General features: G+C 34.5%; 8 protein-coding genes across 14 annotated transcripts; 1 reads left to right on the top strand and 7 right to left on the bottom strand.

Moving 5' to 3' along the window:
- Positions 1–1,074: 1,074 nt before the first annotated feature.
- Positions 1,075–2,072, bottom strand: LOC142518919 (ethylene-responsive transcription factor ERF017-like). Its single transcript, XM_075621781.1, has one exon. It carries the CDS (start codon positions 2,023–2,025, stop codon positions 1,246–1,248), a length of 780 nt encoding a protein of 259 aa, XP_075477896.1. The 5' UTR covers positions 2,026–2,072; the 3' UTR covers positions 1,075–1,245.
- Positions 2,073–8,770: 6,698 nt separating this feature from the next.
- Positions 8,771–10,142, bottom strand: LOC142519875 (uncharacterized). The gene is made up of 3 exons (XM_075622890.1): positions 9,433–10,142; positions 8,966–9,047; positions 8,771–8,866 (listed from the first exon to the last, which is right to left on the bottom strand). The coding sequence occupies exons 1-3, from the start codon at positions 10,140–10,142 to the stop codon at positions 8,771–8,773; spliced, it is 888 nt and encodes a 295-aa protein (XP_075479005.1).
- On the bottom strand, positions 10,143–10,691 carry LOC142519876 (uncharacterized). Its single transcript, XM_075622891.1, has one exon. The coding sequence runs from the start codon at positions 10,689–10,691 to the stop codon at positions 10,143–10,145; it is 549 nt and encodes a 182-aa protein (XP_075479006.1).
- A 6,150-nt stretch (positions 10,692–16,841) lies between these two features.
- LOC142518682 (uncharacterized) lies at positions 16,842–21,406 on the top strand. Of its 2 annotated transcripts, none has more exons than XM_075621480.1 (9): positions 16,842–17,274; positions 18,019–18,716; positions 18,845–18,883; positions 18,967–19,153; positions 19,230–19,328; positions 19,752–19,818; positions 20,129–20,303; positions 20,427–21,037; positions 21,125–21,406. In XM_075621480.1, the coding sequence occupies exons 1-8, from the start codon at positions 16,906–16,908 to the stop codon at positions 21,019–21,021; spliced, it is 2,229 nt and encodes a 742-aa protein (XP_075477595.1). In that variant the 5' UTR covers positions 16,842–16,905; the 3' UTR covers positions 21,022–21,037; positions 21,125–21,406. The 2 variants fall into 2 exon arrangements, with proteins under 2 accessions (XP_075477595.1, XP_075477596.1); XM_075621481.1 differs by having other exon boundaries at positions 21,185–21,406.
- A 17,247-nt stretch (positions 21,407–38,653) lies between these two features.
- Positions 38,654–49,764, bottom strand: LOC142518279 (uncharacterized). Of its 6 annotated transcripts, none has more exons than XM_075621025.1 (14): positions 49,639–49,764; positions 48,890–49,009; positions 48,695–48,749; positions 48,227–48,315; positions 47,903–47,927; positions 47,786–47,824; positions 46,244–46,361; positions 41,997–42,124; positions 41,392–41,746; positions 40,884–40,984; positions 40,578–40,785; positions 39,697–40,491; positions 39,510–39,575; positions 38,654–39,287 (listed from the first exon to the last, which is right to left on the bottom strand). In XM_075621025.1, exons 2-14 carry the CDS (start codon positions 48,971–48,973, stop codon positions 38,975–38,977), a joined length of 2,376 nt encoding a protein of 791 aa, XP_075477140.1. In that variant the 5' UTR covers positions 48,974–49,009; positions 49,639–49,764; the 3' UTR covers positions 38,654–38,974. The 6 variants fall into 6 exon arrangements, with proteins under 6 accessions (XP_075477140.1, XP_075477141.1, XP_075477139.1 ...); XM_075621026.1 differs by having other exon boundaries at positions 49,520–49,718; XM_075621024.1 differs by having other exon boundaries at positions 49,499–49,718.
- A 1,513-nt stretch (positions 49,765–51,277) lies between these two features.
- LOC142518047 (GTP-binding nuclear protein Ran1B-like) lies at positions 51,278–53,794 on the bottom strand. The gene is made up of 8 exons (XM_075620644.1): positions 53,641–53,794; positions 53,456–53,525; positions 52,943–52,999; positions 52,734–52,851; positions 52,299–52,388; positions 52,025–52,204; positions 51,841–51,918; positions 51,278–51,642 (listed from the first exon to the last, which is right to left on the bottom strand). Exons 1-8 carry the CDS (start codon positions 53,641–53,643, stop codon positions 51,573–51,575), a joined length of 666 nt encoding a protein of 221 aa, XP_075476759.1. The 5' UTR covers positions 53,644–53,794; the 3' UTR covers positions 51,278–51,572.
- Positions 53,795–55,308: 1,514 nt separating this feature from the next.
- Positions 55,309–58,007, bottom strand: LOC142518048 (uncharacterized). Its single transcript, XM_075620645.1, has 5 exons — positions 57,888–58,007; positions 57,592–57,725; positions 57,279–57,357; positions 57,098–57,181; positions 55,309–55,841 (listed from the first exon to the last, which is right to left on the bottom strand). The coding sequence occupies exons 2-5, from the start codon at positions 57,718–57,720 to the stop codon at positions 55,513–55,515; spliced, it is 621 nt and encodes a 206-aa protein (XP_075476760.1). The 5' UTR covers positions 57,721–57,725; positions 57,888–58,007; the 3' UTR covers positions 55,309–55,512.
- A 1,642-nt stretch (positions 58,008–59,649) lies between these two features.
- On the bottom strand, positions 59,650–62,176 carry LOC142518007 (3-ketoacyl-CoA synthase 11-like). The gene is made up of 2 exons (XM_075620576.1): positions 62,017–62,176; positions 59,650–61,446 (listed from the first exon to the last, which is right to left on the bottom strand). Exon 2 carries the CDS (start codon positions 61,425–61,427, stop codon positions 59,892–59,894), a length of 1,536 nt encoding a protein of 511 aa, XP_075476691.1. The 5' UTR covers positions 61,428–61,446; positions 62,017–62,176; the 3' UTR covers positions 59,650–59,891.
- Positions 62,177–71,311: the final 9,135 nt, after the last annotated feature.

Raw genomic sequence — 71,311 nt, forward strand, 5'->3', positions numbered from 1 at the left:
AACCATTATCACCCCCAACTGGTCTTAGAATTTCCTCGATTTGAAGGAAGTGGCCGGTGAATTAATTGGTGGTCGTACGATTAGTGGTTGCTTGACATATTTTGGACATGGAATAAAGTAGTTATTTGGAGCCTTTCCCATGTATAAAAACAAGTGTGGTTCCAAAACAACCGAAAATCAAATACGAGGAAGCTTGATTTGGAATTTTATTATTATAAGTTTGGCAATATTATTGAAGAGATTGAGTTCATATTTATAACCTCACCATATATATATATATATATATATATATATATATATATATATATGTGCTAACAGCCTCTCACACATGCACACATATATATACATATCTCCTCCGTCCATAGAACTTGTATGTATATTCAATACGTTTGAAAGTTGCAATTAACGGCTGAGACAAGTTTAGGGCTAAAAATAGTCATTAAAAAAAGGTTGATCGATCTTGAATGAGTGAATAAACGTGATCGATAATCGGTTTTTGAATGGTTTTTTTCCTTCTAATTTGATGTCATGTTTTGTAAGAATATGTGAATTTTCCCGAAAATTTCTAATCATAACATGACAAGGTTATGTTATGATCAAAGATAGAATTTAGAGAGGCTAAGTAAATTGTTTTAAAATTTTCTACAAAATATCGTGATAGTACTCGAGCTGACCTTATTAATCGTCAGTTACCGAAGCTTTTTTCTCAACTGGGTAGTTGCTTTTCGAAGTACAGAAATGTCAGGCATTGGCTTTGATTCAAACAATTTAAACAAATAAATTAATGTTTAAAGTAAATAACACATGATATTTCATGGAAGTCTTAATGTAATATCTTTTTGTCTCCTATTCTTCCAAATAAAAAAGAAAATTTCTAAAAGACTTATATATCACAACAGTTTGCAACAATCTACTTCAGCTAAAACTTATTCACTTACTACATTGAAACTCCTGGTCTCAAACTCAACAATTACAAACACACGCTGTCATGAATATCTAAATTCAATATATATATCGCAACAGTCGAACGTACGCATAGCTTGTCAAGAACAATTTGAGTTGTTGTGTGACATAACGATCTTTGATGATTAGATATTGCTTGAAGAGTTTGCAGAAGTGAGCAGCTTGAATATATTCAGATTAGATTGCTCAAAATCTTGTTTCGTAGTAAACGTTCAATATTTCAGTCAATATTTCATGAAGAAGATCAGATTCCCCTTTATTAGTTGAACTAGTATATGTTCCTCAAAAATTCCAAAGAAAAGATGGCTCATTTTCATTTCCATCGTTGTCATAGTGGTCGTCGTTATCATTTCCGGTAGCGATATGGGGCGGCAAGTAAACATCATCACCGGGCTCATGAAAAAGCCCGAAATCTGAAACATGGCCCCAAGTTCCGCTGCCACCATTGTCATCTGATGAATTCAGCATATCAAGAAAAGACCAATCGATCGAATTCATAGGTCCATCTCCTTCCGAATTCGACGACGGTGAAGTCCCTTCCATCTCCTGATCAGCCATAACCTGAGCCTGAAATTCAGCATCTCCACCAGTCGGCAGGCCCGAGCAGTTGCTATTGCCATACTGCTGAGAAACGACCAGAATTTCAGCAGGTGACAGCGAAGTGCCGCCGGGGATATTCGGCGGGTCATCAGGGAAGTTGAACTTAGCATTAGGTCCCCGAAGGCAAAACAGGGCGGCGTCGAATGCCCTCGCGGCTTTCTCCGCCGTGTCGTACGAGCCGAGCCATATCCTCTCCCTGCTGTTGGGAAGCCGTATCTCCGACACATATTTCCCCCACTTCCGCTTCCGCACACCTGTGTACTTGAACTCCACCTCATTAACTCTCGGCACATTACCGGAAGAAGATGAATCTCCTGTCTTAACCATTTTTATTTTTTCGGATGAGGCTAAATCAAGAATCAGAAGAAAAAGGAAAGAATTTAAGGTTAACACAAAAAAGGTTTCAGTTCCTTGAATGACGACAGAGAGAATTGGTGTGTACGTATATATATACAGAAGCATGCACAGTCCATGAATCCACGGCTAAGGAAACATCGACTGATGATTCATACATCAAAAGTGAAGTTTCAGCGTGTTGAAACTCGAAACAAAGGAGAGGGTAAAGTCCAAATGAGCGTAGATTTAGCTAGCTAGCGAGTGGGCCGAAAAGTGGAATCAGAATCCATCGCATCATTGCCGATAGGAACATGACGACGCCGTAGGGTCGGGCTTTAATGAACACGAGGGATCTCGTGGTCCTTTTTCATGTCAATCTCAACATTTTTTAGTATTAATAAATTTGAGGACGATTTCACGAGCACATAGCATATATATCTAGAATAGGTCTTTTCTCAGACGATTTCATGAATATTTACGGGTCAATCCTACTGATATTCACAATAAAAAATAATAATCTTAACATAAAAAGTAATGTTTTTCATGGATGACTCAAATAAAAGACCCGTCTCACAAAATACGATCCGTGAGACCGTCTCACACAAGTTTTTGTCATATATTTTAATGGTTCACGAATTTGAACATGGTCATACTTTTATTGAGATAAATTCGAACACAAAATATTTGATTCATAGTTAGCTAAACCCGCTCACAATTTTTGATATTTTATTAAAATATGTATACATATTAAAAAATGAATTTATAATAATTGAGACTTATATTTTTAATAACTATTTCAGGAAAAATAACATAATATTAAAATAAAAGAAGGGTATCTTTGAAAGCTGAATTTGGTTTATTCAAAGACACTAGTTAATATCATTTTATATATGAAAAGAAATATATTTCGACCGATAGTTCAAATAATTCGAAAACACGTTCGAAAATGTCGAGATCAGATATGGTCCAAAAATATTTAACTATTCTTGATATTGCGGCTCGATTCGATTTTGTAAATTGAAATGTGTGTTTTTATAATAGAAGAAATTAAATAAGGATAAAAAATAAATTGGTCCACCTCTATCACCATCATTAGGTATATATGTACACTCTTTATTAATCTAGCTGGGTTTTGACTGTTGGAGATGCGGGCGATCTCCCATCAACGGCTGAGAATGCTGGACCGGCATTTCTCCAGCGTAAGTGGTTAAAAAGTTATAGTCAATATATATATATATATATATTTATATTATATATATATATACATACATTTTTGCTATGCTGCATACCTACCATGCACACCTATGTAAGCACCGATGAGGTGTTACTCACCTATTGGATGCACAATTTTTCTATATTTCATAACTTCCAATGGGTGAGTGACACCTCATCGGTGCTCACATAGATATGAACGGTAGGTGTGCAGCATATCAAAACTATATATATATATATATATATATATATATATATATTCACCACAATTGTAATGATATTATATAATATATATTGTATATTAATTAATTAAAGAGCTTATATGTTTTCAGACATAACAAAAAAGTCATCATGCACTATTTTTATATGTTGAAAGTTTATATCAGAGGTGTCTCATTCTCGTTGACTAAATTTTATTTGTTTATTACATATAAATAATTACATTGACTTTATAGTTTTTTTTTAATATGGACTTTGTTATTGATATTTTACTATTTTCGAGTTCTTGTTCAGATTATTCAGTCAAGATTATATGTGGTAAAATTATAAAAAGTCATCAACGTACATAAAAATTAGGTAAAATTTTAGCAGCCAATTTTGTTGACATTTGGTCAATGGTCAGATCTTTTGTTTACAATACACACTCTCTCTTTTAAACCGTATTTTATGGTCATGTATATATGTGGAATTACATACGTTGGACATGGGAATGTTATTGGACATGATACTTGAAAGATAAAGGATTATTGGACTTATCTACGAGTTTAAATACAACAGATTCTACGTTGACACACAAATGTATGTGTATACACACACACTAGACCCGATGTGGTATTTGAGTTGGTGGAGTAGGTAAATATTTGATTAGTGGTCAGGAGTTCGATTTCTCATACCAACATCTTCTCGGACAAACTTGTCGCATAAGACTTGTTCAATGTGACTTACGTAGCTAACTTGATTAGCATGCTATTATGTTATCCAGAAGGTTTATCCATCGCGTATCGAAAAGTAGAAGGTGTTAGTTCCTACATCATAAGAATAAATATACACACACACAAACACAAACACAAAAACTAGTATCATCATCATGTTATTGTTTGCATTTTGTAACGTCGGTTATTTGTGAATAATTATTTTTAGAGTACTCTAGTTAACTTTTTTTATCTAAAATTACTGAAAATTAAATTGAAAATAATTGTTTTTTTACATGAAACCTACAACTATTATCATTCGATGTACACTAAGTAAACCCTTGTATTAACATAATATATTTCTCAAGTTAACTTTTTTTATCTAAAATTACTGAAAATTAAATTGAAAATAATTGTTTTTTTACATGAAACCTACAACTATTACCATTCGATGTACACTAAGTAAACCCTCGTATTATATTATTTTATTTTTAAAACAATATATTTGTGTGTGCCAACAATTTAGTGTCAAAAAGAATTTTATTTATTTATTTCTCAAGCATAGATAAAAATAGGTGAAATTGTAGTATCGGTTTGTAAATTTGTCTGCAATATATGTTATTATTATAATTTTAGTTTTTTTTTTAACGTGAAGTTAATATATGTTGTATCACATCAATACTTATAATAAAAAATAATATAAAATAAGATACATGACGATGATTAAATTGGACAACTTAGAAGGTCAAAATCATTAAAAAAAACAAACAAACAAATAGAGTCAAAAAGCAATTTTTTCATAAAAATACTATTACTTTATGTTTTTTTTATAATGCCCTGAATTTGACGACTATCCCCACTGTATATAACATAGGCCTTTCTAGCGTACTTATGTTCTCACTTACACGAATTATAGGAAAATTCTCACGGGTCATCCATCTCAGAATTGCCCAAAGTCAAGTATACTTAACTTTGGAGTCTTTAAGTGATTAACTATCGAAAAGAAGATGCACCTTGATAATATAAGTAGTACTTGTCGAATTTTTTAAGTCTTCTTCAACACTATAGTTTCACACCTGCACAGTCTTAGAATCAGTTTATTCTTGTACGCGGTATTATAATAACCCTCATTCGCATCAATTACTTCACCAAAATACAAAATCTGTGAAGTCATACAAAACATTTACTTCGTCAATCAATGTAAACTATGAAGTTATATATAAGCTATTACTTCTGCACTTTACGAAATCGATTAAGTAAAAGACGTTTTACTTCGACATCAGTCTAATTCTGGATAGGTTTTCCCTCATTGAACCGACCAAATACTTCGCTAATTTCTTGTATACGATTTCGAATATAATGCGAAGTAAAATGGTACCCTATTACTTCACGTGCGTCTACTTCGGCAATTATCTACCTGTGACTCCATTGAATATGCGAAGTAAATCAAGGAAATTCTACTAGTGAAGGGAAATTTTAGTATTAGTCTCGTATATTTGTTTCAGTATTTGTTTGCTATATTTGTTATTGTTGTAATTTTAGTATTTTTCTGATATAAAGTTGATATATGTAGTATCAGATCAACACTTACAATGAGATAATAATAAAATTGTAAAAAATTGAAAGGCAAATAACCAAGATTTTTCTCAAAGACCTGAAATTGATTATGAAAAAACCTATTCTCATGTTATTGATGCAATTATGTTTCCGTATTTGATTAGTGTTACGGTATCTGAAAATTTAGAAATGCCTCTTATGGATGTTGTCACAGCTTACTTAAACAGATCACTCGATAGGAATATATATGAAAATCCCCGAAGAATTTAAGATGTCTGAAGCAAAAAGTTCAAAACCCAAAGAATGTTATTATGTGAAATTGCAAAGATCATTAAATAGGTTAAAACAGTCCTGCCAAATATGATATAATCGTCGAAGTGAACACTTGATGAAAAAAAGATATGTAAACAATTCAATATGCCCTTGCATTTTCATTGAGAAAACAAGATCCGGATGCGTAGTTATTGATGTATATGTTGATGATTTAAACATTATTGGAACGAATAAGGAAATTCAAGAAGTTGTGTCGTACTTGAATGTAGAATTTGAAATGAATGACCTTGGAAAAACGAAGTATTGTCTGGGTTTGCAAATTGAACAAAAATAATATGGAATATTTGTTCACCAGTCAAATTATACAGAAAATATCATTAAATGTTTTAATTTGGATATATCAAATCTTTTAAGTACTCCAATGGTTGTTAGATCATTAAACATAAAAAATGATCCATTATGTCCATGTGAAGATGATGAAGTTATTTTTGGTTCAGAAGTGTCATATCTAAGTGCTATTGGTGCCCTTATTTATCTTGCAAATTGCACAATATCTGATATATCTTTTGCTGTAAATTTATTGGCAAGATTTAGCTCATATCCAACAAAAAGACACATGAACGGAATTAAACATATATTCTGTTATCTATGAGGAACGACAAACTTGGGACTTTTGTATTCAAAATATATCAATCAAAGAATAATTGGTTATGCTGATACTGGGTATTTATCTGATCCATACAAGACACGTTCCCAAACTGGATATGTATTTACTCGTGAGAAACTGCAATTTCTTGGCGTTCACGGAGACAAACACTTGTAACAACTTTATCAAACCACGCCGAGATTATTGCACTACATGAAACAAGCTGTGAATGTGTGTGGCTAAAATCAATGACCGAACATATCCAAATCTCATGTAAATTATCATTCGGCAAGAAGCTTGTGATACTATATGAAGATAATGATGCATGTGTTACTCAAATGAAAGAGGGATACATAAAAAGCGACAGAACTAAACATATTTCCCCGAAGCTCTTCGCATTCACCCAAGAGCTTGAGAATAATAAAGATATTGATATTCGTTACATTCAATCAAGTAAAAACTCATCAAATCTCTTCACAAAGGCACTTTTTACGACAATATTCAGAAAGCATTTATATAACATTGTGATGCGCAATCTACGAAATTTGTTAAGAATCGTTCGTGTTAACATGAGGGGGAGTTTACGTGACTATAATCTTTTTCCCTTACTATGGTTTTTATCCCAATGGGTTTTTTATAGTGAGATTTTTAACGAGGCAGTATAAAAACACATAATGAAGACAATCATTGTATCATGATCATCATCACAAGGGAGATTATTGAAAATAAAGAGTTGAAATTATTGAATGTTGAAAATAAGAGTTGTAAATATTGAAAATTAGTGTGTGATGGTGTATTTATTTTTGAATTATTTTCAAAGAAATTCTATAAATAAGTCTCTCAATTTGTGAAGAAGAACACAATTGAGTAGACAACATTTTATAAAGTGTGTAATTTAATATATTTTGTGACTTTGAAATTTTTACTTTTTACCATAAATTTTACTTTTAACAATGTTTTGGATTTTAAGTTTATTTTAATTTTAATATTATAAGTTGGGCGCGGTCGGATCGGATCCAATATATAAAAAGCTTAATAATTTTGGGCTTGGCCCAATCACAAATTGGGAGAAATCAATCCATACAAGAAAAGTTATCCATAAGCTCAAATGTCTTAAAATTTCCCACCACTTAATTTCCAAAACCACCCGTGTATATATTTTATATATACTAGCCACCGAGGCACACGCGTTGCGTGTGTCATGAAAATATTGAGCTAATATATTAAACATTCATGATATTACAACAGCATGACACCGAAATATATTGTACTTGAATCATGAAAGACAATGGATTCCAAAGCTTAAATAAATATGTCAAAATCAATTTTTTACCTTACATGATATATGTATTGATCATAAAAAATAATATTCTTTTGAAGCCGCAATATCATCTCATGTGAAATATATGATAAACTTCAACGTAAAAGAAGTAAACAAATAGTCAAATAATTTTCCAAAAATATCATAACATCATTGAACTAAATTTATTGAATATAAAAACCTCAAATTTGTCTCCTAAATTAAGCTAATAAATTGAACAAAAACAATTAAAACTGTATTTATCTTTAGACGTTGTATGCATAAGTTAAACCCTCTCAGTTCTATCTTAATAATAAAATATTCATTTTATCGAATCACACCCAAGTACAACATAAATGTACAAAAAAAATAGAGCAATCTATTTAAGCATGCTTTAAAAAAATTGACATGACATAACAAAATATTAATTACTGCAAGGATTTCGCTAAATAAATGGAAAACAAAGTAGAAATTGACAAACTCCTTTTATTTGCTAAGAAAACCCAAATATCGTAAGTAGATTATTTCACAAAGATGAACAATACAAATTCTAGCAATAGTGGTGGAATTAAATCATTTCCGGAAGACACATATTATGTTTTGATTAAGTTGAAATAGAAGTCAACAATTTAAGTAGATAGAAAAATGGAAATAATAAGTTTGTAAATCCATGCTAAGGTCAAGTTTATTATTGTAAAATACTAAGAATTTTAAAAACCTGCGACGTTGGCTATTTATGGAGACTATATGGTTGGATTCCTGCCTCCATCATCTGTGTTTTCCATGTATGAATCGTCAGGTTTAATTACATATGCAGCGAGGATTCAAATATGTCAGATCTAATAAAGATGCAAATGTGCCAGAGAATAGTTCATATTTTGAGATCGGAACTCTGCTAGATCTTGAAACATTTTAGTTTAATCTACCAACCAAAATGTAAATTTGTCTGTAAAGATTATAATAAAACAATATTTAAGAGGCCTTAAGAAAATGATTTAGTGACTCTGCTGACAATATGCGAGAGATAATATCATAAGACTGTGAAGCTCGTAATAAATACATTATCACCTGCAATATCAAAACAAACAAACGAATTTGATATGATTACTAATATAAAGCAACATAATAAATCATAGACGATAAACTTATTTATTATTAAAAACAAACCAGATGAAGATGGGGGCGAGTAGATTTGATCCAGTGAATTGAGTATGACATTTCTACAAATAACTTGTCTGCAACCAGCATCCTTCAGGTTTTCAGAAAAAAGCACAAAGTCAAAACCAACAAAAAAATTAAATTTAAACCAACAAACAGAAAATCATAAATAATCTGTTTTTCCATTAGACACTAACCAAGCACTTTTTTGAAATTGATTCAATAAATATAGAAATTGTGATATCCATGCCAACAGTGGTTATTTGGGAGAAGTGAAAAGATAGAGGATGAGAAATAGATAAACATGGATAGAGATAAAAGTATGGATAGAAAAAAGTATTAAAGATAAATTGAATTTATTAGCATCCCCCAAATTCTAACATTGAAACATATATCATGTATTTAAAAATTATTGTAAATATTTGTACATAATGTATTTTGAAAAAATTTACAATAAAGAGAGTTGACTTACTTACACTTTATCATTCTCTATTAGGTAGCAATACCTCTTTGAAAACCACGTTTCTTGTGAATACACCAAATTGACGCTCCCGTCTTTTATCAAAATTTTTGTAGAATTTTGTGAGACTCCTCTCGAAAGTGCCACATATAGCTGACCGTGGCTGAACACATGGTTAGGAAAAAATATGCCAATATTTGGGATTGTTTGACCTTGTGATTTGTTTATTGTCAAAGCAAAACTAAGCTTTATGGGAAACTGTCGACGTGTCAACTCAAATGGTAATCCAGAATTATCTTCACTTTTCAAGGGCATTCTATGTAGAAAGAATCTGGTACCCTTGTGAGGAGCTGTTATGATCTCATCATCTATAAAATTTCTACCAAGAATGCGACATACTAATCTTGTTCCATTGCATAGACCAAGTTCAGGCGCAACATTTCTCAAGAACATGACAGGACTTCCTACTTTCAATATGATTTTATGTGGTGGCAAACCACTTGGACTAAGGGAATTCAAAAATTCTTCTTGAAAAAGGTTGTGATTGTCGTCTTCTACACTATCCCAAGAGGTATACTCTTTTTCCTCTCCACGAAACTTGAGAATGAGCATTTGATTAATATTGTCCACATCAACATTTTTTGGTGTGATGATTGCTCTATCAACCATATAGTTTACATCATTAACATGATTTATCATATTAGGAAAAACAGAATCAATCAGCATCTAAATTGATTGTTCACCTTCCCATGGTATGATAATTGAATCTGGTAATTTTATGAAATCACGAGTTATAGTATGTTGCAATCCATCACCTACGCGCAAGAAAAATTGCGAGAACTCAATATCTTGAGCAGATCTCATATTTTGTTGAAGGTGTATTATCTTTACGCAATTCCAGAATGTTGAACTTGAAATACTTGCAGAAATTTTTTCTGCCTTTGACCTTCGTTTAACAACCGGTAACACTTGTCGAAGAAAATCGCCACCAAAAACCATTGTCTTTCCTCCAAATGCTATTTGATTTTCCATAATATCTTGGAAACTCTTACTGACAGATTCAAAAGCATAGCGATTTGACATTGGAGCCTCGTCCCATACTATAGCTGATGCACGCCTTATTAGATCTGCAAGTTCTGTCTGTTTTTTTATTTTGCAAAGTGTTGATGCGGCTGGTCTAAGTGGAATTTGAAAACGTGAATGTGCAGTTCTTCCACCTGGAAACAATGTCGGAGCTATTCTAGATGTTACTACCGCAATTATTATTTTACCCATTTTTCTTAAATGTGCCAACATTGAGCGTGTAGTGCCCCAAATTCAGTACACGTATAACCCATGCATTATTTAAATTGTTAAATATTTTATTTAAGTTTAAAGTGATGTTAGTGATACATGATTTATTTAAATCGCATTATTTTAATGTTTATGTGATGCACGTTAAAATGTTTTTTTCAAATTTCATGTTTCAGGCAATTACTCGAGGCGGGGTCAAGGAGATGAGACCGAGGACGATTTTTAGTAATTTTAAAACGTGTCATTTTATTTTAAGTTAAGTATGGGACATTTTAAAAGGTTTAATTAAAATTTAAGCATTTTAAAGTCTAATTTATTTAATTAATGATTTTATGAATTTAAAACTTTTAAAGATTTAAAACTTGTGCATTTTATTTAAATTAAAGAATTTTATTAGAGGTTAGTGGGGAGTAATATTTTAATTACCGCTAATTATTGATTAAGCAAATTTTACTCTCCCTAATTATCTAATCACACATTTTACACACTTTTACACACACTGAAACAGTTCAACACACACACACACCTATTCCAATTCAGTTTTATTATTTTGAAAGAGAGAAAACCTAGGGCTCTTCCTCATACAGCAGCCGCCCCTTCCCTCTGTAATTTCCAGCGAGTTTTCATCATTTTTGTGCAATAAAAATCGAGCCACCATCGTCCCGGATCAAGCCTCGCTCCGTTCCCGCTTCAGTATCGTCATTACGGTATTTCAAATTATCAAAAGGCACATATATTCTGTTATTGCTGCATCGATCTCGCTTATATTATGCGTTGTGTTGTTATTTATGCGTAAAAATACATGTGTGATGCGTAGAAGTTTGAGCAATTATGTTTAGAACACTTTTGAAACCATTTTAGATCTAAAATTTTTGATTTTGCTGTCTTTTTAAATACTGAGATTTTTCGGTCGCGTTTTTGAGAAAACTTGCAACACAAAAATTGTAGAACTTTTTGACACCTTTCGATTTGACAGTAAACTCGAAACATTTGGATAAAAATTGAGTGAGTTATGGTGTTTTTTGTGGGACTGCTCAAACTGCGTTTTCAGAAACATATGTTCATTAACGTGTTCTTGGGATTTTACTGTTGCAGGCTTCGTTGGGGATCGATGGTAATTGTTGCTGCGTATAGGTATGCTTATTATGACATTGGGTTAGTATTTGGTATGCCGGTAGACTTGTCAAATTGGGTTAGGCCCGTCGGGTTGGCCCGCCCTGCTATAAAAATTGAACGGGTTGGGCTGATAAAATAGCAGCACGTTTGGAGGCGGGCCAAATGGGTTGAGCCCGTTTGGATTGCGGGCCAAGACGGGTCGAGCCCAAACGGGGCGGGCTGGCCCGTCAAATTAGGATAAAATTTTATATTTTTAAGTTTTAAGTTTTATATAAAAATTGGAATAAGTTTCATGTGCCTCCATGTCTTAGAACAAATATATTTATAATTTACTATTAGAACAAATTTATTCATAACTTACTCTTACAACAAATAAACATAAAGAAAATAAAAAAAGAGAAATTTACAGATATACATAAAGAAAACAAAAGGAAAGAAATTCCTGTAAATTTTATTCATGAATTTTAAAATAATTTTTAAGCATAACAGTTGTTTGTGAACCCAAGAGTGGTTTCGTTTGAAGTCCGACAAGTTACAGTGAAATTTTGTGGACCCGACGGAGGTTTGCTAATTATGTGCATTGTTGAAGACATAATATTTTTTAAATTTACAACCGTCTCTTTTCTCGACTTTATGTTCTCTTTCATGTCTCAATCTTCATATTTGGTTTAAACACTTTACTTTTTATAGATTATGTTGTATGCTTTCTTAATTTCTTATTTCAATGTTTTTAATTATTTTATGAAACTATTTGACTAAAATATGTTTAGAGTTTTTTTCTTGAAAAAATATGCGGGTCGACCCGCTTAACCCGCGGCCCAAGGTGGGTTGGGCTGGGTTGACCATTTAGAGGCCCGCGAAAATGGCGGGCTGGCCCGCCCTGCCCCACCTAATGGCGGGTTGCAGCGGGTGGCGGGCTGGCCCGTCCCGCCAACCCATTTTGACATGTCTATATGCCGGTGAGTGTCGACAGGCACTTGAACTCGTTAGGAGTCGTAGGAAACAATTTGATGTCAAATTCCATGTTTTGAGTTGTATTGTGTCGTAGGGTAGATATTGTGGCTTTGGGGTGTTTGTACGAGGTTGGTTCAATGTTAGGGTATACTAAGATGGGTCTCGGGGTGTCGGTTCATGATCCGTACAATCGAGTCTAGAATGATAAGCATCGCGTGTATTGAAATTTCGTGAGTTTGCACTTCCGTAGGTACACGGACCCCCTCACGGACCATGGCACGGGGTCCGTGTCTTTGTTTCCTTCGCGGTGCCAAATTCCAGAGACTAGACGAACCCGTAGACGGACCATAGCACGGGGTCCGTGTCCTCACTTCTTTTCGGTGTCTTTTTACCGAGCCTAGATGGACCCTTAGATGGACCCTGACACGGGGTCTGTGCCCTTCCTTTTCTTCGAGTATACAGACACAGTATCTACGCGGACCCGGACCCAGAGGGGTGCACGGGGTCCGTGTACTCCAGTCTTTTGGGAATTTTCTTAGGGGTCAGTTGGGATTTCAGGTCATGGTTTAGTGCAATGTTTATCAAAGTCGAGTCACGGGAATTTAGAACGTCCTAAGGAAAAGATTGAGCTTGAACGTAAGTACGAATATCTACGTCTAAGTTATGCAAGTTAAGCTTTTAAATTCATGTTAGTATGTGCAGCAGCGGCCCCAAATGAAATCCAACGAATCCCTCAACGCCAAGTAAGTATGTTGACGTGCAAGAAAATATTTTTAAGTTTTTGAGGTATGCTAAATGTCTTGTAACCAATTTATGTATGGGGTTGGAAAGCGTTAAATCATGAACGGGGACCAACCCACCCCGTTAAAGCATGAACGGATTTAGATCAGGATTGGAAAACGTTAAAGTATGAACGGGGACCAATCCACCCGTTAAAGCATGAACGGGGATCTCATGTATGTGGCAGTGGGTTCGCCCCTGTCAGCCCAGTACTGTGGTTTAGTCTGATCAGGCGATTTATGTTATGAGTCACTTGCTTTGAAACATGCCTCTACGCAAAATAATGAAGTTCATGTATGTTTATGTATGTTCAAGTATGCAAGTATGTTTATGAAATTTTTCACGTTATGGAACGTCTAAATTATGTATGTATGATCATGTTTAGTGTAAGTTCAAGTTTCAAGTATGTACGTTCTATTTTAAAGTTGCATGTGGTTTTATTACGTATTATTCGTTATTCCCAGTTTATACGCGTTGAGTCTTTAGACTCACTAGACTTTATCGATGCAGGTGAGGATGTTTATGAGGAGGCTGGAGGTGGGGACCAAGGAGCAGGCTTGGATTTAGCGGGAGGCTAGACCCGAGGACCGCCATGTTTTAAGTTTTATGAAAACATTCAATACTTTTGTCAAACTTTAAATTTCAAATCTTTTGTTGCAACAACTTGTGAGACGTACAATTTATCTCTTTTATCGAATTTTGAATGTTCACGTTTCAATTAAGAAAATTTTAAATTTTTCCGCAAATTTTGAATAGTAAAAGTACGGTACATTACAGAGCAGTATAAAAAAGTCTTACTAGTCCCTCCAGGACCATCAATGAAGAAAAGTTTTGATTGGTTATGCATAATACTTTTTATGATGGTGTCAAACGCAATCCTCTGTTGAGCATTCAAACATTCAATAGATCTCAAATCATCATCAGAAATATGATAACAAAGCTCATCCTGAATTATTCTTGGTAGTGGTGTGTCTTCTAAAAACTCAGCACTTATTGATGGCAAATCAAAATCATCAAGTTTCATTTTATACTGATGCAACAACCTTCATATCTCAAGCAATAAATTGGTGATTAAGTTACTTCACGAAATTTCTCTGCCATAATCTTCACACATGCTAGGATGGAACTCATCCCAGAGTTCTCGAACTATTGTTGGTTGACAGAACACCAGTATAGATACAAATAACCTTCTCAATGAAGATTGCATTCTAACAGATCGTGCTTCTTGCAGACATTGTATTACATAATCATCCTGTTTGAGAAGTCCTCTCATTTGAGCAGACTCCTTAAATGTTAAATATGTTACCCCATCCACAGTCATCAGATCTTCAAAAGATGTCGGGCCCCTGACATGATTTAAAAGGATACGAAGATAAAACCTCTCACCTTCAGATGGCGACACAACATATACTCGTCCAACCACTTTATTGTTGCTTCTTCGACGAATCCATTTTTTTTCCAGATTTTATCTATGTGTAATATTGTGGAAATTCTCGATATAAATACTTTCCAGTCAAGTCAGGATCACAATTTATTTTGAAAAATTCTATAAGCATAGTCTTCGAGTTGTCATCATCTGCAAGTAGATCACTTACGCGTTGTTGGGGTTCAAAATAAATCAAATGTTGGTTTGGTGTATGTAGTTGTAGCCTAATGACTGAAGGATACATCCTACTGAACTCAAATGAGAAAATTCGCCACAATGCTTCAGGCGCACAAATCCATCTTCCATCCACGTACTGTTGGATTTCATCACAATTTTGTCCATTTCGCAACTCTAGTGCGACCCGATCAGGACCTTTATGGATGTACTTGTATATGTACTTGACACACTTAATCCCTCCACATACTTCAACATTAATATGACAATCATATTTTAATAAAAGCCATGGATTGTACGAGACAACCAACCATTATCAATGAAAACATCGTCGTTGTTGGGAATTGATACTTGTCCACCTTCACGTCTTCGATACAAAGGGTATGAATCATTTCCTAGAGATGTGTATTCCACAAATGGCTTTGGGAAGTTCTTCTTGCATTTATCATTTACAATACAAAAAAAGTTATCCCTAAGCTCAAATGTCTTAAAATTTCCCGCCACTTATTTTCCAAAACCACCCGTGTATATTTTATATATATATATATATATATATATTGACATATTTTTTAACTTGATAAATTAAATAAAATATTTCTATATATTTAATAACAATTAAATATATTAAAATATAACTTACGAATTATGATCCCTATACGAAAAATATTGTTATTTATTAGTTTATTTATTTTTTTGAGCTTTGAGATAAATATTTATTATAATTGAGCTTTTTTCGAAAATGAAATTTTGTATTAAATTTGTGATTTTGGTGTCAAATTATTTATTTAATTAATTTATTTATTTTAAAAAAAAGGAAGAAGAAAAACTTGCATGGACTCTATTTGATGGAGAGAGGTAGTGATCTATATAAAGAGATAATGTAGTCTACAAAGACTGAATTCACTGAAGATGGACTCTACCGAATCTCCCGAAGATTCCGCCGATCCATCCCAGGTACTTTCACTCGTCCCTTGCATGCTGTTTTTCTTGTGTTGGTCGTGTATTTTTCTCTCTGATTGTGGGATGCGTGCGTGTGCGAGATATTGGTTTGGTCTTCGGGTTTTTTTTATCGTCTTCTGAATTTGGTGTGGTGGATTTTGTGGTTATGTTCTGGTTTCTTGGAAATTTGGTTTTGTGATTTGTGAAGATTCTTGGTTCAGGTATTCTAGCTTGTACAGATATGCGTGTGCGAGATATGGGGATTTTTTACGGACGTTAATTTTTTCGATCAAGATCCGTGTTTTTTTCAACTAGTGTATTATGTGAACTTTTTTTATTGAAATTAGAATGAGATGGTTGCTTTCTTCTCGTATATTTGCTGATCGATTTATAAACTTCCAGTTTCATTCAACTTTGTAATTGTGATATGATCTTCTGAGGAATCTCTTATTATATTTATTTGGGAGTAAACATATGATGATAAAGAGATTTGTGATGTTTTAACTCATATACATTTTCTCCATTGTATATTTCTTACCTGTTTTTTTCTTGGATCTCAGGGCTCACCGATCATTAGTAGAACTATCAACCTGTGTCCCGCGCCGCCTTTCAATGTGCCTCAATATACACAGAGTTCTTTCGGGAACAATTCTCATTGCCATCAATTCATGTCATCAGGAGTCGTACAAAATTTCCGGAGGACTCCTTTTCTAAGGTGTGTAGTGAATTTGTTCTTTGTTGAATATCTTTTGATGTGTTCATCTTCAGTGGTATGGTTGATGATATCATTCAAGTAATAATTTTGGGATGGTGTTAACATTAAGCAGGACAAATTTTACTGAACCATCGGGAGCAACCAAATCTGAGCAGGATGAAGGTTGCAATAATAGTCTTCCTTTTGTCAATGGCTCTGGGAATGACCAAACAGAGAACCCCTCAGCAAATCCTGGCAACTCTTTGGCAGATATGGTGAACGTGGGCTTTTTAAATCCAAATAATTCACCCAATTCAGCTAGAAAACAATGTGTTCAAATTGATCAACCACCATATGATGTTGCGGGGAGGGAAAATGGGTTCAAACTTGAACATAAATACAATATCAGGGTAACTGTAGAAAAGCCAACTTTCGCACCTCATGCTTTTATCAATCAGGATCCAGGAGATTCCATGACCGAGGTCAGTGCTGATCAGAACAACTTTATTCTTTAGTGTTTTGATACTTGTCTAGAAATTACTGTAGTTTAGTATGTTATGCATTCTTTCTAGTTCCCTGTTTTGCCTTACCCTGCAACGATATATTTTAACCATGTATGCATTTCCTTATGAGGGTTAAAACCCAAAGTGGACAATATCATACCAGTGTGTAGATATCCGGATTCCATTGGTCCTAACAAGTGGTATCAGAGCCATGGTCTAGATCGAGCCGTGTGGGTAGAATCCTCGATACCTAAACGAAGGAGGTGAGGACTCCTGGTAAAAATCCTTGATTAAAACTCTCGAGGTGGTTTATGCTCCCAGTATTCATGTAAGGCGTGCGCTCGGACCATGAGAATAATAGTGAAATTTCGTTTGAGGGGGACGCAACCAAAGTCCCACATTGAAAGATCTAGAGAAAGATCATGTGTTTATAAAGATGAATGATATCTCCATTGGTACTGAGGCCTTTTGGGTGGTTCCAAAAGCAAAAGTGGACAATATCATATCAGATTCCATTGGTCCTAATAGGTATTACTTGGGTGGATGCATTGCTATTAAGGATTTATTTTTTTTTTAATCTCCTGAAAAGTTTTGTTTCTTATGTCAATGATTTGATTGCAAGCTATTCTTTGGCCATTTTTTGTTATGATTGTCTTGATTTTTCACGTAACAAACTTTCATGTATTGCATCAAATGTGCAACCTTACACCCGATGCTTAATAGGCTTTTCAACACCATGAGATGTCTGGGAGCTATCTCCAGTTTGAAGATGCTGGGAACAAATTAGAAACAAATTGGCTTTCTCAGACTCATTTGGATGGCGAAATGGCAAGATCGCTATCATTAACGAGACAACAAACTCCTTTCAACACTATCCAACCCATTCCGTGTCCTAAACAATATTTTCTTCCTACACCTACCCTGAGTATTGCCAAGCCTTCAAGTTCAGGTTTACACCAGTTAAAAACAATTCAGCATTCACAGATTTATTCAGATGGTGAAGGGGCGAGATCACTATCATTGGCGAGAAAACAAACTCCCTTCGACACTATCCAACCCGTTTCGTATCCTGAACGATATTTGGCTCCTATTCCTATCATGAGTGTGACCAAGCCTTCAAGTTCAGGTTTACGACTAAATAACCTTTTCAATTCTGGTGTGAACATGAAATCTTCTCAGATGGGTAGTTCTAGTGTGCAAGAGAAGAAGTCAAAACCTTTGTTCAACTCCGTGGCCGAGTCTCTTTTAAGGGAAAGTACTGATGATAATAAGCTTGTAGAAGGTTCAAGCCTTAAAAGTTTACTGTCTGCTTACCTTATGAAGTCATCAAATCAATCAACTCAAGCAGATAAAAATAAGCGCAATGCTGAAAATGTTGGGGATGGAGAAAAATTCGACAGGTCGAACCCCAAAAAGGGAAGGTAAACCCAGTGAGTTATATTGCATAAAGATTGTGGAATACACCATGCTTTCGGTTTTATGTTCTGTGTTCGCGTTTGCGATGTTAAAGGTAACAAATATCTGAGTCTAGTCTTGATGATAATTGCAGGATGAGTTGCCAATGTAAGAAGACCAAATGCATGAAACGGTAAGTATATCACGCCTTTTAAACTTGGCTTTTCTTTCATAAGAAGTTTCTGCAATACATATTTGTAATTTGTTTACTTCCAGTTACTGTGAGTGCTTTGCTGCTCGTTCCTATTGTACGGAAGCTTGTTCTTGCCAATGTTGCTTCAACTTAAAAATATGTGATGATGAAGTTCATGAAGCACGAGAACTAATTGAAGCTCGCAATCCTCTGGCATTTGCACCTAAAGTGGTCCAGAATAGCATTGAGCCATCTGCAAGTGGTTATGGGGTATGGATCCAATCATAATTTACAATCATGCTGCTTATTTGTGATATACTGATTGAATGCTTAAAAATTCATTCAGGAAGATGGAACCCGTTTGCCACCATCTTCTGCGAGGCACATAAGAGGATGCAAGTGCAAGAAGTCGATGTGTCTCAAAAAGTACTGCGACTGTTATCGGGTATGTGATGTCGGTCCCATAAACTGCACTAGAAGGTCGTGTGTTTAATTCTGATGGGGCAAATTAATACAATTGTTGGGAGGAGACTGTCGGTGTACTCTACTCTTCTCTGTGGCTGTCTAGAGGCACATTGGTATAAAAGAACGCTTGAGCTATTGTACTACTTAAAAAGATTTAAGTAATGTTATTATCCACCAACCATAGTTTTTCATACGGTGAAAATGTTCGGTCTTGCGAGATTCATGGCTGCATTATGTCGTGTTGCCTTTCTTCTTTCGTTTTGTGTACATTTCTTTTGTTCTAAATTTGTTTATAGTTTGAAATAGAAGGATAAGGGGATTTCTTTTTTCCTTCAACTGTAAATGTCTTCCAAATGTTGATGGTGAAGAAGTTTGTTTTTGTTTTTGTTTTTTCTTTGACAAGTCGAAAGTGGGATGTTCTGATGGATGCCGTTGTGAAGGGTGCCAAAATGTCTATGGCCAAAAGGGAGGTATGCTTCGTGCTAAGATCTTATTGTGAAAAATAATTTCAGTATCATTTACAGTTGAATTTAGTTCGTCTATCTCATGCCTTTGCTGATGTAAATGGTGTCTTCACTTGTGATGGCACTTAAGGGACAGAAGAATGATTATCTGAGTTTTTGCAAAATCAAAAGTATATTTTAGAAACAAGTAGATATTACTGAAATTGTGATATCATTAAGCTCATCGATGTCAAACTGTCTATTCTTTTCATTACATCCAAATATAATTTACCATCCTTCACCCCGAATTGATCTTGATGGTAAATGTTTCTCCCAGAAAAAAGCATTAGGAAGGACAAGGGCCCCTTGAGTGGAGAAGAGAATAACCCAGGAACAGACTCCTCTTTTCTTGATAGCTTTGATATGCCGGCACCTACAAATGATAGTCATAATACTTATCTTGGTACCAATCAGAATTCGACTCCGCAGTCACCGCCATTTTTGCACTCGAAGTAAGATATATTTCCTTCCAGTATTATGATAGCGCTTGCCATTTCCTTGTTTCTACAACTTGAGTTGCTGTCATGACTGCTACTTTTTTCCCGCGTTTTTTTTTTCTTTTTTGCTGTACATAGCCAAGAAGAAGACGAATCAAAAATTTGGTCGTCTTTAGAATACCTCAAGGTGTCTCACTCTTATCTCCACTTAGATAACAATGACCGTGTCCCAGAAACCGCCAACAAAACTCTTGATCCACTTTGGTCTCATCGGGAACCTGATCTTGGTAATGCAGAAATAAAGGACGAATTCGAATTCCCAATACCATATCACAAACCTGAGGAAACAGACACTATTTATGGAGTACCTAACCATATAGAATGGACATTTTCCTCAGGAAGTGGTCATTATTCTTGTGCGAGTTCTCAAAATTGGCACGGTTCACAAATCTCCCCTCTGCTTGATTTTAGAGGGAATAAACTTGATCAAGTGGTTGGCTATGACAGCGAGTTAGGTAACACCTTGAAAGATAACCAGCCAGAGACAGTTGAGGAACCTCCCATGTCTCTCAATACCGTTAAAGTAAGCTCCCAAAATAAGAAACGAGTATCTTCTCTTCGTGACCCCGTTCAAGAACTTGGTTCAAGCTCACTAGTAGGCTTACCGAAATCGATTCCTGCATCCCCGGTTCAGCAGATGAAAGATCCTCAAGATCGAGGTGGCAACAAATGAGCAACACCATTTCAAGGTAAATCTTGACACTCGAGCTCAAAATAGTTAGTAACATATCATCTTGTTTATTCTATTCAAATATGTTTTTATCTATTTTTGTCAGCAATCTTGAGCTCGCATGATCAGTTGCTCCACGTCTGAAAAGTTCATATTTTTCACGCAGGTAGGCGCATACAAGACGATAATAACAAGCCAAAGGCTCGACGAAATCCAGTTTTTTCCTAACATGTTAAAGAATGGTAGTAGTCTTTAGTCGTCTTTTAAGTCATGGGAGACGTGATATAGTAGTAGAAGATCCATTTAGTAGTACCAACGATTTGAAATAATCTTCTTGCATTGGAGTTTGCTCAATCTTTAAAAGGACATCGTGTTCTTTTATTAAAACATATGTAAGCATAATCCATTAAATCTTGAAAATTCGACTGCCCTTCACCAATAAAACTAATTAGTAGTTGAATCAATTGAATGACAATAATTTTTTTGTCAAAAAACAAAAGAGTAAAAAAATTGCATTCCAACATAAAAATCATCCATTTTGGATGATTGTTATTGTGATTAGTCAAAACCCTAATTGGTGTGTTCTATAATTTGTCCAAAAGCCTCAGAGGATATCAAGATATTAATAAAATACACCGTTTATCCCAAAAAAACACAGCAAAAAGATATTAGGATGTAGCTTCATACTTGTGCTATTTGTATTCTATATTCCCATCCAGTTCAATTCTACTTTTTATACCCACTAGCATGCATGATGCCACGTAATATCAATTATATTATAAAAATTAAAAAATTTGATTTTTTAAAAAATAATTTGAATCATTTTGTTATTTATCTGAGCTTAATTTCTTATCATATTAGGCGATTTATAAGAACTTATATAACTTACTTTCAAAATAGTTTCCCAAGTTAAAATTTAAGCAGTTGGTTTTATGTTATATAATAAATTATAATAAACATAATATATAGAACAAAACGAACTGAAACAAACTTTTTAAAAAAATTATATATTCAAACACCACGTATAAAGCATAATAACCTAAAAATCAACTAAATTATGGATTTTATCAATGTATAAATCATAATCTACATAAGCGAAGCATACTAAAGATAAATAATTATCAATTTAAAATAACTGTGACTAACTCATAAAAACAATATTAAAACAAATGAAATAGTAATATTGATAGTAAAATATAACTCATAATATTTAATTTAACATCCTAAATAATTTTTTTACTTTTTATTTTTAAAATTCTATATCATGGATAATAAATTCTATATATTGATCTTTCGTAGACTAACATTGATGAATATTAATTTCTTGTTAAATAAGTTTTAAAATAATAAATAAATCAACATATGTAAAGACATGCACATTCAAATATGATTATATGGTAAATATCAAATAAACTCATATAATAATTATTAAATATAGATTTTAAAATATTGGTATGATTTTCACCATTAAAATTTGAAATATAAAAAAAAATAAACTTTCATAAAAAAATGTTATTTTTGTATCTATTGAATTAATTTGTTTGATTTCAAAATAATTAAATAAAGATATTAAATATCATATGTAAAAATTCTGATACTTTAACAAATGTTAATCAATGATCATTATAATCATATTTATTATAAGGATTATATCATATATTATTTTACAATAGAAAATAACTTAGTGGAGTGTATTCAATTCAGAGTTTTGATTAATTTTATTGATTTTTTTCAAATGATAGACTTTTATGGATTTGATAGATTTTTATTGACTTTTACAGAATCTCACATATTTATAAACAGATTTATGTGGATTCATGTAGATTCTTTTACAAGATTTTTATAGATTTTTGTGAATTTTTTTATAGAATTTTATAAATTTTGTACTTAATTATAACATATTATTTTTTATTAATTTCTTTGAACCAATAATTAATTGACATATATAACATATTCAGTTTGAAATGGTTTTCGATATTTATATTAATAAATATATTTATTTATTTAAAAGTTAAATCATTTAATCCTTACATATGTATATATGTAGGTTTGTATGCATGCTTGTAAATTTTTTAAAATATATCAATTGATTAATCTGTAACGTTGCTTTTGAATTGATAATGTTGGGGATCGATATTGAGTTTAGAGGGGGTGAATAAACTTTATTCCTTTGACGATGATTTTTGTAAAGGTTGCTAGAATCCTATTAGATATTGTAGTTGTTCTTGTTCTAGTGTAAATCCAGCAGATCACAATAATGTGTGCGGAAACGATCCGATGGAGTAAGGTCAAAACGATAATAACAGTAGGCAATAAAACAGTAGTTGTTTCTGGAAGTTCGAAGATAAAATCTTCTACGTCTTCCCTTCTTCTGTTTCCAGAAGGTATCACTAAAAGACTTTGGATTTTACAGTACACCCTTGTACACACCCACTTCAACAGGGCTTATCTTTTGCCTACTGAAACTCTTAGTAACTCAACACAATATGATTCAATATAACAAGGTTCTGGAAAAGACTCTTTTCCAGTTTACAAATTCTTCTTCGAAATATAGTAAAGTGTTTTGCTTGAAGAGATGAAGAAATAACAGTACAAAATGATCTCCAAAGATCAGATATAATATGAAGCATGTACTGCTTTTCTGCAATTTTGAGCTTAGATGATGATTCATTCGCGGTTGCTCAATGTAGCGTTGGATAGATAAAAATGATCAGCGTTGTTCTCTAAGTGGTTTTGATCCATATATAAAGATAACTCGAATCCAACGTCTATAATAAAAAACGGCTCTTTTGATTTCTAATAGAAACAGCTTTATTTCCTTAAGAGGATCCTGCAAAAAGCTTTCAACATAGTCAGTCTTGTTTTATACCAAAACTGGTAAAGCGAATTAAATGACTTTGTACAGCATTAATGGTGCAATTAATGCTTAGTACTAGGTAAAGTAACGGTAATATTTAAGAGTGATGTTAAGTACTGATCCAGTAGGACTAAGTGCTGCTTCTGTTACACTAAGCCATTGAGTACTAACTAAAGTACTGCTTCTGGTAAAGCGAGTCAAAAGCTATTGTTTTGCATTATCTTCTGGTTGGTGTTATTCTTACTGGTTTTGATTCTCATCACCACAATAAAATAGATCTAACAATTTTCCCTTTTGCGGTGATGCCAAAACCTGGAAGTTAGTAACAATGAATAATAAAGCAAGTAGCAACTAAAACCAGATGATTAATAAGTAAATGAATAGTTTGAACAGAGTTTGTAAAACAGCAATAAATCCTAGTCATCTGTTCCCATATCTCGGAACAGAGTTTCCTCATCCTGAGGATCTTGATTTCTGTTGGATGGTTCTACTTGATTTTCTCCAATCCTTCCTTCTTCTGATCCTCTTCCTTGTGCTTCCATCTTGCCTTCTGTTTCCCCCATTTTGGCATCAGCGGCGTGAAATCGAGTAAGTAAGAGACAACTCGTCCAGTAAGTGTAATAATGCTGTTATGCAGAATCTCCAGAGTTGGTGTGTGACTCGAAACTTGATCATTCAGAACCTGAATAGATTGAGATTGGGACGCAATCTGAGCATTGATAGTTTCGAGTCTGGAGTCCATAGTGTCAACTTTGGTATAGACAGAATGAAGAGCCGCATCATGAGTAGAAAGGATACGATGAGCATCAGATTGTCCAAGTACAAGATCAGCATGGCTTTTGAGTACATTCTTCCTGAAGAGTTGAGTGTCAACCTCAATTTTTGCCAACGATTCTGCGGTATTGCTGACATACTTCATGACTCGTTCTTTGAAATTGGTGGTGGCGTAGACCTCACCAGCATGGGCATGAGATAAACGCTTGACAGTCTCTGATAGGCTGTCAATAGTCCATTTAAGATGATCAATCTCAGATTCAAGATTGAATTGATCTTCCTCTGGGGATTGGCTTCTTTCACGCATCCGTTCTCTAATTTCAGCAATATGTGCAATGTGAGCAATTTGAGAGGGTGAGTCAACAGGAATGACAACTAATGCAGTAGAATAGACAGGAGCAGTAGGAGCAGTAACGATAGCAGTAGATGGTGCAGTAGAAGATCCTTCATTAACAGTAGATTGCTCAGCAGCAACGGTTTCAACAGCAGCTTGTTCAAAAACAGCAGAAGGTTCAGGAAGTGCGCTTTATTTTGTTTGCACGACTTCGTTGGCCTCCAACTGTTCGGCGGGTTGAATATGATCTTTCAAGATCTCGACCATCTCCTCTTGATGTTCAGTGGAGAAGATCTCCAAGTTTGGCAATGAGGAAGATTGGGCAGCATGCGATTCTTCTTGGGGTTGATCTGCTGAAAGGACTGTTGGTTGGACTGATTCATCATCTTGAATTGTGTCTGGTGCCACAGAAACATCTCGAGTGATAGACTGAATGACTTCATCTACTGAAGCCAATTCTCGAACAGATATGAGAGAAGAAGACTGAGTAGGCAACTTGGAAGATGCAGGAGTACAAGAAACCTTAGCTTCTGTAGGAGCTAGAGTTCGTTCCTCAACTGGCTTAATTTGATCAAGATCTGGAATAAGGCCTACTGAATATGGTTCAGAATCTCGAAAAGTCTATTTTTGAGCAAGAAGTTGCTCATCCATTATTCTCAAATGGTCAGTCAGTACAAGGATCACATTTTGATCTTGAGCAGCAGTGGGAATCAATGCATCAAAATTAGACTGAAGAGTCTTTAATACTGATTCCAGCTTCTGACGTTTAAGCTGCTCAAAAATGAAGTTGCGGCGTCTCATCGCGTCAATCACATTTTCAGTCTTTGCAAATTCAAAGACCTTTTTCTTATACTTCACCATTCTTCCAAAGACACCTTTGGTTTTGAAAAACGAGAGGGGATGGAAAACCCGAACCTTGTGCCATTCATCAAAGAAGGTTATTTCTTCATTAGCTGAATTTTCAATTTCTTCCAAATGAAGAGCAATGCCAGTAGAGACAGACGATTTGGCAGCTAGAAATTGCGGTTCGTCAAAAAGTTTTCCTTTGCCTTTTCCTGTCGATGAGGCAGTCATCATGGGTTGAAAACCAGAAGACCCGGCAGTTGATTCACGAATAACGACCCCAGATACGGGTTTGAAAGTTGAAGCAGTAGATATTGTGGGAGCAGTAACAGCAATTGGTTTTGAAACCGAGGTGGTTGGTGGTGCAGTAGGAACGGCTTCTGGAAACACTTGTCTCAACGGAACTGTGTCCAACTCAGAGATGGCTGTTGTCTTCTTGATTCGAAGAAGAGTGCAAACTTTCTTCTTGCTGGGAGTAGGTGGCAGAGATGGTTGAATAGGAGCAGCAGACTCCTCGGAAACTGTCTTATCAGAATCAGTGGAGATAACCACTCGTTTTATTTTAATTTTCTTCTGAGGTCCTAGAGCCTCAGCTTGAGCATCTCCCACTTCCTTTTTCAAAGCAATAAACTCAGCCATGGTTGGCTTTGGTCTTAACGCAAGCACATTATCAGCATCTGCCATTGTGACGTACGAGGCGTCCAAATCAGAAGTAAGAGCAAAACCAGGATTCTTAAGCATTTGGCTGATCTGCACAGCGAAATCAGAACTCCTCCTAACCACCATTTCCTTTATTATTTTGAACAGAAAACGACTCCAATCCACCTTATATCCAGAAGTGATGGCAGCCATCACTTGAACTTTTTCTTTCGTTAGCCGATCGAATGTTCCGGCTTTGACTAACAGCGCTTTGGCAACAATATCAGCAAGTACTTGAAATTCCATCTTCAACAGCTTTTGGAAACAAGACGGAGACAGTTCTTCTCCAGAAGCTGAGAAATTCAGTAAAGTAGTAGACATTTCCTCCTTGGAAATTCCAGAAAGTTCATTTATCCCTGAAAAAGGGAGAAAGAAAATCGATCCAAGCAAAGCAGCATCGATAGAAATAGATGCATCACACTGGGAATACATTATTTTCCCTTCTTCCACAGTCGCCTTAGCATAAAATTCCAGAAGGGCAGATTTGTATATCACAGCAGATGCTTCTAAGAATTTTCTGAGTCCTGATTTCTCAATAGCTTGAAACATCTTGAGAAGATTATCATCCTTGATAGTGAGGACAGATGCAAAGTTAACTTGGGAAGCATTCAAGATGTAAGCTCCGGCCATTTCTGTAAGTAAAGACGATTCGAAGAAAATATGAGTGCAAGAGAAAGCAGTAGTCGATAATCAGAATACTGGAAGCGTAAAAGAGAAAAGAGTTGAGAGAGGCGGTTAAAATTCAAAGATGTACAGCCGTCAGTGAAACATAAGGACACGTGTCAATATGTTTACGGTTGAGTATATGAAAAGTTAAAAGAGGGTGTCAGTAAAACTAATGATTTTAAAAAGTTTTGAAAAGAGCGGGCTGTCCAATTGGTTACTAAAAATAACTAGAAGAAGATTTGTCGTTTTATGATAACGTCTGCTGGAAGTTACAGGGTACTAAAATATTTTCAGCACTTTGATGAAACCAGCAGACACGTTGTTTTATCGAAAAGACAAACATTCTATCTATTATTGATAAAGCACGAAAATCTTAGTCTGACTAAGATACTGTTCCCCCTAAATCAATGCAACTAATAAATGCGATGATACGATTTCTGAGGAATAGATAGCTGAATCTTGATATTCGTGTAGTCAGATAGCCGTCTCTTCAGCTTCCCGAGACTCTATAAAAATGCCTGCAAGTTCACAAACTAAGTCATATAAACATTTCATCAAATCAAAACAAATGAGCAGTTCAAGCGATCTCTCGGAGTCTTCTCCAGAGTCAGAATCAGCAGAGGAACTCCAAAGACAACGTCCAGCCTCTCGTAAGCAGATGTTTGAAGACATCTTTTTTCAAGATATGAAGGCTTGGAAGAAATTCTTTGGTTTATAATAGAACAATCAGTTAGATTGTTCATTTTTATTAGGACTAAGCTGCGGGATAATCCCTTTCACAAACCACGATCATGCGAAGAGAGGGGATTCCAGCAGTCCTTAGATAGGTTTCTGCTGAAGTACTTTGCACAAAGTACTTCAAGCTGCTGATATCAACAAATGTAGTAGATAAACTCAATGTAATGCTTCTGGTTTTACGAATGAAAAAATTTCATTTTGACATGTTTTGTTTATCTACTGCTTTCATTGAAAGAATGATATATATAAAAAAAATAAGAAAAACACAGTCTGTGTAAATCAGTAGAACGGTTCGGTTGACTTGAGACTCTTCAACTTCTTCACCATTAAATGCAACCTGTCTATAAATAATATGACAACAATTGTTAAGGAAACAATAAGTCGATATGTCAGATTCAAGCAATTCGGATGCCTGTAGCAGCACTCATGTCCTGGTAACACCAGAGACACTTCCATATCTGGAAACTTTAAAGAGGACCATTGAGGAATATGTCTGGATAAAGGTCATATCTGTATGGTTCAAAGTGCAGGAGCTGCATAATGTGTATCAGAATGGTTTGGCTTCTACTATTGCTCAAAGAGCAAGAGTCAGGAAGTACAAACGGGAGTTTGAAGTTGATCAGGTTTTTGAGCTTGCTACTGATAGATTTCTGCTTCAGATGATGCTTTGGAACGAATGTCATCTGCTTGAAAAGATTTCCAGTGCAGAATCCTTTAAAAGGATTAGGAGTCATGAGTTGAGTAACTGGATTTCCAAGTGGCAAGACTCCGTAGGAAGTGAATTAGACAGTGTAACCTGGTTTCAATTACATTCTAAATAAAATAACAATGGTTGTGACATGATGTTTCTTTACATTTCTGCAAATAAAACAATGTTAGTGTAATAAAATGATAATATTCAATCAAATGATAACATCAATAAAGTCAAGTTAAATCAATTAAACCAAGTATATTACGAAAATAAGAAAACTTATTCTCAGGCAGAGATTTTGTAAAGATGTCTGCTGCTTGTAAATCAGTAGAAACGTATTCCAGACGAATGTCTTTCTTCTGCACATGATCTCTTATAAAACGATGTCTGACGTCGATGTGCTTCGTTCTGGAAAGAAGTACTGGATTTTGCGTAATTGCAATGGCACTGATATTGTCACAGAAGATAGGTGATTCAGAGGCATGAACTTCATAGTCTTTAAGTTGTTGCTGCATCCATAATATTTGAGAGCAGCAACTTCCAGTAGCGAGATATTCTGCTTCTGCAGTAGATGTAGCTATCGAGGTCTGTTTTTTACTAAACCAGGAAATCAGCCTATCACCAAAGAATTGACAAAAACCACTTGTGCTTTTCATATCTAGTTTGCAACCTGCATAATCAGCATCTGAATATCCAATAAGATTGAAAAATGAATCATTGGGATACCATAAGCCGACATTTTGAGTTTCTTTTAAGTACTTCAGAATACGTTTAGCAGCAATAAAATGAGATTGCTTGAGGTTAGATTGAAATCTTGCACAAATGCAAATAGCAAATAAGATATCAGGTCTACTGGCAATGAGATACAATAGTGAGCTAATAAGACCACGATACTGAGTTACCTCTACTGAAATTCCACTTTCATCTTTATCAAGCTTGGTAGATGAGCTCATTGGAGTGGAAGCAGCAGAGCATGCTTCCATACCAAACTTTTTCAGTAGCTCCTTGGTATACTTAGCTTGATTTATAAAAATCCCAGTATCAAGTTGCTTGATCTGCTGTCCTAGGAAGAATGTTAATTCTCCTATCATGCTCATTTCAAACTGATCCTGCATCAGTTTAGCAAATTTTGCACACAGTCTGGGGTTAGTTGACCCAAAAATAATGTCATCAACATAAATTTGTATCAATAGAATATGCTTATCCTTGACTAAAGTGAACAAAGACTTATCTATTGTGCCAATTGTAAAATCATGATTGATAAGAAATTGTGACAGAGTGTCATACCACGCTCTAGGTGCCTGTTTTAAACCGTACAGAGCTTTGTATAATTTGAATACATGATGAGGTGAAAAATGATCAATGAAACCTGGAGGTTGTTCGACGTAGACCTCTTCTTGTAGTAGACCATTTAGGAAGGCACTCTTCACATCTATTTGATAAACTTTGAAATTCTTAAAAGCAGCAAAGGCCAAAAATATTCTGATAGCTTCGAGCCTTGCTACTGGTGCAAAAGTTTCATCGTAGTCGATTCCTTCTTCTTGTCTGAAACCTTGAGCCACCAGTCTTGCTTTATTTCTAATCACAGTGCCTTCTTCATTTAGTTTGTTTCTAAATACCCACCGGGTTCCAATAACAGCTTGGTGAGATGGTCTAGGTACTAGAAACCACACTTCGTTCCTTTTGAACTGATTCAGTTCTTCTTGCATAGCTTCAATCCAACTTGGATCCAGAAGAGCTTCTTCAATTTTCTTTGGTTCATCCTGAGAAATAAAAGCAGCATGCATATACTCATTAATCATTTGCCTTCTGGTTCTTAAAGGTGCTGCTGGATTTCCAATAACCAAAGATGGTGGATGTGATTTTCTCCAAATAAAAGGGTTTAAAGGGATTTCTTCCTGGTTTGATATATTTGGATTGATCTCAGCTGAACCAGTAGCAGGTTCTGGAGTGCCAGCTGCTGGTACTGGTAAATCTAATGTTTGTACTTCTGGTTCCACTATTGGAATGTCTGGTTCTAGATTTTGAATGTCTTTGATACTTGGTTCTGTATCTTCTTCACTATCTGGTTCCAAATGAATCATGTCTATCTTGTTACTCAAATTTGACATATTAGAAATTTCAGGACCACTGCTGTCTTCATCGAAAACAACATGAACAGATTCTTCAACATTGAGAGTTCTATTGTTGAAGATTCTGAAAGCTTTGCTTACTGCTAAATAACCGAGAAAAAGTCCAGCATCTGATTTTGAATCAAATGCAGATAAGTAGTTTTTCACCTTTGTTGAGCACAAAGCATTTGCAACCAAACACATGGAAATAAGATACATTAGGCTTACTCCCTTTCCATATCTTATAAGGAGTCTGATTATGCCTTTTGTTGATCATTGTTCTGTTTTGTGTGTAACATGCAGTGTTGATTGCTTCTGCCCAGAAGCGCTGAGAGATATCTGCATCTGCTAGAATTGTTCTAGCAGCTTCTTTAAGAGTTCTGTTTCTCCTCTCAGCTACTTCCGTTTTGTTGAGGTGTTCTGGCAGCTGAATATTCATGATGAATGCCCTGTTCATCTAAGTACAACTCAAGAATTTTGTTAGTGAACTCAGTACCCCGATCGATTCTGATTTTAATAATAGAAGACGATTTTTCATTTTGAATCTTTTTCAGAAGCTTGATCAGGAGGTTACTGATTTGATCTTTTCCGACAAGAAATATTACCCAAGTGAATCTAGAAAAATCATCAATAACAACAAGGGTGTATTTCATTCCCCCTAAGCTCATGATAGGGATTGGACCAAATAAATCCATATGCAGTAATTCCAAGCACCTTGAAGTTGATTTACTACCTTCGTTCTTGAAGCTGGATCTGATCTGTTTCCCAAGCTGACATGCAGAACGGATATGATTCTTAACGAAATTAATATCAGGCAAACCATCAACTATGTTCTGCTTCTTGAGATTATTGATTGATTTAAAATTCAGGTGATTCAATCTCTTGTGCCAGAGCCAATGCTTATCAGTAAGAGAGGCAACTAAACATGTCGGAACAGTAGCATGATCTAAGTTCCATGAGACTTTGTAGGTGTTGCCTTCCCTCTTTCCAGTTAATACAGTAGACTCAGCAGAATCTTTAACTGTGCATAAATGCTTCTGAAAAGCTACAAAATAACCATTATCACACAGTTGACTAATGCTAATCAAATTATAACAGATATACTCAACCAGTAGTACATCATTGATAGTTAAGTTACCATGGATAATCTTACCCTTACCCACGGTTTTACCTTTTGAGTTGTTCCCCAAAAGTTATCTTTGATCCAGTACAACTCATTACTTCTGATAACAGATTTTTCTGTCCAGTCATGTGTCTGGAGCATTCAATGTCCAGATACCATGTGGAGCTGCTTACTTTAGCTTTCTTCACCTGTTCCTGCAAACACAAATTTTAGTATCTGGTACCCAATCTGCTTGGGTCCAAGCCTTATTAGTCCCTTAGGAACCCACATTTGTACAATTTTTGGTAATTTTGTACTTCGGGTATCCATAGAGGTGTGTGCAGCAGAGGGTCTGTTATTTCTAACAGTATGCATATTGGGATGTTGTTTTTCCCTTCTGTTTGTGTTGTCTGGCTTGTATCTCTTCTGAACAGGTCTAGAATTATAGTACTTATAGTTTTTAACCTTCATAGGGGGTTGTCCTCCTGAGTTGAATCCTCTACTGGATCCAGCATTTTGGTGAACTTTCCTCATAGGTTCAACATAGCCCAGACCATAATGCTTTCTTTTGTTCGTTTGATTTACATTTCTTTCAACTTGATCAGTTGGTACTTCTGGTTCATATATCACACTGGATTTAACAAAACGAATGTATTTTGCTTTGCTTGTATCCAGATCTGGCTGAGTACTGGTTTCAGAAGTGCTTTCATTATTGCTGAATTCGAGACCACTCCTATCTCTGGATTGCTTCTGCAATTCTTGCATCTTTTCTAATGAAACAGAAGACTTATTCCAAGCATTTACCAGAACAGACAGCTTCTGATTTTCAGACTTCATTGTTTGGTAATCTGCATTTACTCTTTCATTCTCAGTTTTCAACTTACTTATCTCAACTTTTAAATCATTGCAGCTATTCTCTTGTAAACAAGTGAACTTACTGACTTGATCTTTTAAGTTTTGATTCTCAGTCTTAACTTCCTCGAATGATTGAGAAAGTCTCGAGTACTCCTCTACCATATCATGCAATGCTTTAATTAAATCAGTTCGTGTAAACTCGTCAGAGTCAAAGTCAAATACCTCTGTTGATGTCGAGGTTGATTCAGTGTCTGCCATTAGACATTTGATCTCTTCTGCATCGCTATCAGTAGAATTACTTTCTGAGTCAGAAGATTCAGAACTAGAGTCTGCCCATTTTGATTTGCTTTCCTCAGCAATCATCGCTTTGCGGTCTCTTCTGGTCTTCTTGTCATTTCTTTTGTAATCTCTTTTCTTCTGATCATCTTTCTTTGGCTTTGGGCAGTCAGCAATGAAGTGCCCGACTTTTCCACAATTAAACATGCCATGTCACCAGATGGTGAATCCTTCTTGAAGTTTCGATTGGGACCTTGGTATTCTCGATGATTCTTCTTCATGAACCTGGAGAATTTCTTCACAAACAAAGACATTGCGTCACTGCTGATCTGTTCAGCAGTCTTTTCAGAAGTACTCTCAATAAAGGTAGCAGGTACTGCTTGTGAGATGACTACAGCAGCAGCAGCAGTAGAAATAGTAGCAGCAGTAGCAGCAAGAGCCTTGGTTGGCAGATTTGTTAAGGGCTCTTCTCCGCTTCTCACTTCTAGCTCGAACTCATAGGCTTTCAAGTCGGCGAACAAGTCATGTAGCTCCAACTTGTTTTGATCTTTCGAGACTCTCATAGCCATTTTTTTTACGTCCCATTCATTAGGTAAAGCTCTCATTACTTTGAGCGCTATTTCTCGGTTGCCTGTGCTCTTTACCCAGAGCTGCTAGCTCATTGACTAAGCTGCTTGAATCGTTCATCAAACTCATTTAGAGTCTAACCAGCCTTCATCTTTAGATTTTCAAACTTCTGCATGGCTACAGACAGTTTATTTTCTTTTGTCTGCTCATTTCCTTCACATATTTGAATGAGCTTTTCCCAGATTTCTTTCGCGGTAGAACACATCTTGATTTTGCTGAAGGTGTTCTTATCAAGAGTTTTATAAAGAATGTCATTCGCGACATTATCAAGATTGGCTTTCTTCTTATCTTCGTCAGTCTATTCGTTTCTTGGTTTTTCAACCATTTGTGGTGCACCCTCAGTAACAGCAATAGCTGTATTTGGCTTTAAGATCTTTAATGGGCCGTCTGTGATGACATACCACATGTCATCATCTTGGGCTGCAAGATGAGCTTGCATCCGGATCTTTCAGTCATCAAAATCTTCCTTCGAGAACATGGGAACCTTGCTAAAATGTGCCATAACTGTTGCAAATTTTTAGAACAAGAGAAATCTGCTCTGATACCACTTGTTGGGGATCGATATTGAGTTTAGAGGGGGGGTGAATAAACTCTATTCCTTTGACGATGGTTTTTGCAAAGATTGCTAGAATCCTGTTAGAGATTGTAGTTGTTCTTGTTCTAGTGTAAGTCCAGCAGATCACAATAATGTGTGCGGAAACGATCCGATGGAGTAAGGTCAAAACGATAATAACAGTAGGCAATAAAACAGTAGTTGTTTCTGGAAGTTCGAAGATAAAATCTTCTACGTCTCCCCTTTTTCTGTTTCCAGAAGGTATCGCTAAAAGACTTTGGATTTTACAGTACACCCCTTGTACACACCCACTTCAGCAGGGCTTCTCTTTTGCCTACTGAAACTCTTAGTAACTCAACACAATATGATTCAATATAACAAGGTTCTGGAAAAGACTCTTTTCCAATTTACAAACTCCTCTTCGAAATATAGTAAAGTGTTTTGCTTGAAGAGATGAAGAAATAGCAGTACAAAATGATCTCCAAAGATCAGATATAATATGAAGCGTGTACTGCTTTTCTGCAATTTTGAGCTTAGATGATGATTGATTCGCGGTTGCTCAATGTAGCGTTGGATAGATAAAAATGATCAGCGTTGTTCTCTAAGTGGTTTTGATCCATATATATAGATAACTCGAATCCAACGTCTATAATCAAAAACGGCTCTTTTGATTTCTGATAGAAACAGCTTTATTTCCTAAAGAGGATCCTGCAAAAAGCTTTCAACATAGTCAGTCTTGTTTTATACCAAAACTGGTAAAGCGAATTAAATGACTTCGTACAGCATTATGGTGCAATTAATGCTTAGTACTAGGTAAAGTAACGGTAACATTTAAGACTTGAACAATCAAGAAGAGTGCTGTTAAGTACTGATCCAGTAGGACTAAGTGCTGCTTCTGTTACACTAAGCCATAGAGTACTAACTAAAGTACTGCTTCTGGTAAAGCGAGTCAAAAGCTACTGCTTTGCATTATCTTCTGGTTGGTGTTATTCTTACTGGTTTTGATTCTCATCACCACAATAAAATAGATCTAACAGATAATATACATGTGTAAAAAATATTATTTAGCATTGTGTGGATTTTAATTTTGAAAAAAATATCATAGCCTGCATATTAATTGAAAATGATAAAAAGAATTCAAAAAATCATGGTTGTTGCGAGGCTATTCAATTATTAAAAATTAATCGACATTTTTTTGTATCATCTTTTATTATTATTGAATATTACATTAATTTGTAGAAATCATAATTAAAAATCACAAAATAAATTCTAGAATTCAAGATTTCTTATGATATTAAGATAAAAAATTATTAAATGAACAATTCAGTCCAAATAATGAAAAATTTGAAAAAGAAAGATGAAAATATATATAGAAATACACTTCAAAATTTTGATAGAGTGATAGAGATAGATGAAGAGGAGAGAAGATAAAAAGAGAAGTGATGTGAAGCAAAGAGAGAAATAAATAGCTTGTATATGAGTTAGAAGTTTTAAAAATCCATCCAAAAATTTGAGTTGAACCAAATATAATTTTTGACAATTTATAATTGTACCTTAGGCTTTAATGTTTGTATGTTAATGAATTTAATGAAGTTATTAAAAGTCTATTGAAAATTTGAATAACTATAGACTTTTATAATGTTTTTAAAAATCAATGTTGAATGTCACTTGACTTTTTAAAACTTTATGAAAGTCTATTTTGAATATCACTAGACTTATATAGAGCTATGTAAAAGTCTTAATTGAATACATCTAAACTTTTAAAATCTACAAAAATCATTAAATGTTAATAAATCTCTTATATTGAATACACCCACCTTAGAGTCTTTTTATTACTCATTAAATCTCTTTTCATGAATTACATATTCAAAATTTTGATTGATGATTGATTTTACAAGCATTACACGTAATTTTTTAGTTATACAATTTAATAAAATAATTATACCTATAACATATATATTTGTTATAGATAATTTTTTCATATTTTTTCGAAATCGTACTATCTTTTAAAATCAAAATTAAACTCTTTACTTTAATTCTTTGTTAAAAAACCTATAAAATTTGTTAGTTATTCTACTATTGCAAATATAGTTATAAATTTTTCATATATCTTTTTGTGGTCATATAATTTATTACTTAATTAGAAATTGTACTAAAAATATAATTACAAAATTACAATAAAATCATTGACAAAAAACGTAAGAGAGCAAATTAAAAGATAAAACATTTAAATGTATTATAAAGATGAGTTATTTGATATAATTAATATAGGAGTTACATTCTATTCTTGACTAGCATGCATGATGCACGTGCGTTGCACGTAATACAATATTATAAAAATTATAAAAAAATAGATTTTCTAAAAAAACAATTTGAATTATTTTTTTATTTATCTTGGCTTAATTTCTTATCATATTAGATCATTTATAAGAACTTATATAACTTACTTTCAAAATTATTTCCCAAATTAAAATTCAAACAGTTGATTTTATATTATATAATAAATTGCAATGAACATAATATATAGAACAAAATGAACTGAAACAAATTTTTTGTAAGTGCAATAATTGTTCATGCTTGGTAGAGCGATCGAATCATAGTGCTTGAGCTGCTGTGCGGTTTAAAAGATTTGAGTTGCACCATTACTACTAGCTATAACTTTTGGTAAAGCGGCAAGCGCTCGGTCCTACAATTGGTATCAGAGCTAAGGTCACGGGTACGATTCCAATTGATTGCAAGGAATGCAATTATTGGGAGGGAGATTGTTGTGTGCAATAATTGTCTCTGCTTGGTAGAGCAATCGAATCGTGGTGCTTGAGCTCCTGTGCGGTTTAAAAGATTTGAGTTGCACAATCACTACTAGCTATAGCTTTTTGGTAAAGCGGCAAGCTCTCGGTCGTACAATTAGTATCGGAGCCAGGGTCACAGGTTCGATTCTCATTGATTGCAAGGAGTGCAATTATTGGGAGGGAGATTGTTGGTTGTAATAATTGTCCATGCTTGGTAGAGCGATCGAATCGTGGTGTTTGAGCTGCTGTGCGGTTTAAAAGATTTGAGTTGCACTATTACTACTAGCTATAGCTTTTTGTAAAGCGCCAAGCGCTCGGTCCTACATTTTTAAAAAAATTATATATTCAAACACTATGTATAAAGCTTAATAACCTAAAAGTCAACTAAATTATGGATTTTATCAATGTATAAATAATAATCTACATAAACGAAGCATACTAAAGACAAATAATTATCAATTTAAAATCACGGTGATTAACTCATAAAAACAATATTAAAACAAATGAAATAGTAATATTGATAATAAAATATAACTTATAATATTTAATTTAACATACTAAATAATTTTTTTATTTTTTATTTTTACAATTCTATATCATGGATAATAAATTCTATATATCGATATTTCGTAGACTAACATTGATGACTATTAATTTCTTGTTAAATAAGTTTTAAAATGATAAATAATAATTAACATATGTAAAGAAATGTACATTCAAATAAGATTATATGATAAATATCAAATAAATTCATATAATAATTATTAAATATAGATTTTAAACGGTATGATTTTCACCATTAAATTTGAAATATAACAAAAAAATAAACTTTCATAAAAAAAATGTTATTTTTATATCTATTGAATTAATTAATTTGATTTCAAAATAACTAATAGAGATATTAAATATCATATGTAAAAATTCTGATACTTTGACAAATGTTAATCAATGATCATTATAATTATATTTATTATAAGAATTATATCATATATTGTTTTTACAGTAGAAAATAATTTAGAATCTTTTATTGCTCATTAAATCTCTTTTCATGAATTACATATTTAAAATTTTGATTGATGATTGATTTTACAAACAATACATGTAATTTTTTAATTATACAATTTAATAAAATAATTATCTCTATAACATATATATTTGTTATAGATTTTTTTTAATATATTTTTGAAATCGTACTATCTTTTAAAATCAAAATTAAATTCTTTACTTTTAATTCTTTGTTAAAAAAATCGATAAAATATGTTAATTATTCTACTGTTACACATATAGTTATAAATTTTTAATATACTTTTTTGCGATCCTATAATATGTTAGTTAATTAGAAATTGCAATAAAAAAATATAATAGATCTTGGGGAAGACAAGTAATTTGATTGAAAATTATCTTGTACATTCATTTTTAGACTAAAAAGGGGCCTCACCTCTTGAACAACGTACGCCTAATTTGATTGAAAACTGTCTTATTCAATCAATTTTAATTTGATTGAAAATTGTCATATACATCCATTTTTAGACTAAAAAGGGGCCTCACCTCTTGAACAACGTACGCCTAAGCCATAGCCCTTAATGGTTAACCGAGGCGAATGCTAAGCAGGTAAGATCACCAGGCCATGAAATTTATAAAAGCATAAACCAAATTTTACCTTTTAAAATCACAATAATTTTGAGCAATTAATATTTTCAGAGCCAAGAAACTAATAATATACTTGATAAATATCTTTACCATATTAGTAACAAATAAAATGGGTCCAAAAACAACAATCAGGAGAGTAGCAAAGTTCCAAAAGAGGGCAGATAGGTCCAACTTCCGATTCCCACCAACTAAAAACACTCCCAAACACTTGTGCAAGTTTGATTCAAGGACTGTGTCGGTTACCACAAGTGAAATCGTTTATAAAATTTCATACCAGTATTCTAACACGGGTGAACATCAACGGAGAAGGGAAATTTCACAAAAGATCTACAAGTTTGGAAGTACCGGGCTAGCTATAGACGTTGCCATAATAATCATTGTGGATATGTGGTTATTCACGACCAGAGTCGGGTGACACGTCTCCATAAGAAACCAAACCTGTCTTCCTGGGAGGGCTACCAGATGACGACCTTGAGTTCCCTTTTGTAGCACGTTTGGGAGATTGTGAATCACGAGGGGATTCTGATGCAGATGGGCTTCGGCTACGTGAAGGTGATCTTCGCCTCTCACCACGTGGGGAACCACGATACCTCTCCACAGGAGAGCGGCTACGAACAGGACTCCGGCTGTAACGCCGGCTGCGGTAGCGTATTGGACTGCGAGACACACTGGGGCTACGAGACCTGCTTCTTCTTCCCCTAAATCTGTATGATGCCATGTAAGCATGAGCTTGGATGAATATACGTATAATGCAAGAAAGAACAGTCAAACATAATTTTGAGATGGTTTCAAGTTCAGAGGCATCAATGAAATGTTCAAATAATTTCATGAGCTGCGACTTATCCTTAAAAAAGCTTATGACTATTTGGAAACCAGATTATTCTGGAAACCAAAAAAAAAAAGAGTCGGAGACAAATATCATGTACCTTGGAGGAGTTCTTCCTCGAGGTGGACTCCGATAACGCCTTGGGGATCTTCTAAAATTTGAATATCTAACAAATATTAAAAACAAGAGGCAATAAGTTACCAACTACAATATCAAGAATTCTGGGAAATGGAATTCAGGACTTGAAGCCTGAGTCAATGGGGAGGAGAGATATGATTGTTTCTTACCGGTCACGATCATTTCTACCGTCATATCGATATGACCTTATGGGAGAACGATCAGGAGAGCGGGAGCGACTCCTGTAACGCCGTACGTAAGCGTATCGATCACTGAAACCCCGACCTCTTCTGATCCGTTTGGGTGATCCATCAGCAGAAGGGCTTCTCGAAGAACTCCGACCACGATCAGAAACGGGTGATCTTGCCCTCCGGCCTGCAATTACAGGACTCCTTGAGTAGCTTCGGCGCCTAGTCCTGATAGGTGCCCTCACTGGACTACGACTAGGGCTTCTTCTGGAGGGTGCCCTACCAGAGCTTCTGCTAACACTTCTCCTGGATGATCTAACAGGACTTCTGCTTAAGCCCCTTCGAGAAGGTTTGCCTGAATTCCTGCTTAAACTGCGTCGAGCAGATCTCACAGGACTGCGACTCGCCGACCTCAATGATGACCTCCTGGATGAAGTTCTGAGTGGGCTCCCCGCAACTCTTCTTCTGGGAGGAGAAACTGTGGCACTTCTACTACGACTATTTGGCGACTGAGACCTAGCAGGGGGGCTCACACTTGCATTTCCGACCTGCCTTCTTGGGGGGCTTCTAACTGGGCTCATACTTCTGCTTCCACTTCTAACTGGACTCGTACTTCTGCACTTACCAGAGATCTGCTGCACCTGGGGACTTCGGCTAACACCTGGGCTCCTGTTCCTTTTATGCTTTGCACCAACACTAGGACTTCTTCCAGCACTTCTCTGAGGACTTAAGCTCATACTCTTACTCGTGGCTCTTCTAGGACTTAAGCTTCGGCTCCTGTGCATCAACTAGCAATAAACCTTGGGAACTTGGAAGGCAAAGGATAATAAAAGGAGATAATACCATAGAAAGGGCTTATGCACCTAGAATTTCCAGGACCATCGTCTACTACATCAGGGTGTCTGTCAGTAATTCTGTCTGGTCCCATTTCGATTCCAACACCATTGTTTTGATGTTCTCCATTCTCCCTGGGGAATTCACCCTCTTCCGTATCGAACATGTCAGCTGCATCCCCCTTTCTATGATCTACAGTAGCAGTTTCCCAATTCTCAACAAGATAAGATTGATTTCCTTTGGTGGAATGCCAACAGGAAGATCGCAGAACATAACTAATAAAAACGACAACAGAAGAAATGAAAAGATTAAATAATTAGTAATGACTATCGCACCAGTACTTCTCTGCTTCGTATCCAAAGCTCCAACCGAATCATTATTTTCTTCAGAGCTACTTCCGCTTTTACTGTTGCTTTCACTATCTGAGACTGAGTCCCTACAATATTTCCACAAAATTCATACAATATTTCCACAAAATTCAAGTTTCAAATTATAGAGCACAGAAAGCCAAAGTGTTTAGTCCAGCATGTGGAGCCAAGATTCACAGATATAATCTGCACTCATGAAGCAATATTTTATAGTTTCATGTCCGCAAATATGTTGACCAGCAATCTGAAATATTGTTACTTGCAGTCAAACTGAATTACTAATTCAACTCAAATAGAGAAAATATATCTTTACTGGGCACATTCAACTCAAATAACTGGGAAGAATTTGATCAAGCATCTATGAAATATCAGACAACTAAAATATAAATTCAAATAACTGGGAAGCATTTGATAATAAACTATCAACGAAATATCAGAAGACAACTAAAATATCACGTGACTATATAGTTGCTACCTTTTAGCTCTACGTTTAGACTTTTTATCTCGTCTTCTGCGTCGTTTTTCACGTCGCCTTTCCTTCCCCTTTCCACGTTTATGTCTATCCCTCTTAGATCTCTTCCTCTTCTTACGCTTTTCATCACTAGAAGAGCTAGTTTCACTTAAAGAGGATGCATCCGAGTCAGAATCACTATCAGATTCTGAAGACTCCAAGTCAGTATCTGTGGAACTATCTGATTCGGACGAATAATGGCGTCTTCTCCTTTTCCTCCTTTTTGAAGATTTCTTGTGTTTCCCCTTGCGCCTTACTTCGTGATTGTTTGCCTCCATGGTGTCCTTCACCATTTTCAATTTATTGCCTTTCCTTTTATCTGTAGGCATGTAATACATGTGAAAATCATAGGAAAGCATTAAGAAACAATTCAATGGGAAAAAAGGGGGAAAGTCAAGAGACACATGTGAAGGCAACTACAAACTCAATAGTTCTAAGAAAAAGGCAAAAACAAAGGGACAAAGGAAAATTCATACAACAAAACACAGCAACATTGTTATAAATATTGTTACTCCAGAACATTATTCCACGGGCACAAAGAATATCCATTAAAAGTTTTTACTACAAACCATCATTTATTTCTCCAGAATTGATAATTTTCACAGTAACAGCAGGTCTCCCATCTTCATCCCCAGCATTCTCAATCTTCTTCAACAAATCATTCCCATCCACAAGCTCACCAAAAACGATACATTTCCTGTGGATAAAAAATTACCAACATGTTGGAGGCCGTGGAGAAAATTGAATATCAGCATTTAACCATGTGCAACCAAGGAGATTCAACTACACAAAGGGCATTCGACTATTTCATGCTACAGGGGCAGAGATATCTGAAATAACTGGTTCATGGTATAGTAGAGCCTGGTGTAGGAAACATAGTAATTTAAGGCGCATGGTGTAGTAGAGCCTGAGGCTCAAGGCAAGGTATGGGCCATATCAAAGTAAGGCGAATTTAGGAAACATAGTAACTTAAGGCGCACGGTGTAGTAGAGCCTGAGGCACAAGGCAAGGTATGGGCCATATCAAAGTAAGGCAAATCAAACATGGTTTTTTATGATATACATATATAAAGTGAATATTACTATATTATAACATTGCAGAAAATAAATTTCACAAAATACTAAATAATAATGTAAATCAAAGGTTCATTAGTCAATGCATAGCGTTGTTAAAGTGCCAAGAAGGATGTGGAGTGATTTAGAAATTAAATATGCAGTAGGAAGTAAACTGCAGAAGAAAAAATAGAGAATGGAATTTGTAGTAGAAATCAAATATGCTGTTGGAAATATATCGCAGAAGAAAACAAGAGAATAGAATTTGGACACTGTAATTTGCTGGGAAGTACCAGTGTAACATCTTAAGCGCACCCTCCAGGGCAGCGCCTGGCTGCCCAGAGTCTAGGCGTTCCCATTATCAACTATGCTTGGAATGGAAAGTTAAACTATGCAGATCAAAAAGTTTGGAAAAAATAACTTTACATTTAAAACATCTAACAGACAAAGTAATAAATGTGGCTAAATCTTATAATCTTGTAAATTAGAGTACCTGCACTAAAAACAAAATTTTAAAAGCCCAAGGCGCAAAGGTGTTCTAGGGCCTGGGAAAAAGGAGCAAGTCAATGCACGTGTTTAATTACACTGGCTCAGAAAGATAAAAATACCTAAATATTCAGATTGAAAAGAAAATGTATTGTGTAGTATCGAATGTTTATTGTTTACCAAGTAAAACATTATTAAACATAATACACTCAACTATTTGATGACTTGTTGTCTATATGCATTTTACATCAGATTAATTATCGAGTGGAATTATAATCAAACAATACACAAAAGTTCAATCATCTAAATCTAAATATAAAACAGGATAAAATGTCAATTTTTGACAAAATATACAAAACATAATAAGATAAAATAAGGTGGTGTTTGGTTCAAAATTTGTTTCACGATTTTTTGTTTCATTTCTCAACACTCAAATAATTGTATATGAGTCTAGAAGCACTTCAAATATGGTACCATTCTCTCACCTATTTACATCACCCTTCCCCATTCTCTAAATTAATTATTCTCTCCTCTTTGCCGCCTCACTTATCTATTGTTGCCTTATTGGTCTACTAATGGAGTTCCAAATTCCAATCTCTCCTCTTTGCCGCCTCACTTATCTATTGTTGCCTTATTGGTCTACTAATGGAGTTCCAAATTCCAATCTCATAAAATAAGACCTCTAAAACTTGCCGGATTCCAAGTTCAATTACAAACTAAACCGAGGAGAAAAATAGTAGTTTTAGTCTTTTAGAAATGGGAGAGGAATAGATGGAGCTTTCGTAACTAGTGTCTTCGTGGATTCACTGAAAAGAAAGTTTAATTGATAATTTTTATTTTATTTCATTTTTTAGCACCTCGAAACCATGTTTTATTTACTGATTTATTCATTTGACAAAACAAAGTGAAGCGTCTTCTTCCCATGGCGCATGTAAGGTGTGAACCTTTTCCCAAAGCACATGTAAAGTGCAAGTCAAGTACATGTAAAGTGCAACTCTAACTGAACCGGGCGTTGAGGCCTAGGTCCAGGGTTCATGCTTGGCTGCACCTGGTCTTTATTTCTGAACGACGCATCGCAATGATAAGACACAACAGGGAAAAAAGATCATCATCATAACACATTCTCGCTAATTGCGGCGTCGGCTACACGGATATTAGTTCTCCAAACTAAGAGATTTTCTCACATGCTATCTCTTAAACTAAGATCTAAAATATCCTCTTTGATCACTTTTATCCAATTTTTCAGCATCATACCCCTCCTTCTACTACTTCCATTAACCTGGCAATCTAAGATATGTCAGACTGATGTTGTGTTTGGTCTCCTCTTCACATGACCAAACCATGTTACACGTCTCTCCTTAATCTTATCTTTTATGAGTGTTATACCTAATAGCTCTTGATCCCTTTCATTCCTAATTATGTTTTTGCATGTTTTGTCACACATCCATCATAACATAACTACCTCTGCTACCGCAATTTTATGCATATGTAGTCTTGTAGTGGCCCAAAACTCCGAGCCATAAAGCATAACTGATAGAATAGTCTTATAACATTTTCTTTTTTATCTCGCAGGCATCATCCTATAAGACTTCTGATGGCATCCTCCATTTCATTCCCCCTGCTTTAATCCTATGTCATATATCATCTCTAATTTCCTCAGTCTTTTGGATAATATTATATCCTAAATAGCGAAAAGTTTCGCACTCTGGGACTTCAGACCTTCAATCTCAATTGGGCTACCAATTCGTCTAAAGTTTAGACCAAAGTTAAAAGCTAAATATTCTATTTTTGCGCGACTAATTCTAAAACCTTTACTCTCAAGAGCTTCACACGCCATCTATCTAATTTTTTGTCTACACCTTTAGTTTTGTCTGTCAAAACAATATCATCTGCAAGCAACATACACGAAAGTACCTCATCTTGAATACGCCCCGTCAGATTACCAAAGCAAAGAGGTAAGGGATTAAAACAGATCCTTGATGAAGTCCTACAACCACGAGAAACTCATATGACATTCCTCCAACAGACCTAACACTAGTTACGGCACCTTAACACATATCTTTAATGATCTCGATGTAACATCGAGACACATGCTTTCTTCTAAGTACCCACCAAATTAATTCTCTATGCACTCTATCATAGGCTTTCACTAAGTCGATAAATATCATATGCAGGCTCTTCTGTTGTTCTCTCTATATTTATCTGCATTTATCTAAAAAAATAGCTTCCATTGTAGACTTACGCGGCATAAAACCAAACTAGGTTCTCTGATACAGTAGAGATAGTCCTAAGTCTCCGCTTTATCACTCGCTCCCACAGCTTCATCGTATGGCTCATAAGCTTAATCCCTCTATAATTTGAATAGTCATGAATATATCTTTTATTTTTATAAATTGATACTACAATTCTATGTCCCCAAGATTCTGACATTTTCCTAGTATCTCCTATTAAAGAACCTAATCAATCATTGGATCCCAACTTTCCCTAGACACTTCCATACCTCGATCGGTATATCATCTGATCCAACTGCATTCCCGGTTTCATCCTATACAGTGCCTCTGTTACTTCCTTAACACTAGCTCTGAGATGGAACACTATGTGCCTTACTTCTTGGCTCTTGCATCTCATGTCTACCCACGCTTATTCTTTCGTACTTGTCCCATTAAGTTTCTAAAGTAATCTCTCCATCTATCTAGGATAGTTTTATCTTGCATTAAAACTCTACCATCTTCATGTTTGATACACCTGACATCGCCCAAGTCTTTAGTGTTTCGATCTCTGGCTTTCGCTATCTTAAAAATATATTTCTCTCCTTTTTTTGTACCTAACCTATCTTACAATTCATTATAAGCTCTTTTCTTAGCATCTTCTATTGCTCTACCACAGAGTCTGTTGGCTTGTTTATATAGCTCATACGATCCTTGGTCTCTAGCTTCTTGCCAGTTCTTGAACCTTCTTTTCTTTTCCCTAATGGCTCGTTGCACCTCATTGTTTCACCACCATGTTTCCTTGTCGTATCATCCCTTCCCTTTAGCCTCTCCGAGTACTTCCTTCGCCCATGAGTTCAAATAACTCAAAGGAATCGGTCTTTTCCTTACGCCTTATATCCTCACATCCTTCAAGAAATAACTAAGACACTTTCACTGAAGGTAAAAGGATATCTCTTAATGACACGTCGCAAGAGCAGGCATAAAATAAAAATGACCAAGTTTCCATCGTAGCAAATTAAAAAATAAATAAATAATCGAAGAGCTAACAGATAGGGAAAAAAAACAAACCTGTCAAGATGATGATCAGCTTTGAAGGTGATACTGAACAGTGAGCCACGTTCATCACGATCAGCAATTGCCATAGATAATAAACCAGGTCCATCATGTTTCAACTTCGGAAATTCATCTGGAAATATAAAGAGTTCTAACTTTGTAAACATTCGAGCAAGAATAGTAACTCTGTTAGAATAATTCACATGCTTATTACATTAGCTTCTCAAATCCCAAGCTGCATATGCATTCATGGAAACAAGACCAGATTGCAGTGCATTGTTAACTTTCTCCAGTCAAACTAAACCACAGAAAACAGAGCAACAATAACATGCACAATGGCTCATATTTGTTAACATCAACTGAATGTTCTATTAGAATTTCTCACACAAATAAATGATTAAATGTTAAATGCCGCATCATTCGGTCAATTTTGGAGTTCCACCTTACTACAAATAAAATAGCAATCATTATTACAGAGGACATTAGTTATCGACCTCAAATGCCCATCAGAGCAACACCGGATCCAACATTTCGAGAAAATGGTGTGCATTGTAGTCTAACAAAACTGTCATAAGGACAGCAAAAAGCAGCAATACATCTTAGACCCTTGAAAGATGTCGTGGGGAGAACTAACTTAAACTCTACAACAATCAAACTCCACAAACAACATATTTGCCATTTGTGCATAAGCTTCTCTGCCATCGTATAAAGTTATGAACACAGGCTTCCAAGAAATTAACAAATAAGAATGAAACACATCTCAATCAATAGAAAAGTCGCATCAATTACCGGATAATTCAAAAAGGAATCGCTTCACCATTAAATGAACAATGACCAACATCTAAGCTTGTTATGCCTCAGCACCTCAAGCTAGACTCAACAATGAAAAAATTCTTCAACATACAGGTAAGGAAGTGCTGGACAAGTTCACCAATAACAAAGATCAAAAAATGCAAAGAAACACATTAAAATCTACTATCCAAAGTCCCATTGATTGGGATCGGAAAGAGCCACAACACTTCGAATTCAAACATTCAACTTTGCTCATCACATCCAACTCTATTAATCACCAAAAATGCAAGAAATCATATTAAAAGGTAAGGCACGAGTAAAAGGGGGGCGACGATTACTGAGATAAACCACGGTTGAAGGTTTGCTGTCAAAAAACAAATAAAAGGAAAGCCAAAGAAAAGTGAATTTACCACAATTCAAAACAAATATAGAAGACATATAAGGCAGGCAAGACATTTAGATTCCCTACCATTCGTCAATATCATTTGAATTGAAGCTCCAATGCAGCGAGAATAAGATCAAAGTCAGCCCCAACCTTCACAGGCAATACAAAAGGAAACCCACTTGCTCTCAAGATAAAAAGAATATGAAAATAAAGAAATATATGAATGGGCCTGCTTTTGTCTTTTTTACTTAATATAATCGAATGAATCACAAATTGGATTCAAGAATGACAGATATGCGTGTATTTTGCAGAAGGTCATTCATTCTAACCCAAAATATAAACATAACAAAACAGATAATGAGAGAAGAATAGTTTTTCACCTGGAAATCTTCCGTCGTATATACTTTCTCCAAAATTGCCTGAAAAGTGATACAAGATTCAACTTTAACAACCAAAAGAGAAACTGGAACATTGAAATATCCACTCGGACAACATACCATCTTGCCGAAGAAAGTCCCCACCCTGCAAAACATTAATAGACTGTCAATCAATTTTCAGAGAAAAAAACTAATAGACAAAGCCAAGTTATTTAAGCTAGGAGAGTGTATTCTAAAATTGGACAACCCATAAAATAGAACCTCAAACAATATCACAAGAAAGGCAGTCATGACCTCAGCCCTGTCAAATGATAAACAAACATATTTGGCTAAAAGATAAAGGCCACCTCTAACTTATACTTGGCAAAACTACACAACCACAGAATGATCGCATTAAGCTCGTCATTCCTGAGAGTAAAAGGACAAACAAAAAAGTGAGCAAACCTGAGCTGCATATCCTTTGACAATACGATGCAAAAAGGTTCCTTTGTAATGGAGAGGCTTCCCAGTTTTAGAGCTGATACCTTTTTCTCCTGAAACAAAAGATTTGAAACATGTGAGATCAAAAGGTTAGTATATCGTATCACGGTAGAATTTATATCCATGAACAGACGGACCAAAGGTTATTTAATCAAACTAATTCATACTATTAGATTTGGACTTTCAAGGAGATGATCTCTTCCTTCTAAAACCGAACAAAGAACCACCTAATTAGGATTCAGATTTTCAACATCTACAGAGAATATCGTAAGCCTTCTAAAACCCAACAAGAAATTTAACAAGCACGTAAATAGTGGACTATATATTGAGAGAAAATATGGAGCATCATATCTACATTAAACTGCAGATAATTAAAAGTAACTATTATCATTGGCGTAATAGGTTAAATTCAAAACAAAAGGGAAAACTTACCAGTACAAAGAGCACGGAAGTTTTCAGCTGTCTTTGGAGCGACATCAGTGAAAAGCTGCATTCCAGCGGAAGACAATGACAGAGGTTAAAAACAACTTTTCTTGTGCGAGAAGAATTGAAAGATTGAAGATGGTGTTAAACTTGAAATGAAAATCCATAGACTTGATGATAATTTGAGTTAAAAAAGCAACATACCTCGAACACCATTCTCTCATAAATGTCTCCATCAATAGAGACATCTAAAAACACTAGAGGTCTTTTCTTATTCATTTTCTCCATGTTCCAACTTTGCAAACTTAGCCAAATCAATAATGTCTACAGGAGTGCAACAGAGAAAACAAGTTAGCAGATCTACAAAAAATTTCTTAAAAACACACAAGCATCCTTATTCGACATTGTCAGATCTTAAGAACCCATATTGTAGATGATATTCCCCATGTATTATCTAATCTAACACCAAACCACCATATTCCTGAAAACTTCTACAAAAAAAGAATATGCCCAGATTATCAAAATACCATACAAAGAAACAAAAGGGACACTGAAATAAAAACAACCCAGATTCCTTACCGGTAACTGAGACGGAAAACCCCAATTACAATAACGATTATCAACCAAGTGCTAATTACAGTACAAATAATATATATATATATATATATGCGCGCACACGTATCCAATCAATTGATTGAACAGAAAACCTAAAGCTCGTACTATCACTCCACACAACCAAATCAGTACCAAAGAACGAATTAAGTAATTCGAAATACAAAAGTGGTAATTTAGAACAACCGACGGCTCAAATACGAATGACAACACGGTTTGGACCTCGAATTCCCCCCGAGGCGAGGCTGAAACGGAACAAATGAGCGACTAAAAAGTTCCAGATTAGCAAATCTCGAGGAAGAAAATCAAACGCAGTTGTTGTAGGTTAGGGTTTGGAGTACCTTAGAATCGTTGCAGCAGAAGAAGAAGACGCTCCTCCACTGAGATGTGCGCGTAATCCTCGGAAAGACCTAGACTTGTAGTAAAATGACCTTTTCATCCTCTTTGATTCTTTTGGAAATATTATATATATTATATACATTTCCAGGGTGGTCATGGATTGGATCGAAACCCGACTCCGTAATAAACTTGTCCAATAAAAATGTTTAGATCTGACTAAACAAGTTTGGGGCGGGTCCTGATTTTATCCCGACCCGACCCGACCCATACATATTTACAAAATAAATATATATATATTGTTAAAACATGTAATTACTCATTTTTTATTAATTATTAATGAATTTTCAATTGCATAAAAACGGACAGATTTTAAATTGTTACTAAATATTATTGATGTAAATTTTGAAAATAAATTTAATGATTAATTAATTTTTTAAAAATTTCTTTTATATTTGAAAAAAAAAAATTAACAGATCTTCGGGCTGTAAGGTTCAGACTATATGGTGGGCGGATCTAATGGTAGGCAGTTTGGATCTCAAATTTGGCCAAGCCTACCCCGAAGCCGACCTGTTGTCACTTGACTTATTTGATAAAATGAAGAAAGAGGAGATTAAAGGTGGCTTGAAAACTTATGTTGCGGTTACTAAAAGGGGAAAATATCATTCTCGCTTCATATTTCTATCAAGAAATGCTAATCAAGAATATTTGTCTGGATGTTATCACATACTCAATTCTAGTTAATGGTTTTTGTAACAACGGACCGGTGGAAAATACCTGCCAAGATCTTAGAAGAGATGAAGATAAAAGAACATATCACCGCGAACAGACTTATTTATAATACATTAATTGCTAGATATTTCAGGGATGGAAATTTGATAGAGGCTTTTAGATTGCATGGTGAGATACTTGATAGAGCTCTCGCTCATGATGATGCAACATCATGTATACATACATACATCGACATTGACACTTGCTGACTTAAAGCTGTAAATCGACTGCTTGTGATTCTGGTAGTGAATTGATCAAACTATAATGCTAAGTTAATTGATTCATGCATACATATCAGGTTGCATATTGCCGAAGAATCTCATATTCTCATTGTTTATTTGGAATCCTTACAAATGGCCACTAAATCTCCAAAACTCTATTGTATTTACATTTACGAAAGATAATAACGTGATTCATGGTAGACAAATGCCGAAGAAGTATTTCCAAACTTGTGAACAAGTACCATGGACTTCAGAATTGAAAGACAATTTATCTAGAAAAAGCGTAGAATTTTTGGTGGCCGAAAGCGTAGATAAATGCCGAAGAAGTATTATGTCACGATTATTGATGGTCCGAAAGATTAGGATGAACAAAAGAATTTTTGTATATTTTTAAAAAATGCAAGGAGTCCAGATCTCCACTTCCAATTAGATGATTCAACACGTACCGAAATTGAGAACAATCCAATGCAAAATCAACAAAAACAAATGAACACTCAACACACGAGATTTACGATTCAATGGAGATATGAAAAATATAAGCCGAGGAAAAAGTAGTGAGAATTTGAGGAAATAATTTTATTTATCCAAAATGGACTAAAAAATATCAACACCCATGAAATTTTAATGACTTCCAAAATTAAAAATGATCGGATTGTGAAATACCATATTTCAATTTCATCATCCATTCAACAGAAATATAAATCCAACCGCCAAATGAAAGCTCACAAGTATGAACTATTGATTCCAGAAGCAAATTGGAGGAAACATGGAAATGGGGGAGTAAGATCCCCAAAGCCTAAGAAAACATAAACATCCAATATGACCTAAACATACAGACAAGATTTAGATAAAAATACTAGCCAGAAGCAGGAGACCAAAACTCAACCCTGAATGGTCATCCAACATCAACATATAGTATTCAAGAACTAGAAGTTCCAAAAAATATTTTAGTCAAAATTCTCATCATCGTCATCAGGAAGCGGCTGACTGGCAGCTGCAACAAGCTCGGCTTCATGCCTGCAAAATCAAAGGGGAATAAGGTAGCAGACAAGGAGTGGAAATGCAATGAATTGGTTGTGATCAATGGGTAAGAACAGGTTAAGCAGGTCAGCACATGCCTCTTGTTTATGTCATCCGTTAGTGTTGTGTTTCATGTGCCTAGTAAAATAGGATGTGTGTGCATGGTGAGTATTTCTACTGTCAACAGAGACTTACTGTCGCTGCACATCCAAATCAATTTGTACTTCAGGAGGAGCAAGAGCCGGAGACTCCACAAAATGTAAAGTAGCATCACTGCAACCAGAGAAACAGTTGGAATGGACACAAAAACGCTATAAAAAAAAAGAAGAAGAAGAAACAGTGTAACCATGAAAATTTTAATAGTGGTGAACATACTTACCCAGCAAGTTTCCTGGCAAGGTACAAGAAAGGCTTCTCGAAGTTGTAATTACTCTTAGCTGATATTTCATAGTACTGCAAGTTCTTCTTCCGGTGGAAGGTAACCTGCTTTGCCTTTACCTGCCTATTCTTGACATCCACCTTATTCCCACAAAGCACAATTGGGATATTTTCACAAACCCTGAAATTGGCAAAAACGACTCAGACACATGACAATGTCAAGCTTGTAACTTAACTCCAAGGATGTTAAAAAAATATTAACAGTATGCACATACCTGCAAAGATCACGGTGCCATGTAGGGACGTTTTTATAGGTCAACCGAGCTGTTACGTCAAACATAATGATGGCACATTGTCCATGGATGCTGCAGTGATTGAAAATCAATATCAGATAACTTTTGTGGGAGAACAGTTCCTAATATACCAGCTTAGCATACATATGAACTATATACCGAGACCAATCCACTCATAGATTCTTAACAAAATGTGTAGTATATTATGGTGTTTATAATGGTGCTCACTTATGGTATCAGAAAATATCATACAAAACTAGCACTTTTACAGAAGATGCAAACCCATAGAATTAAAGAGTTGAAGCAGTATTTCAAACAGGGAACAGGGCAAAAATTCAGCACCATAAGTGAACATCAATCATTGCTGCATTGAGATTTCCATCAACAAAATAACAGGTGCCAATAAAAATCACTTACTAGTATCCATCCCTAAGGCCACCAAATTTCTCCTGGCCGGCTGTGTCCCAACAATAAAATCTAATTTTCCCACAGTTTGTGAAGAAATCCAATGGATGAACTTCCACACCAATGGTGGCTGCAAAAAAACAGTACCTCTTTATAAAACATCCATACTAAAAAAACCAGAGAACTAGTTTTCAAGTAAAGATCTCAACAAACAGTCTTACGCTCGTATTTCTTCTCAAATTCACCGGTAAGATGCCTTTTCACAAATGTGGTTTTTCCTGCAACAAAAAAAGTAACTCAGTTGTTTTTTTATATGTTATCAGTGTTTGGGACTAAAAATAAAACTAAGTTGAACTCAGAATGAGAAAGGCTTCAACGGATGAAAAATACTATCAGAATTCGGGGTGCGGTTTCGAATAAATTAATCAAATGTCACTCAAATTAAATGCAATGGAGTAAATACAATTGTTTGCAACCAAGACGTTGATCTCTGGTTTCAACCAGCCACCAGACTCAAGAAAAGGGGAAACAAAAATTGTAAATAAGCTTTGAAATGAAAAAAGGATCTATCTTTGCCCTAAAAAAAGCGAATATTAAAACTTTAAATCTTGCAACCTTAAACCAAGCAAATGTAAAATAAATCCGCAAAAAAAATAAAAGCAGGAGTGGCGAAGAAAGTTTCGAATTCAGCAACAATTCCAAGTTCTAAGACTTAAACCAGAATTAAAGATTACCAGTGCCACCATCACCAACTATTACAAGCTTGAAGTTGGGGTAATCTACTGTCTGTTGATTCGGCAACGCCTAAAAAACCCAGAAACATAGTGATTTTATCAAAAAAAGAAAACACAAAAAATCGAAGAAAATAACAATTAAAATCCGAAAAAAACAAAATCAAATCACGGAACAGAATGCTTACCATTTGGTTATAGCAGCCTTAATCGAGAGAGAGGTGGAGAGATTTGCTTTGATTATTTTCGTATTGAATTGGGTTTTTGAATTTGAGCTGAGTTGAGTAGCTTTGTGCCGACGCGATTATCTGGACCGTTGGATCAAATATCGGGCTCACGTAACTATCACGTGACTGGCTTTCCCTGGATTTTGAAATACAACAATAAATACGAAAATACTTAACAAAAGAGAGACTTGAATAAAATAATATTTAGAAAGTAAAAATAATATAGTTAATAAAAAAAGGAATAATTTTTTGTACAAAAACTTAAATAATTGTTATCTTAAATTGCTCACCCTATTTACTAATTAATTAATTAATTAATTAATAATAGATATACTAAAATAATGAGAGGTAAAGATGTGATAAAATATACTATGTAATCAGTTATGAAAAAAACCACTTAAAAGATTATACTATGAAAAAAACCACTTAAAAGATTATATAATAATTTTTCAAAAGAAACTCAAATAACAACTTGAAATTATCTTACAACCCCTAATATTGAAATATTAGGTATCACAATTATTGGCTCGTCTTGACTCTATACTATTAGAATTACAACATATCTCAAAAAAATATAACAAATTAATCATCTCAATATTATTTATTTTATCCCTATTTAAAAAAGTGAGTAAAATCCCAATAAATATAAGTATCAATATCATATTTCTGCAATACTTCAATTGAATTATATAATATCTAACATGTATTGACATACAAGCATGTGCTTCTTGCTAGCAAACATTAAAAAAAGGGAAAATTGTGACAATATAAATCCAATTGGCAAATGGAAAGTCCACAAGTATGAACTATTGTTTCCAGAAGCAGATCAGAGGTAACAATAAAAATGGGGGAAATGACTATAAATTGTATATTTGGAAATCTATATTATCTTTGTAAGTTAATATATGTAAAGATATATATGTTTTAGTTGAACTATTTCAGCAATTTATTTCCTCAAAGAAACTACAAAAATTGATATCAAAAGTAAGTAATCTGTGTACCAATGATGTGTTCGAGTTGGTGAAATAGATGATCGTTTGACAAATGACCAAAAGTTCGATTCTCCCTATCAACACCTTCTTAGACGAGCTTGTCATACAAGACTTGCTCAGTGTGATTTACCTGGTTAACGAGTTTACATACTATTGCGTGAGTTCGAAAGTTTAACCAATGTGTTCGAACGATAGTGACTCGGATTCTCATGTCAAAAAAGGTAATCAATTTGTGAATCATGTTTTGAAATATAAATGAGATTTTAAACAACTCAGAATAACTATTGATTATCTCATCTATCTAATAAAAACAAAAAGAAAGAAAAAATGTGAAAAAAATCTATTTGTAAATGCATAATTCAAAACATTACATAAATATATCAAAATATTTATATTTTGACAATTTTAATATTTTTTTTATCGTGAGCAGTGAATATGCTGCTAAATTACCAAAAAAACAAAGACAACATAGTTAATTGAAATCACAAAAAGACAAACATAAATGGCCAAAAACTACCTTTAGAAATCCTCAATTTCGCGGAATGTCGGAAATGCCTGGTTTATTCATGACCATAAAACTTGCCATTGTCTTCCGGAATACTTACATCTCCAATGAGAGATATAAGATTGCAAGGTGTTGAGAGAAACAACATGAACTTCACTGTCTTTTCCCTATCATGCAGGTATGTAGTTTCAACATTTGTTGTGCTAAGCAAGTGACTCGTTAGGTGAAACAAAAATGGCAAATTAGCAGATCTTCACTAAAATCCACCATGTTCAACAAAATCAATTATAAATTCAAATTTTGCAAACGGTGTAGGGTATACAAGGTATATATAGTTCAGCTTTCAGTTTTCCTTTTCTTCTTTGGTTTTCTTTCCTCAGAATGCTCCATAGAACCTGTAGATGTAACGACACTGTTTCCCTTGGCTGAATCCTGAGTTGTAGCACTCTTGGTTCTGCCACTCTGAGTGCTAGTAGCTTGACCACTCGATGTAAGAGGATTTTTCGGTTTAATACTACGAGTTGGAGTAGCCAAGGAGCGACTCGACAAGGTTGACGTGGCCATGGAAGACCTCTGAGACTGGCTTAATTTGAGATTATTTCGTTTTTTTAACTCAACAGGGTCTGGGTAATGAATCAGAGAAACCCGTCTGGAAATCTTCCCGGCTGTTGCATACAAACAGCAATTCACGAGGAATAATTGTCTTGAGAACAATATACGTTTCACTAAGATCACACTTTACAATATATGATAAAGAATAAAATTGCAAGTACACGAGATGACACATTTGATATATTATTTCAAAAATATCTATGAACCTGTTTATCGTCCCCTGAGGACAATCTTTCTCTAAAAACTTATATTACAAACTAAGGCAAATTTCAACTAGGAGAATTATTAGGAAAACAGAGGAAAGTATGCTCAATGATTTTGTCTAGCCATGTCATTATCACAAGATGTGCTCAATAGGGTTGAAACAAGCAGATCAGTGCATAATCGAGGTAGATTATTAAATCCAACAGGAGAAAAGTAACAAAATACCAGATGGACAACATACATTGATGCTGTTGGTCATTGTTTAATAAATACTGCATTTGACAAAAAATGTTTTAAGCCAAAATCCTTTTTTGTTGGACAAAAAGTGTTTTTGCTTAAAAGAGGAGTCTGGCTTTCTTTCTCTTTTTTTTTTTTTTGCAAATAAAGATAGTGCTTAAACAAGGGAGAAGCCAAAAGCCAAAAAATATGTAGTTTTTTCAGCCCTCGGGAGGTGTCCAAGTTGGTATGATAGATGAACGTTTGACTAATGATCATGGTTCGATTCTCTCTACCAACACCTTCTTGGACAAACTTGTAGGACATGATTTGCCTGCGGTTTACCAAGCCAGCTAGGTTTGCAGACTATCGCGTTAGCACCACGATTTTCCAGTGCACATCCAAAAATAGCGACTACGGATTTTATCGTTATAAAAAATTTGTAATTTTCAACTTCAGCTTCAGATTCTCGTTAAAAAAAAACTTTTTCACTGTTTTACCCAAAAATAAATCACTTTTACTTCTATTTTCATGAAACACTGCTTGAGAGGTGTTTTTGTGGTCAGACTAACCAAAAGCTATAATCTTGCTTGTGTTAGATTAGTCTTTAAATGCTATAAAAATATGGAATCGCTTAATTTTGCAGAAAAAATTTCACATATTCTTAGATTAGGATATTCGTGTGTCCTTCCTTCAGCACAAAGTTTGATGATTTCTGGTCATAATATAAATACATATATACGATCACTTCGTTCTACATGTACAGAGAAAGGCGAAACCAAAACTGGCGATTCATGTCCAATAATCACAATCAAGCCCTAATGAATATTAGCAACCAGGCAGTACAAATAAAACCAACTGCAATGACAATCAAAATATAAATGCCTACCTACTTTTGCCTCTGCAGTGGAAGATAAGAAAACTACAGGTTCCGGACCTTGGGATTTCAAACTAACTACGTCATATGATTTTCCTGACAGAACAAATCCATGGGTAAAGGGTAAAGCAGTTAATACACAAATCCAATAGAATGAACACCAGCAAGCACCATAGAGTTGAAACAAGATTACCGGATGAGCACTCGAAACTCCCTATACGACCATCACCATTAAGTTTCAACGACACTTCTCTCCCATCAAAATCAGGAGACTGAAATCAATAAAAAGTCAATCAAATTACACATAAGTCATACCACTAAGGAAGCAATCAATAATCAAATTTCTTCCAAAAGAGCTTCTGCCTGTAGCTCATTTGGAGTCTGAATTACAGACACAAACAAAGAAGATTATTAAGAAAAGTTTTTCTCCTGCTTGATCCAAAGGAGAAAACACATGAAACAAAATTTTGAATGCTACAAAGCTTCAAATTTACATGAAATCATACTTGATTAATAGGCCACTGAATAAGCCAGAGTTCAGTCGAGTCCGTTACATCGAGATCAACGAGCGGAACCTTTTTATCCTCCACAAACTCTTCCGGGGGCTGGTACACATTCTCCGCGGACATATCCATTGCCTCTACAAAAATAAATACAAAAATTGAGGTTATAAAATAGACGGTTTGTCAAATAGAATCAACAAAATATAAGAGCAAAATGCAAGAAAAAAACGAAATCTTTCCAACTTAAAATACGAAAAAAAATAGCGATACAAATAAGCAATTTCCAAAAGGTTTCTCACTTCTGTGCTCAGAAGAATTGCAATTGGAATAGTATTTTTTGAGACAATTTGATTACAGTGCGTATTGAGTGCCCTAATAAAACCCTGATTTTGAGCTCTGAGATAATACCGTTGGATCCAAACTTGGAGCGGGCTCACGATTGGAAAATGCGGCCTTTCGGGCTATTAAAGGCCCACCGTAGTTCTCTATTTGGGCAATAGTCAGTGTGGTTTTGTTGTTCATGTTATAATGTCTTTATTCACTCGACACATTATAATATACTAAATAATAGAAATTAGTAAAATATCGTAGCGTAATTTGATATGGATAATATTGAAAATAAGTTGTTGTAATTTTGAGGAAAAATGTTGGTATAACGGTAATTTGTGAAATAATAGATGATGTCCTTTAGGTGACAGATTGGTGGTGCTTGTGGCTTAATTTGACTTAACACGAAAAAACTTACCAGGTTATTTGATATATGGAAGAGTGAAGCTTTTATTGACAAAAAGAATAAAAAAATATATTTAAAAATTATATATTATTTTATATATCAAAATTTTTAAAAAAAATTTTCCAATAAATCAAATGAGCTCTTGCTCCGGTACTGGAATCCATAACCCCTCCGCCAGCCATTGCTACTTCTTTCCCTACCCTTCAAGAAATTCTGTTATTAATAAAAAGAATAAAAAAATATATTTAAAAAAGCATATATTATTTTATATATCAAAAATTTTAAAAAAAATCCAATAAATCAAAATTCTAGACATTTATTTAATGAATGAATTTTGATTAAAGAATTTAATTATTTTTTACAACATATTAAAACAAATTTATACTAAAGTTCTAATTAAAGTCCATGAAAATAATGTCAATTTATAGACAATCAATAGATACTAAAAATTCATGATGATTCTACTTACTATACATTAGAAAATATAATATTGTTTCAAAAAAATAATATTATATATAAAAATTATATTTTATTTAATATTTTAGATAGTATGCTGAACTAAATATACGAAAATATCGTAAAACCCAAATCATAATTGAAATTAAATGAAATGACATGATCAATGCATATATTTAAATATATTTCAAATTTTTAATAGACATCAGATTAAGATTAAATTTAAAAAATAAATCAAAAAATTCACATTTAATTGTGTATTTATTTGTTATTTGTTTCTAAATATTTAATGTAGTTGACGAACACATTAATACTAATACTGATAAATATTTCATCTCATGAAAGTTTGAATAATTACTTAAAATATAAATAAACTAAATTGATTATAAACCATATAATTTAAAAAATATATATTAATTTTAAAAGCTTGAACGTTTTTCTTAAATACAACATTTGTCGTTGAATTTTTCTAATCTCGATATCACTATCACATATAAAAAAATTTAGACTCATTGGAGTAGCACTACTCATTGTTATTGTCTTCTATTTACATCTTCTTTCATTATTCTTCTATTATCTTTATATTTCTTAGTTTTGGGTTTTCAGATACATATTTTATTGTTTTTAAGGAGATTTGACATTTTTTTTTATTTTCCGGTTTTCAGTTTTCCGAAGCAAAATCAATGTAATCTTCAATGGCTAGCTCCTTCTTCGTTTGTACATATTTTTCATTTTTTTGTAGTTTTTGATTCTATAGATCTACCAACGGAATCATTTTCAATGGTAGCTCATTAAAAAAAACGATTCTCAATAGTTGTTATAAATTACAATGTCTCGAGTTTGAGATCCATGCGAAACCATCTTTCCTTAAATACATGAGAAAAAGATATCCAATTATAATATATGCGTGCGAAATTCAATTCATCGAACAAGTATATATTACATATGACCAAATTAGCTCATCCGATTCCGAGGGCCAAGCAATAAACTTGTTAACTAAATTCATCTAAGTTGAACTACAAATGATACTTCAGGCTTTGCAATGGCAACAGCAGAATGTTCAGAACAAATAAATAGACAAGAAAACAAGAAGGTCTTGAGCAAACCAGAAAAATTAGATAGATGACATCTTAGGAACCTCGACAGGAAACTGGTGGATTTCGTCTATCCAAGGACTCTTTTCCTTTGCTGGATTTATGGTCCTGAGAGCTTTCCACACCGCACTGTTGCATTTAAATCCAGAACCGAAGGCTATTTGCCACGCCCTGTCTCCCCTCTTGATCCTTCCTTTGGCTTCTGAGTAGGCCAACTCGTACCAAAGAGAACTGCTAGAGGTGTTACCGAATCGGTACAGAGTCATCCTTGACGGCTCCATGTGCCAGTCCGAAAGCTGAAGGTTTTTCTCGAGTTCATCCAGTACAGCCCTTCCACCAGCATGTATGCAGAAATGCTCGAATGCAAGCTTGAAATCTGGGATATAAGGTTTAAGCTTCATCTTGAATAGCTTTCTCCCCACCAAAGTTGAGAAGAAGAGCAACTGCTCAGACATCGGTAGCACGAGAGGACCTAATGTTGTGATGTTGGTTTTCAAGGCATCACCTGCCACTGCCATCAAATCCTTCGACAAAGAAACTCCAACTTTCGCATTGGGATCCTCCATTTGAGTGACACAAGAAAAACATTTGTCATCCGATCCTTTGTGGGTGCGGACTGTGTGGACCAATCTATACTTGGACCGCCAGCGATCTGATCTTTTGTTTGACAGCAAAATGGCAGCCCCTCCCATTCTGAAGAGACAGTTGGAAACGAGCATAGATCTCTCGTTTCCGAAATACCAATTCAGGGTAATGTTCTCCATGCTGATCACTAGAGCATAAGTATTGGGATGGACCTGGAGCAGATCCTTAGCAAGATCGATCGAGATTAATCCAGCGCTGCAACCCATCCCGCCAAGATTGTAACTAACTATGTTTCCCCTAAGCTTGTAATGGTTAACAATCATAGCAGACAAAGACGGCGTCGGATTGAAAAGACTGCAATTCACAATCAAAATTCCAATGTCCTTCGGCTTCATAGAGGTTTTGGCCAGAAGCTCATCAATAGCGCCAAACATTACAGTTTCAGCTTCTTTTCTTGCTTCCGCCATACATGGATTAGGCGGAACCCTTAATACAGCCTCAGGGAGATAAGTCGACTCTCCAAGCCCAGACCTCTCAAGAATTTTCCTTTGGAATTCAAGATTCCCCTCAGTAAAAGCACCAGTCAACCCCGATCTCTCCATGAAAATCTTCCTGGTACATTTCCTATCGTCATCCGGCTTATAACAAGAGAAGTTCACAAGATACACTGGTCGAGGACGTGTGAGGAAATAGACGGTCGATAGAAAAACCAAGAGGGCCGAGCACACGATCACGGATATGAGATTGAATCTCAAATGGTCCCAGAGAACGTAGAGGTCTTGGAGAGAAAACATGGACAATTGGGCAAAAATAACAACCACCAAGGGGGTCAAAAACAGGAACATTCCATGGGTTATGAGGTAATGGTATCCAAGCTTCACATACTTCAATTTCACCGACTGTTTAAAATCCGGAAGCTTGCGAGAAGAAGAGGGTGGAACCAAGGGAGTGCTTGCCTCGGATTCACTCATTTTCAATATCTATGTGAAACTCTGTTGACAGAAAAATTTAACAAGACTCATATATGACAAACTTGAGATCTTGAAACTAATACAAATTTCAACCACAAAACTCAACAAAGAACCAAATTCAAGCAATAGCTAACTCCACTATAGAGTTACAAAAAGAGTTAGTTTTCGACAGGGATCGATACTTAAAATTTCAGGGAAACCACATGTTTAATTTCAAGGTTATCCACGCTTAGTCCCTATTAATTCACCTTCCATTACTACATTTTCTGGATCTCGGGAGCCGAATAGGAAGTATTTCTGCTCAGATAAAGTCAGATTTATCAAGAAAAATCATTACAAAAAACCGAATCTTTTTTCAAAAGAATATATATATATATATATATATATATATATATATATATATATATCAATTATGCATCATCTTGCATAATAAAATCAAACACCCGCGTCACCAAAATGAACAAACAAACAAACAAAAATGACCGAAGTTCGGATACATGCACCAAATTTCATGCGGAAAAATGCATACAAAAATAGAAAAGATGGCTGAACTTTTAATCGAAACAGCGGCAGATCATAAAGGACGAACCTTTTTCGATTAAGGTGAAGAAAATTCACGTTTGAAACTATGATTTGAGTGTGTGTGGGAGGGAGAGAGGAATTTGATTCCGAGAAAATTGAGGGGACTGCGTCAATAATATACAACCAAATGCTGGGCTGTGGTGGGGCCAATATGAACTGTGAACAATTAACATCTCAATTCCTAGCTCCAAAATATTTTTTAAATTTATATTTTATTTCATTTAGGCATAATTATTTTTGAAAATTTACTTGAATAGTAAAATACACCAAACGTTAACGTTCTCTTGTTTTATCATCGATGTTCATCTATCATTCTGATTTTTCGAAAGACGATATATCTTAGTGCTATTAAAAAAATTGGTCGTCAAGACAATTTGAGCGACTACTAAAAATCCATCTAAGCAGCTGCCTAATCAAATATATATAATTTTTTTTCGTTTTCTTAAGATTGTTCGGCATATTGTATCAACAATAAGTCTTTTATGAGACACTCTCACGAATCTTTATCTGTGAGACGGATCAACCCTACCAATATTCACAATAAAAAGTAATACTCTTAGCATAAAAAGTACTACTTTTTCATGGACGAATCAAATAAGATATCAGCCTCACAAAATACGATTCGTGAGACCGTCTCACATAAATTTTTGCTTTGTATCAAACAATATAGATAAATTTATTGCAATAAATTATTCATAAAATAATTCTTATAATTTTTTTTTTCAAAGATTGGATATATATATGATTGTTTTCTTATTTTTAACAAACCATCGTCGTCACCAAAATTAATTGATTCTCATTTAACATCGATTAATTTTGACTCGGATGTGATTAATTAGTCAACTACGCAACTTGCTTTAATTAATGGAAGATCGGATTGATAATCTATCATTTTGTTTAGTCCAAAATAGTTGTATTTGTTCAAACCAAATCAATTTATTTCAAACATAAATAGAATGAGGAATAAATGGTTCGGTCGACCCTACCCCTGCGGGCACTGTCTGCAGGGGTCGATCCAACGGCTCGGATTTTTTCGAGCCAGTTTTTTTTTTTTTTTTTTTTTTTACAGGGAGGTGGGCCCGGATCACTCATGTGGAGTGATTCGGGCCGTTCATTGCCCAAGTGTCTGCACGGGTAGGTTGAAACAAACCGTAATAAATTAAGATCCCATCCCACCAATTTAATATTCATATACTGTAATTTATTATTCTGCGACATATCATCTCTTCATTAATGTTGTATTTCTTTTCATGTATTTTGCATATTATCATAAATTTTTCATTTTATTTCGAAATGCAATTAAAATAATGAATCTCGATTCATTATTGGATAGTAAATCATAAAAGAAAGAGTATGTCTCTTGTGAGACGGTCTCACGAATTTTTATCTGTGATACGGATCAATCATACCGATATTCACAATAAAAATTAATATTTTTCATGGGATGACCCAAATAAGATATCAGTCTCACAAAATACGACTCATGAGACCGTCTCACACAATTTTGTCCTTAAAAGAAATAATTTATTTGTAATAAATTGGTAGGAAGCAGCTGGCAAGAAATGGGAATCACCAAAAACACAAGGAATGTTGAAAAGTCAAGGGGTCGGCCGTCAACCAAATTAGAAATAAAATTAAAAAAAATCCAACATTTTTGTCCTTTCACTCATTCAATAATGACACGTTATTATGTTAAAAAAAATTATAATGATAATAATGGAACCTTTTATCTAAGTAGCAATCAGTTTGTTAAAAAATATATACATTCTTATGTCTGTAAAAAAAATTAGATGATTGATTATTTACAAACTAAATACAGTATGTCCACTTGGTAATCCTCGAGCTTAATGTGAGCCCATAAACTCTATACGATATGTTCAACTGAGAAAAACTCAATTAGAGTGAGTGGCCTCAATTGGAGTGTGAGATCCTCCAAGAGGAGAGGATGAACGGAAGAGCTTGAGGGGAGGTTCGGACCATAAAAAATAATGACGTTTTTTCGTTTGAGGAGAGAATTGTTGGGACTGCAACTAAAGTTTCGTATCAAAATATCAAGAAAAGATCATGAGTTTATGATAGAGAATGTATATCTATTGGTACGAAGTTTTGTAGAGTATGAAGTTTACACAACAACCCAATATTAGATTCATAGAGAAGGTTCACTGTTCGTTTAGGGAATTTATGTGATACTTTTATCACATATCTTAAAAATTAAAGATTTAAAATGAGTTTATAATGGGCTTACAATGGACTTCTATAATAACATGAGTTAATCATTTTCGTAAAAGCAAGATCCAACACGAAGTAGTTGCTATATGGGCTCATTGTGCAGTTACGCAGGCACGGACCCGGGCTCGGAGCGTGACAATTTACTGGAAATTTAATGTTTTTAATTTTACTTGTTTTTGTTTAAATCCTCCGAAGTTGCTTCATGCTCTTCTTCTACTCCTTGTTGATGTCTAAACCTTGTAAAAGAATTTGCGCAACCAAAATAAGCAATCTCTCGAGATAGACTAATAAATATTTTTCTAAGCAAAAGTTCATATGTTAACTCATCAAAGCAACAATCTTTTTTCTTGTTGAGGTTATATTAAAGTTATCACAACTACTATTATCGAAATATTGAGTAGGTCTTTTGTGAAACGGTCTCACGAATCTTTATCTGTGAGATGGATCAACCCTACTGATATTCACAATAAAAAGTAATACTTTTAGCATAAAAAGTAATATTTTTTCATGGATGATCCAAATAAAAGATCCGTATAATAAAATACGACCCATGAAACCGTCTCACACAAGTTTTTGCCCGAAATCTTCACCACAACACTAAAAACGTTATTCAACGTGGATTATTATATTAGTCATTTCTAATTACGACCGACCTAATACAATTTTTATCCAACACCTAAAATATTTTAATGGCAAGGAATCTTGCCAAATAAACTTTTTCTTTGACTATTCAGTAAAAAAAACGACACAAAATAAACTATGTAATAATAGACTCAAAATGAGACACATACATATAAAATTGACATCTATCATGATCTAAAAATAGTTTGAGTAAATAGTCTGTGTGACAGTCACACATATTTATATTTATGAGACGAATCGAATCGATTTTTATCTTGAGTGAAAAATAATAATTTTAACCTAAAACAATATTTTTTCATGAGTCGACTATAATAAAATATTTCTTTCACAAATTGAAGATTCATGATATTTTCCAAAACAAGCGATCGATACAGAAAACGACCCTCTCTTGCGTTAAACACGCAACAAATCTGAGATTTAGTTTCTCCACAAAATCAAAAGAAAAAAAGCTAGCATCGCTCGAAGCCACACATCGGTAGCAGCCTTCATTACTCCACATTTGCCCTGCATTTACAAGTAAAATAAATAAAAATCCAAGCATCATCGAACAAACAATTATCAAATTTGGTTGGTTACTGTTGAGCAAATTCGGATCTTACAAGACCAATATAGATTATCGAATCTTGTTTGTAAAACCTCGCTTGAAATATATTATGTTGTATTTAATTTCACAGGCACCATTCTTATATTCTAATATTTGATTTATATACTAATGATTAATAATTTAATATATAAGAAATAGAGTAGATATCTTGTGAGACGGTTTCACGAATCTTTATTTGTGAGACGGGTCAACCCTACCGATATTCACAATAAAAACTAATATTCTTATCATAAAAAATAATATTTTTTCATGGATGATCCAAATAAGAGATTCGTCTCACAAAACACTACTCGTGAGACCGTCTCATACAAGTTTTTGTCTAAGAAATATATGGCTTCGGTACAGATCTGTAGCTTCGTTGGCTCTTTTGGATTAAGTAATGAGATTCCTCCTCGAATAAAACTCTAATCCACAAAAAATATATTATTTTTCCCAAAAATTTTGTCCCAACTTTCATCATTCAACCATGATATAATATTAATGAGTAAGCCTCGGTCCAACGGATCTAAATTTTTTAGATAAATCGACTTATCCACACTTGAAGTGAAAAATAATATTTTTGACGTGATATCTCAAAAATTTATGTCCATATTCATTATAAAAATAATAATAATGGTAATATATTAATTATATAAATACACATATATACATATAAAGGTTACTTTTCAAACTAGTTATAAGTGATAGAAGTCACATTTTTCATAGATACTTGGCACCATGTACGTACTTCCTTTTGCTTGTTCTTGGCTATAAATAGCATCATTTCATTAAAAAAAAAATTCTTAAAATTCGTGACAAAAAACGCAGTAGAAAAAATGGTGAGAAAATGTCAAGAAAATGAGAAAAATTCTTGAAAATCGGTAAACCTTGTCAAAAAATTCTTCACAAATTACCTAAACTTCCTATCCCACCCAGAAACAAATTGGTGCAGAAGATGTAGCAAAATCTTTCATAGATTTGAGACAAAAAAAAATTTTTAAAACCGTGACCCCGTGAGAATCTTCACAGGTATCCACCCAAAAATTATTATTAGGTTACATGTTCATGCACTTAAAACCCCTTCTTACTACTTAATTTATTTAGGTTTCGGTTATATAATAGATTTGTTGTTCCTTGTATTGTGTAGAGTCCATGCATGTTGGTCAATTGGTCGGAAAGTCAATGGAAGCGCCATTTTTCCGGTGACAAAATTTCTAGTCATACTGTTTTCAAAATTCAAGTTTTGGGCAAAATACGTTGCTTTTCTTGGAATTGCTATCATTTATTTGAGTCGGGTCTCAATTCTTATTTATCACAATATTTGAAGAAAAGAACATAGACTACCAGAATTGTAAAAGCTTTTTGTTTTGCCTAATGCAGTTGTTTTCCTTAATCTGAACTTTTCTTTCTAACTGATTACAACTCTATTTTAATTCTGTTCACCATAGGATGTGCCGAATGATGATTTATATTGTGTTCTGCCGCGATATCAATGAAATACTGGATTTTGTTGTTTTAGAATGTTTCACTTTGCCTGGAAGTTGACAAAAAGTACGTATGCATAAAAAATTTTGAAGTCTTTTAAGAATTGATCTTGGCCTGTCTTAGCTTATTAGTTTGTTTTAAATTTGTTCTAGTTGTGAGCTGTTTTTTTTTTATTATTATTAAAATGACTTAATACAAACTTTATAGTAGTTTCAGTTAACCTGTCATGCCCACTTATTCTATGGTTTTGTTTTTTGTTAATCAACTGAATCTTGACTCAGTTGCTTGATTACAGGCAGTAATCATGTGTCCTTTTATCACATAAACACATACCATTATATAGACAAGTCTTTGTCCTAAAACTAAATCGAGGTTCGGTTCATGGATCTCTGCTTTTCACTGTTCTCAATTTGAATTTTTTGTTGATCTTAAAATGAAATTCAGTGCCTTATCATTGAAACACGCTATTAATATAATATTTAGCCTTTAACAATTATTCTTTGGCGTGCCACGGGTGGTAAGAATGGGAACTTTGAATACTGTTTTCATTACATCAATGTTTTTGGAAAAATCAATGTCATCCACTTTTATGATAATAAAATCAGTGTGTGTGATAAATTTGGGGTTTGATTACTATTCAGTTGAGAGATATACGGCAGAGCTGGTGATATCTGAGGCACTCAAAGGGGGAAGCAAACGATATTATTCTCAGCAACTGAAGCTGCTGTGATTGTTCCAAAGGTCGATGAAAGAATATATTATTCCCCCCAAACGATGGAAGGTGGAATGTGAAGTGAGACGTGATTGGAATGAATTAGACGAGAATGCAAACTTTGTCTCGAGCTCAAGGGATTTGAATATTGAGAAAGTTTCATCGACAAATCATCAGTTTCTGTACATATTCAGATGAGATTTGTTGATGTTTTTAGTCTACCATTAGTATATAGAGAGTTGCAAATGAATTCGATAATGATGTGATGCATATTTGAATAATAACAATGGCATGGTATGTGCAACCGAGGAAACATATTTTCAAAATGCACATGTCTTACTATGACTAATTATTCATTACACTATTAGCTCATCAGATCACATATGATATCTTCACTATATTCATTCGTATGCTAGCGGTGAATCCCAACTACAATGCATTTGCTCTTATATATTTCAAAACTACACTCAACCTCACCATTTGATTATCCTCAATGGCGTCGATAAATGGATCAAAGTACATGGTAGTACGTAGAGCCTCTACGGTTGTCCCAGGTAAAATGAATAATGGTGTATAACCATAACCGCGAACTATTCCACTCGATGAGTGATAACCACTTGAACAACCCGATGAAGGGTTGTTCAATGCATCATCATATGATAACTAATCTGTATGAATGAACATATTCATACCTTTATCAATGAAACATGACGTTTACATCACATATACTGGTCTCAAGCTCAAGCGACCTATATCCTTATTTAGGCGGCTGATTCGACTAGGAACATGTTTAGAATATATGGTACACTTCTTAATAAGTTTCATGATCTTACGTTGCAAGGCAGACCTCATCATACTTATAGTATATTCAAGGACTTTTTCTATGCAGATTATATGAGTATACAGATAAATTAAATGTCATAATTTGATAAAATTATAAAATATTATTAAAATAAAGATTGTTTGTACATAAGAGTTAATAAAACCCATGCCACAAGTTGTTTCGGTGGACATCTATTCTAAAACGATGGTTGGAGGATTGAGTGGGATGATCAAACCTTTTTTTACTTCTTTCAAGATTCTCTAAAATTACTTTTGACCTTGCATGGTTATTACAGCACGCATAATTTGCGATGCCTTTAAGAACAAACTTTTTATTTTTTATATCTCAATGAGTATTCATCCCCCACTTGAATGATGTTTTAGCATATAATTTATCATTTCTTCGAGGGGGTCTATGGTTGAATGGCATGGTCGATTTACCATTCTGTTTTTTGACTCTTAGCTGGTCTAATTAGATTTCCATCAGGTATTTGTTCATTAAGAAATAAGCTCTTTTAAATCTTTATTTTTTGAAGGTAGGAAATTAAAGGTCCCTTTTGCATATTTAAACAATCATCAACTGCCTTTTGTTCACGTCTTTTGCCCACATATCTCTTATTTTTCTTCCTTAATTTGGTAGGGTCTTGATTTTCACCCTGGACTTATCCAGCAGTCAAAGTCATTTTATGCAGGGGCCCCGACTGTTTCATCAGTTACATATGCTAACACCTCAGCACCAACAACAGCTTCTGCTTACACTACAATTTAATCGTCTACCATTGATGCAGAGAGCAAAAGATTAATGTTTTTAAACAATTAGATTTGGTCTATGGGGAAAGATGGCCTTCCTAACTCTCTCGGTGGAGTATCCTAATATAAGGTCTCCTGTGCAAGCTGGCATTTTATCTCGTGCAGATCCAGAGATGCTAACAAAGGTGACTTTTCCTCAGTTGATATCTTGGTTCTGCACTCAAAATTTTCCGCCTTGTTTTCTTTTTGGTTGACTTACTTCTTTCACATAATCTCTCTTGCAAGTCTTGCGACCTAAATTCTAGTCAACACTATGTATGGATGGTATGAACCGCCCAAACAAGAATTGGGAAATACTTCAGGAAGTTATGCAGGGGCTATGGTGTTATATTGAAAGAAGAGAGCTGACAAAAAGGAAAGAAGAAAACGAAAGGAGAAGATGTCATATTTCATGAATTATATAGTGAATGAAATCTTTCGTTTGTCGTGCAGTTGAAATTGGTCCAACTATAGTAGCAGCAACGAAACAATAATCAAACACAACAACTTCAACAACTTGCTCTCTCGAGTCAGCAACCTCAAAGTTCGAATCACAATCTCCTATTCTTTTCATGGAAATGATCAGGTCTATTCTTGTATATATTCTTGGCAATATTTATTTCATTTCCAAGTCATATTTTATATTACATTAGATTCTTTACGTGAAAATGATAATGTATGCCTTTCTTTATCCTTTTTAAATATTTTTTTATATTTTTAATTCTCTTTCATTTTTATATTCTTTTCTTGGATTACTTGCCCGTTACAGTTAATTAGCACCTCATTGAACTATTATCAATAATGATTAATGTTTGGTGGTTCTGAAATATTTTCTGCTATTGGATTGAAAATTTTAAGCTCAGTTGTGTTAGTTAAGCATGAAGAATAAAAATATATATTAAAAACTTAGACTACAGAATTTTTTTCTAAAAAAACAAAAATTAGAAAGAATGGTAAAACTGAACCTAATGGTCTTCAAAGTGTCATCTCGCACGTTGGATAGTGAACTCAATGGTGAAGTATGCCTTTGATGTTTGTATATTGTGCTTGGGCTGTTGGACTCTCTCCTATTCTGCTAAAGTTGGGCTCAGAATACTTCGAGTTGCATAAAAAAAGAATCACAGTGATCCTAACTACACAATTATCTGCTAAGTCATACTATCATGTATCTATGTTGCTCGGAGATCATGTATGTTGGTACGGGTGATACCGGAACTAGACACATGAAGTATATGGATAGCCCAAGAATTGAAAGGCCTTCTTTTTGCCATTGGAGAACAAAAGCTATGATATATTATTTATACCATAAAGCTCCTGCGCCACCAGAATATACTATTAATAGATGTGGTTCTTAATGAGCCGTTATTGAATTTTATGAAATATAAAGTTTAGAGTATGTGAAAATTCATAACATTATCTTTATGTATTCGAAGGCTTCAAAAAACCAGACTGGGAGAAAGAGAAAGCAATCGGGGTCATCTTCAGGCCCTGCTAATAGCGCGGGAACTGCAAATACAGCTGGTCTATCTCCAAGTTCAGCTCCCTAGGAGATGTAATCTCAATGACAGCTTTGCCACATAGCAGCAGTTCTTAAAAACCTTTTATGATACTTGGAGCTGGCAACACCTGTGCTCTTACATCTCCATCAAATCAATTGGTGAGAATAATCACCATGTTGGCATATTTGGTTAAGATACTATTTGATAAAAACTGTGTATTTTCCATTGACATCCAATTTTTGCAGTGGGATGATAAAGGCGTTGTCCAAGCGGTGATGTTGAAGACAATGTGGTCCGAGATGCTGTTGGCCGGTGTATGGTAAGTAAAAGGCTTTGCATTCAAATTGTTCAAGCCTTCATTCTGATTAATTTATTGGAATTTGTGATCAACTAGCATTGTGGAGTTGATTTTTGCCATATCAAGTTGCAATTTTCTCTTTTATTATTGTTTGCAATTGATTTTGTCCTCTTCTTATGGTTGCTGGTGTTGTTTTGATTATAGTTTTCGTATGGAGTTTATGATATTTAGGTTTCACATTTA

This window comes from Primulina tabacum, chromosome 11 (genome assembly GCF_025594145.1).
Source record: "Primulina tabacum isolate GXHZ01 chromosome 11, ASM2559414v2, whole genome shotgun sequence".
In the NCBI taxonomy this organism is placed as follows: Eukaryota; Viridiplantae; Streptophyta; class Magnoliopsida; order Lamiales; family Gesneriaceae; genus Primulina; species Primulina tabacum.

Bases quoted from the DNA above. Each gene is read 5' to 3' on its own strand.
- LOC142518279 (XM_075621025.1), bottom strand. From the start codon at position 48,973: ATGGAGAAAATGAATAAGAAAAGACCTCTAGTGTTTTTAGATGTCTCT. The intron at 47,825-47,902 runs GTATGTTGTCCG...ATCACTTTTCAG, and splicing joins GGACTTTCTTCGGCAAGATG to GCAATTTTGGAGAAAGTATA. The intron at 39,288-39,509 runs GTACATGATATT...GGCATCATACAG, and splicing joins CGAGGAAGAACTCCTCCAAG to ATTTAGGGGAAGAAGAAGCA.
- LOC142518007 (XM_075620576.1), bottom strand. From the start codon at position 61,427: ATGAGTGAATCCGAGGCAAGCACTCCCTTGGTTCCACCCTCTTCTTCT.
- LOC142519876 (XM_075622891.1), bottom strand. From the start codon at position 10,691: ATGGGTAAAATAATAATTGCGGTAGTAACATCTAGAATAGCTCCGACA.
- LOC142518047 (XM_075620644.1), bottom strand. The intron at 52,205-52,298 runs GTATGTGCATAC...TGCCAATTTCAG, and splicing joins TGGCACCGTGATCTTTGCAG to GGTTTGTGAAAATATCCCAA. The intron at 51,643-51,840 runs GTAAGTCTCTGT...TTGATTTTGCAG, and splicing joins GATTTGGATGTGCAGCGACA to GCATGAAGCCGAGCTTGTTG.
- LOC142519875 (XM_075622890.1), bottom strand. From the start codon at position 10,142: ATGCTGATTGATTCTGTTTTTCCTAATATGATAAATCATGTTAATGAT. The intron at 9,048-9,432 runs GTAAGTAAGTCA...GAAAACCTGAAG, and splicing joins CTAATAGAGAATGATAAAGT to GATGCTGGTTGCAGACAAGT. The intron at 8,867-8,965 runs GTTTGTTTTTAA...TTGATATTGCAG, and splicing joins CTCGCCCCCATCTTCATCTG to GTGATAATGTATTTATTACG.
- LOC142518048 (XM_075620645.1), bottom strand. From the start codon at position 57,720: ATGGATATGTCCGCGGAGAATGTGTACCAGCCCCCGGAAGAGTTTGTG. The intron at 57,182-57,278 runs GTAATCTTGTTT...TTGTTCTGTCAG, and splicing joins GAGTTTCGAGTGCTCATCCG to GAAAATCATATGACGTAGTT. The intron at 55,842-57,097 runs GTAGGCATTTAT...TGTATGCAACAG, and splicing joins CACTGCAGAGGCAAAAGTAG to CCGGGAAGATTTCCAGACGG.
- LOC142518682 (XM_075621480.1), top strand. From the start codon at position 16,906: ATGGTGTTAACATTAAGCAGGACAAATTTTACTGAACCATCGGGAGCA. The intron at 18,884-18,966 runs GTAAGTATATCA...GTTTACTTCCAG, and splicing joins AAGACCAAATGCATGAAACG to TTACTGTGAGTGCTTTGCTG. The intron at 19,329-19,751 runs GTATGTGATGTC...TTCTTTGACAAG, and splicing joins AGTACTGCGACTGTTATCGG to TCGAAAGTGGGATGTTCTGA.
- LOC142518919 (XM_075621781.1), bottom strand. From the start codon at position 2,025: ATGCTTCTGTATATATATACGTACACACCAATTCTCTCTGTCGTCATT.